General features: G+C 34.8%; 1 protein-coding gene across 1 annotated transcript; it reads left to right on the top strand.

The window, feature by feature from the left end:
- The first annotated feature begins 41,827 nt into the window (after window positions 1-41,827).
- Window positions 41,828-50,408, top strand: LOC131806893 (uncharacterized). Its single transcript, XM_059131738.1, has 2 exons — window positions 41,828-41,971; window positions 49,295-50,408. The coding sequence occupies exon 2, from the start codon at window positions 49,297-49,299 to the stop codon at window positions 50,251-50,253; it is 957 nt and encodes a 318-aa protein (XP_058987721.1). The 5' UTR covers window positions 41,828-41,971; window positions 49,295-49,296; the 3' UTR covers window positions 50,254-50,408.
- Window positions 50,409-72,089: the final 21,681 nt, after the last annotated feature.

Here is a 72,089-nt window from a genome sequence, read left to right as displayed (position 1 = left end):
TTATCCACCTGGTAGCAATTAGCCAATACGACTGATAAATCGTACTTATAGGCCTGTTCTTATATATTTTTCCACTTTTGTTTCCTTTGTTTAGGAAAAGTGAAGGATCAAGTTCACATTATCGGGATATCATTATTACATCTTTTTTTTTCAAATATATGATTTTTTTCAGAGGTATGACAATGAAATTTGTAATCATTTAGAAATGTAACTGGAAGTCACTGTCTTATTTTTCATAGTGACATCTTCATTTTAGTTAAAAAAGATAATCAAAACGAATTTGTAATTATTTTCAGGATATAAATCATGAATTCAGTTCTTTAATATAAAATAAACGAATTGCGTCATCCGCAATCCAAATAAGCAATGGCTATAGTCGTGCGGGGTCGACCATGTGATACCCAACAACACTGCAATATGTTGGAAGCCCCCTTATGTCCAAATTCATTTTGGAAGATTTCGATTTTGAAATAATATCATAGAGTCCTTCCCAGATGTTACCCTAATTTACGCACATCGCCGTTTTGTTATGTATTCGAAATAAATTTACCAAATATTCACTTTTTTATTGGCATATTTTTACGCGATTTTCTTTGATTGTATCCTTTTCTGTCAAAAGACAATTTTGAAGTGATGAGTTCTTGACTTATAAACTAACAACCCCTTCTTTGATACATGAGATTATATGTATTTTGATATATATGCAATATCTTGGATATGATTTCGCCAGGATTAAAAATATTAGCGGTTTAGTGGAAATTTTCGTATTTTTTACATAAAAGTTATGGTCTCTTTTGCCCGCTAAATATGGTCTGATCATCATACATTTTTTCATCTATCGGAAGGATGTAATAACCCTAGTGCATTAAATAAATGAGTCCCCACCAGTGTGACCGCTGGAAATTTTCAAAAAGTATCACAAAAAGTATCATTTCTTGAAAAAAGTGGCACATGTCATTTTAACATTTTATATTACGGCTGCGGAGGACAAAATAACAAATCGGATGAACAATATATATGGGAGCTATAGCTATATCTGAACCGATTTCGATAAAATTTGGCATACTTATTTTCAGGCTTAATTTGGCTGTATGTGCAAAATTTGATACTATTCGGGCCGATATTACACGTTTGGTGCACAATAAAAGGCAAATCGGACGAAGAAATATATGGGAGCTATATCTAAATTTTGACCGATTATCTCCAATTTCAATAGGGCTCGTCCTTGGGCCAAACAAATGATTGGTGCAAAATTTCATCCGGATAGGGTAATAAATGCGAACTGTACTTTGTTTTCAAAAATACATGGACAGACAGACAGACGGGCGGACATGCATAAATCGACTCAGAATGTGATTCTATGCAGATCATCAAAAGGAACTATGGGTCTATCTAGTTTTCTTTTGCCTGTTACAAACAAATGCACAAAGACATAATACCCTGACCACCTTGTGGTGTAGGGTATAACAAGTAAACAAGTTAAAAAGCAGTAAGGTCGGCCGGGCCGAACTTTTAATACCCTCCACCATTTGCAACGAATTTGGAAATTTTCAAAAAACAAAATCCTTAAAAAATTCTGTTAAAATTTTAAAAATACCGAATATAGCCGTTATTTTGGGGTCTATACGACGTGGACATACATAGGCATTGTTTGTCATAAGCCATTACCATATTCAAATTCGAAACTTGAAATAAACGGTGAATAATGTAGCTAAAATCATCAAAATACCGAATATAGGGAGGTACCGTTATATGGGGGCTATATGAAGACGTGGACCTGCACAGACAATTTTCTGTCTTAGGGTGTAGTATCCATTTTGAACTTCAAATACCAAATTTGAAACAATTCCGGTGAATAATGTCGCTAAAATCATCAAAATACCGAATATCGGCAGGTACCGTTATATGGGGGCTACACGAAGACGTGGACCTGCACGGATAATTTTCCGTCTTAGGGTGTAGTAACCATTTTGAACTTCAAATACCAAATTTGAAACAATTCCCGTGAATAATGTCGCTAAAATCATCAAAATATCGAATATAGGGAGGTACCGTTATATGGGGGCTATATGAAAACGTGGACCTACATGGCCCATTTACGAACATAACCTGCCTACTGGAAAAATAAACATAAACAATTCATTCGAAAGATAGCGTGATTACAACAGACAGACAGACGGACAGACAGACGGACATCGCTAAATCGACTTAGAATTTTACGCTGATCAAGAATATATATACTTTGTTGGGTCTGATATGAGTATTTCGCGGAGTTACAAACGGAATGACAAAGTTAATATACCCTCCATAGTATGGTGGAGGGTATAAAAAGCTGTAAGTTCGGCCGGGCCGAACTTTGAATACCCTCCACCATATGGTACAAATTTGGCAATTTTCAAAAAACTAAAATCCATTAAAAATTCTGTGAAAATCTTAAAAATACCGAATGTAGCCGGATATTAGGGTCTATACGACGACGTGTATCTGCATACGCAACTTTTGTCATAAGCCTGCACGAACAATTTTTTGTCACAGGCTGTAATATCCATTACGTACTTCAAATGCGAAAATTGAAACGATTCCGGTAAATAATGTCGTTAGAATCATCAAAATACCGAATATCCGGGGGTACCGTTATATGGGGGCTATACGAAGACGTGGACCTGCACAGACAATTTTCTGTCATAGGCTGTAGTAAAGTAATTAAAAATGTCTCTTAACAGTTGTTCCAGAAATAAACAAACAGAACAATGTTGACAACTTTGAGCATGCGAAAACCACTCACAAACACCTAATATAAGAGCGTTCGCTCTGAAATTTGGTATCGCAAATTGGAAATGGCAGCGTACGACGCCTTTCATTGTTTCATTTCATTTCATTGTTTTAAATACAGCGTTTAGATTAAAATATATGTAGTTTAAAAAAAGGTGGCACAATGTATAAAAAAGTGGCACAAAGATTCAAAAAAGTGGTTCATTTAGGATCAAAATAAAAAAGTGGCACAAAGGTATCAAAGACCAAAAAAGGTGGCAAAATTGATACTTTAGTGGCACAACGGTCACGCTGGTCCCCACGAGACAAATGGTAGAATATTGAATATTCTTAAATATCTATAAAAAATATTTTATTGTTGCAAAATCCCATTATTGTTGTTTTTATAAAAACAACGTTTGTTTATGAGTGGAGAACGATGGTAATGTTTTTAAAAAATATATATAAAAAAACAAAAAATAAAAACACACCATTTGATTATTTATAGATTTTTTGCATACATAGCTGTTACAAATTTACGTCCAAGACTGTTACGTCGATGGCAGTCGGTCTGCGTGCGTTTTTATTCCCAGGTTATTTTTTGTTCACACAAATATATGCGTGTGTACGTTTGTGTAGAAAGATCAAAGAAAGCATGCTTTTTATTACAATCATATGTATTACTTTTGTACAAATCTTGAAACATACAGACACACAGACAGATGTGTGATATTTGTATAATTTTGCACACCGAAATAAGCTCAAATATACAGAACGAAAATTCCTCAAAAGCAAGGCACCTCTTTCAACTTTTATGCATATTTTCACATATGCCAACTTAAACCCGCTGAAGTGCGGGTAGATAAATATGTTCGTAGAGATTTATGCAAGTATGTTCATTCCATCATTCATATGTGGAGCATTACGCGCAGTGAGTTGGTGGGAGGAGGAGCAATTTCATTCCCTTAAAATCCAAAACCATTGAATTTCATGTCCACAGATGCTTTCGGAAACATCTTTAAACTTCTTTAAATCCCTTCGTGTTTCGTCGACATAGGATAAACGAATACAAGTAAATGTTTGCTTTCAGGCACAGAGGCACACGCATACACACACACACACTTATAAATATACCCACAGAAAGAAATACAAACAAATGTGTAAAATATGAATTTTTATTTGTACAAAAAAGAGAGACGAACTTTATTCACTTTTATTCGTTGTGTGTTTTGTGAATTGAATTTGCATAAAATGCAAATGATTCAGCCACTGGAAAAGGAGTCGGAGGCAGAGGAGAACTCAGCAAAAAGTTGCCATAGAGTGGATGGGGAATACAAAGTGCCACAACTCGTGCTGCCCACTCATCCACAGTCGTCCTCCGTCGAATCATTGAACTAATACTCCGTCTCTGTCGCTCTGTATAACTGAATAATTTACTCTCGCACACACACATACCAATCAACTGACAATGAGGGAATCCGGTCTGTTAGTGTTGTTGTTTTCGTTGTTTTACTGTGATATCCGTATTTATTGAAAGGATTATTGGTGTTTCACAGTCCCTATATCCTGTCAGTTATTTTATTTTGTTTTCCATTGCTTTTGTGTGTGTTTAAATTGTGTTTCCGTTTATCTTCTATATACTATTTGTGTATGTTTATGTACCTGCACACGCACACATACATATATGTTTATGTAAATATATTTTTGTTTGCAATCAAAGGATTGCTATTGTTTTAATCGCATTAAATGTTCTGCGGACCACATATTTTCATCAAAACTTAAATTTTTCGTGCTGCGATATGGACATATACTATTTGGCATTAATCAATACTGGCGTAAAAATATCACATAATGCGTCAACATTTCTTAGTTGTGAATAAAATGAAAACTGAACATTAACGTTAGAATTTTTATTGCTCACCGTAAAAACTTAGCAATATCGGATATAGTAATTTTTGGATCTTATGTTTTTAAAATCCAGACAGTAACATATACTATCTTAAAAAGTATGTTTCGAATTTTAATATCCGTTTGTAATATTGTAGGTTGGCTTTATAGGTCCTAAAATTTAGGGTTAATGTCACAGCAAAAGTAATGAAACAGCCAATTTACCTACATAAAAACAAAATTATATCTAGGACTTGTAAAACTTCTAAAATCGAATGGAATTAATTTTCGGGGCCAATGTCAGAAGAAAACTGACTTTGAAAATGATTTTTTAGGGCGAATTATCATCCAACGACAATCAAAATATTCAGAAAACTTAAATTATAGCTTATTTGATTGTGGAATGCGTTCAAACCCTTCACAATAATTTAAATCGTGAGGTATTATTATTAGTGGAATATACAAAAGTGGTAGAACAATATTGAAAAATTCTGTACGATTTGCCATTTGCCGGGGTGCCATTGTAGAAAGTTTGAACCTGATCTGGAACGATGCAGCCCAAATACCAATTTTGCAAGATATAATAAATCTTATCTGTCAAGTAATGAGGAACTTCGCAGAGTGTGCAAGTTCAATTACTTACCTGACAATTGTTGTCAAAAAACTGTTGTCAGGTGGCCCAACTTGCCAAAGGAAAGTCAAAAGTAGCCATTTCGGGACTAGAACGTTCCCGGCATAATTTATTATAGAGAGAGACTTAAATATAAAATCGGATGAAAGATTTTTATGTTCGCTATGGCTATGTCTTTCACCAAATTTGACAGACTCGCTAAGCTATATTCAAGCGTATGTGCCAAAGTCTATACCTAAATCTAAAAAGTGTGCGTCTTTGGGACTGTGCAATTTTTTGTATCAATCGCACAATAATTAGGAAATGTAACTTGCCAAAGGATCTAGCAAACGGAAGGTTTTGTATATATGTAATGTCAAATTGTCAACATGTGGAGTTATACATTCGTGTGATACATCCATGCCATACTTGTGAAATACATGAGTAAAGTCCATATGTACTTGTTCGATCATAGCGTTCGCTATTTCCTTCGGAAAAACTAGATTAAATCTAAAGTCTTCCTTGTTTATTGTAGGAAAATATGTAAAACTAAATTTTAAAATTCATTCTATAAAATAAACTATAAAATATAGAATAATGAAAATGTTTTTAAAAATAAAAAATTTAAAAAAACATATGCAAGAGTGTCATAGTAAAAATTGTGAAACATATCTAAAATGACTAAGATGAAGTTGACAACACATATGTATTCCGTTCTACTAGTGCCTAATCGAATCCTACAAGGACATATGGACAGAGGGACGGAAAAGCTGACGGATAGACAGGCAGAGGGACGAATTCGAAAAGACATATTACCTTACATGACACAATAAAGATAAAGCAGGGCATAGCAATTATCCGAATACATTTTTTTCTTTTGGTAATCTAGTAATGTCATAGCATGTATACAGTTTTTGTATGTGTATGTATTGATTCGAATATAAACAAAACAATTTAAAAAATTTTCAAAATCTGTTGAAATTTGAATTCATATAACAGCTTTTGGGAAGAACAAATGCTTCCGCTGTGGGATGAAGAAAGAATTGCAGTTGTGTTTAGAACACGATTTGGAGAAAAATCCACTGCGTTCCATTTGTTTTTTGCGATTGTTTCTTATATAAAATTTATTGCGAAACGGTAGCAAATAAAAAAGCATCTTGTTGCATTTGTTATTGATAAATTTGAAGTTACTAGACTCTAGGGTTGTGTTCTTCAAATTTAATCATTCTGCCCTACTTTGTAGTTATTATACCATGTTACATTATACATTAGTGTGGTATATAGTATAAAAATCAAATGAATAAACGGCTTTTTATTTACCTAAATTTATTAACCTATTATTTAACTAAATTAAAATTGCAAGAAAAATAACGAAATTGTCATACAAATACTGGAGTGAGTGTTGGACCTGATGGGGGTTTCCAAGCGGAGGCATGTAAAAAAATAAAAATATCGTACGTATAAATAACCAATTAATAGAATATATGTAGCACCTTTATATCGAAAATTAGAAATCAAACCTTGATATTTCGAATGTTTTTTTTTTTAAAAAGTTCTATTATATATCCAATATAATGTTGTTCGGCCCCACGACTATAGCCTTTGCTTACTTGTTTTGTACATAATTTCGCATTCAGTTTCATTCGACATACATAAACGGGCCATTATTGTTGACATTAGTATATTCGTGAACATGTTTATATACATAAGTTGCAGTGATGACTTGTATTTACACAAGATGATGTGCAAATTTAATTTTCTTTATTAGGTCTTTTAATAAGCCAGAATTTATTACATTTACATTTAACTTGCCTCGGTTTATTCAAGCTATAAACACAAAGTGGACAAACAATTATAGATCTAACATTCCTAACTCCTGATGGCTAATATACATGGCTCGAAAAGTAAAGAAGCGACTTGATCGAAACCCGTGTCGCAGTGGCCGAAAAATGGCTCGTGAGCTGAACATATCGCAATATTCCATTAGGCAAATATTGATAAATGAGCTCGGAATAAAGCCATTGAAATTCCAAAAAGTGCAAGAACTTACACCGCAGCAGAAAGAAAACAGACTCAATAGAGCTAAAGAGTTGCTTCGCTTGGTCGAAAGTGTTGAACTTCCGAATTTGGTTTTCTCTTATGAGAAAACATTCGCTGTCCACGCTGTCGTACCAAATTCAATTGAATAAAAATACGCCAATCTTTTCAATTTGACTTTCAACATTGAATTGTATATTTTGTAATAATTTTGTTTTTGAATTCATGTTGAAAAAGTGAAGAAAATTAAATTAAAACACAATGAGATGGTAGTTAGGACCTCATTCCTAAAACAACAGAAAATAAACACCAAACTACTTGGAAACTATATTGAACATGGATGGTACGATCATTCAAAATGTCATTAATTTATCATGCAGAGTGAGTTGACTGCAGCTGAAAGCCGACATTTTATATATGTATATATATATATATATATATATATATATATATATATATATATATATATATATATATATATATATATATATATATATATATATATATATATATATATATATATATATATATATATATATATCTTTTTTATTTCAGTTTAAATATGAAATATGCCGACTACTGGGACATGCCGAACTTAGGCGCACTTACCCTCTGATTAAATGTGAAAATAAACTTATTCTTCAGCAGTTAGAGACAATGCTTCTTCTTGAGAAAGTATTAGCGGAGACGTTAAATTAACATTAAAATATATTTATAATTATGAAATTTATGGAAAAAATAAAAAAAATAATAAATACTTTAAAATGCTAGTAATTTCATCAATTTAATAAAAATAAATAAAAAGCTTGTATTTTTTATCTAAAAAATACAAAATTTCAAGTTAGAGTAACTTGAATTCGGTTTAGTAGTAAATTTGCATTCAAAACTGAGAAATATTGAGGACAAAACTCCTAAAGTCGGGCGGGCCGATTTTATGATACCCTACACCACTTTGCTAATTTAGTAGAGCCCCACAAAACAATTAAAAGTTTTTATGGGAGAAGTCAATCATACGCTATGATTATAATTACAATTTAAAGTTCAAAGGACTAAATATGCCGAAGCATTTCCCCCAAATATTGTTGTTACAGAGTGCATATTACGGCTGCGGAGGACAATGATAACAAATAGGATGAACAATACATATGGGAGCTATAGCTATATCTGAACCGATTTCGATCAAATTTCGCATACTTATTTTCTGGTCCAATCTGGTCCTACGTGCAAAATTCCATACTATTCTGATATTACACGTTTTGTGCACAATAAAAGGCAAATCGGTCGAAGATATATATGGGAGCTATATCTAAATTTTTACCGATTATCTCCAATTTCAATTGGTATGTCCTTGGGCCAAACAAATGTTGATTGAAAAATTTCATCTCAATCGGATAATAAATGCAACATGCATTTTGTTCACAAGAATACATGGACAGACGGACGGACAGACGGACTGACATGCATAAATCAACTCAGAAAGTGATTCTATGGAGATCCTCAAAATTAACTAAGGGTCTATCTCGCTTCCTTCTCCATGTTACAAACAAATGCACAAAGACATAATACCCTTACCACTATGTGTTGTAGGGTATCAAAATCTTAAAGTGCCTACTACTGGAAAACATAAGCTACTTTTCTTCGTAGCCTCATGCACTTCAATTTCCTACGACAATTCATATCTGAATTCTACTTGGCATTCCAATAAGAATCCCACCCAAATTTTCTAATTGTTTGTCAAAGATTGTTTAATTATACCCTACACCACAAGGTGGTCAGGGTATTATGTCTTTGTGCATTTGTTTGTAACAGGCAGAAGGAAACGAGATAGACCCATAGTTCCTTTTGATGATCTGCATAGAATCACATTCTAAGTCGATTTATGCATGTCCGTCCGTCCGTCTGTCCGTCCGTCCGTCCGTCCGTCCGTCCGTCCGTCCGTCTGTCCATGTATTTTTGTAAACAAAGTATAGGTCGCATTTATTGCCCGATCCAGATGAAATTTTGCACAGATCATTCGTTTGGCCCAAGGACGAACCCTATTGAAATTGGAAATAATCGGTCAAAATTTAGATATAGCTCCCATATATATCTTCGTCCGATTTGCCTTTTATTGTGCACCAAACGTGTAATATCAGCCCGAATTGTATGGAATTTTGCATATACACTCAAATTAGGTCTCAAAATATGTATGCCAAATTTGATCGAAATCGGTTCAGATATAGCTATAGCTCCCATATATATTATTCATCCGATTTGTTATTTTTGTCCACCGCCGCCGTAATATGCACTCTGCAACAACAATATTTGGGGAATTATATCAAATGCAGCTCAGAAATACATTTGCTAAATTTTATCGAGATCGGTTCAGATTTGGATATAGCTCCCATATATAACTTCGTCCGATTTACCTTTTATTGTGCACCAAACGTCTAATATTTTTCCAAATGGGATGGAATTTGGCACTTGCGACCGAATTGGGTCTAGAAGCTAGTATGTCAAATTTGGTGAAGATCAGTTCAGATGTAGCTATAGCTCCCATATATACTGTTCATCCGATTTGTCATATTTGTTACCCACAGCCGTAATATGCACTCCGTAACAACGATATTCAAGGAAATATACAAAATACAGCTCAGAAATACATTTGCGAAATTTCATCGAGATCGGTTCCGATTTGGATATAGCTCCCATATATATCTTTATCCGATTTCAAATTAATTGTGCACCAAATGGGCAATACAATTTCGAATTTAAAAGATACAAATGCTTCGGCATATTTAGTCCTTTGAAATTTAAATTATAATTATAATCATACCCATAAAAACTTTTAATTGTTATGTGGAGCTCTACTTAATTAGCAAAGTGGTGTAGGGTATCATAAAGTCGGCCCCGCCTGACTTTAAGACTTTCTTTACTGGTTTTTATTCTACTTTTTTTCAGAATTGTCATACGATACAACTTAAACTATTGCCTGGAATGAATTTAAAGACCACTTGTGCTTCGCAAAAACGATTCTATTTCTCATCATTTGACTCTATATTGGGCGAATTCGTTGTCCTTTTTCGGCGTCTTTTGAAACAACTAAACCCGTTGCATTCACATGGCTCACTAAATTTACCGTCAACACTCGAGAGATTTTCATTTGATGTTTCCACTTCATTTCTATCCATTAGCAGACGCCATTGCAACGAAATTATAAAATTTTCGCCCGATTCCTACGCATGTGCGATGTTTCAACTCAAACTATTTCGCCTCGTCTCAATCCACTCATTGACAGAATGGGCGGAGTTAAATTTGCTGCTCATGTTGAGTGGCTACTCAGTGCTCTACACTACTCTCATTCATATTGCGTTCTCGCTCTCTCCACAGGCAAAACCGACACAGACGGTATGGCAGAAATAGCAAAGCCACCATATTTAACATTGGTCGGCACGACAAACCCAGTCGGCGAGATTCATTCCTAACTAAATCCAAGCTCTCATCCGAGCCTCAATTCAATTGAACAGAAAAATAAAAACAAATTCCAGCTGTTCTGCCAAAACAACGAAATAAGTGAAAATATTTTTGGATGTCTGCTGTCCGTCCGTACGGTAACTGAAGAATGGGAATTGTCGTGTGACACTTTTTTTTAGGTAATTCTGCTCTACACATTGTTGTCGTTGGTGTGTTTGGCTTCGAACAGATGTTTTTGGTGGTTATGCGTCTCTCGGTCAATATTTTGCAGTTGGCTTGTGGGTTCGTGTTTTGTGGTAAATGTTGGAATGGCGCTTATCGTTTAAATGCCTACCTTTAAATAATAAGGAGATTTTTAAAGTCACAAAATACCAGTGATACCTTTGCGCTACGTGTGCGTTCATGGTTTCGTTGAATAGGGGTCATATTTTAAGTCGTATGCTGGGTATGATCAATGTAGCGACGGTGTTAACATTGTTGGTAAAATGTTTTTAAAATAATTTAAGGTAGCAAATTGTTTCCTCCAAGGATCGGCAAGGATAACGTTAATGTACTCGTAGGTTTATTCATTTGCATAACGGTCGTAGCCCCATTAAATTTAAAGTAATAATTTTCGAATAAAGAATAATAGAAATAGTTATTAATTTTTGCGTGCATTTATTTATTTTTATTGCAGACAAAACTGTTTTGTTTTGACAAATCAGCTGAGTGTTTACAAGTTTTTGCAGGGGTTTTATTTGTTTTCTTTTTTGAGTTTACTTGCAAAAGAGAATAAATCAACCTTACATTCTTAGAAAGAAGTTGTTGGACAATTCATGCATGAAATTTAACTAGACACAACTTGTATGTTTCCTACATATAAGTATCTAGTAGTTATTAAAAATTCCATTTTTATTTCGAATTGCCAAATAAATCCAAAATTGGATTCATATGGGAATATTAAAAATTGTTATACAGTTAAGAACGTGACCTTTATACTACATGACTATAGAATAACAGCTGTCCCAAGGTCGGTAGAGATTTGACCCTTTAAAAACTGCGACGTATTTATTTAATTTATCTTTTTTATATGTATTAAAATAAAATATTTTTTTAGTCAGACTGACAATTGGAAAAGTGGTGATTCTATTGGCAATAAAACTATGTTAATTAGATTGATTGATTATTTCGAAAACTAAACAAAATTTCGAAACTGAATAAATTAACTTTAAAAATTTCACTCCGAACGGTTAAAGACTGAAGAAGCGATACTCCTAAAAGCACCGACTATTGGTAAACCTACCCTTTCAGCCGGTCATTTAATAAAGTTTAATGATATCCCTACAAACATAGGAATACAGAATTTAATAAGTTAATACTAAAAGTACATCTGCAAACTGTTTCTAGCGTCTTATAGTGCAAGGTAGATCTTTTTATGACATGCAAGGCCGCAGATAAGGACAGTCTATTGTATAAGGGGCTTGCTTGGTTCATAAATATATTTGATATCGATAATTATTTTCATAAGAAGAGCGATTTACATTTGAATTTCATCATAGGCATACGAGAGCAAACAGAAGAAAGGGTCTAAGAACTCATAATCTGAATGCCGTGCCACTTTTTGAAGAGCATCTAAAGTATAAGGACATTAACTTATTTTTTAACATCAAAAGTGAAACGAGCAAATGAAATAGTCACACGCTGCCCGAATGTTGCTCTGCGGTATTTTGACCCATTCCCGGTGAAGCGCTTGCGTGAGGTGATCGACACTTTGATATTTTTTAGTGCCAACCTTGCTTTCCAAAATACTCCAGACACAATAGTCCAACGGATTGGTATCCGGAGATTTTAGTGGCCATTGTGCGCTAGAAATGAAGCGAGGAACCTCATTTTGTAATCAATATAGGGTGGCGCGAGTTGAGTACGATGGTGCTGAGTCCTGTTGGAATGTCGAAGGACTGCGGCCAAAATGTTTGCGTGCCCAAGACTGTAATACACTCTCCAGAATATTTTCGTTATAATATTCGGCATTTATTCTGATGCCAGGGTCGTTTAATACGAGCGGAGAGCAATTATCGGCTGTTATGGCGGCCCACACCATTACCATGGCCGGCGCTTGAGTTCTGGTGGTCAACCGAAGGTGCATATTTTCAGCTGACCTCTTTGGCAAGTAAAAAAGATCATTTTGTTTGTTTACAAACTGCTGGACAACGAATGTTTTATCATCGGAGAAAACCAAATTCGGAAGTTTACCACTTTCAACCAAGCGAAGCAAATCTTTAGCTCTTTTGATCCTATTTTCTTTCTGTTGTGGTGTAAGTTCTTGCGCTTTTTGGCATTTCAATGGCTTTATTCCGAGCACATTTTTCAATATTTGCCGAATGGAATATTGCGATATGATCAGCTCATGAGACATTTTTCGGCCACTGCGACGCGGGCTTCGATCAAGTCGCTTCTTTACTTTTCGAACCATTTCTACCAATATCACGGTAACGAGCGATGGTTGGAGTGCTTTAACGATATCCTCTTGTGGTTTTCCAGCGAAATATAAAGAAGTCACAATATCCTTGTATTCCATCACGAATATCTTTTTTCCGTCCGACGTCCGACGAGTGGCTTAGAAATGACAGCAGTCTGAAGTTGGCTGCAGTTTTTTTTATCTCAATCTGTATGTATTCCTCTGAACAATATGGGGTCTCCGACGACTTTACCGTGTTGAAGGAAATATAATGAGAGTATAAAACCAAAAAATGCCTTAGTAACGTTTGTATTTTATACATGGAAATGTCTTTTTATTTTTTAGGTCGTTGGTTAAATAAGTGGTAGGAAAATAGAAATGTATACCAAAATTCAAGAGATGTATTAAAAGTGTTCGATCTTTCATTCAGAAGTTGGTTAAAAATCGTATGTATTTTGTGTATAAAACATTCATTCTTGATCAGCATGAAATTCTATGTCGATTTATCAATGTCCGTTTGTCTATCCGTTTGTGGAAATCACTCTAGCATCCGAACGAAATGAAGTAGGTTGATAAAATTTTACTTAAATGTGTATTCTGTCTGCAGTACTTTTGGTTTTGAAAATGGACCATGTAGGTCTTCGTATAGCCCCCATATAACGGTACCTTCCGATATTCGTTATTTTGATTATTTTAGCGACATTATTTGCCGCAATTGTTTCAAATTTGGTATTTGAAATTTGTAATAGATACTACAGCCTATGACAGAAAATTGTCTGTGCAGGTCCACGCCTTCGTATAGCCCCCATATAACGGTACCTCCTGATATTCGTTATTTGGATGATTTTAGCGACATTATTTACCAGTATTATTTCAAGTTCGTAATGGATACTACAGCCTATGACAGAAAATTGTCTGTGCAGGTCCACGTTTTATAACCACCATGGTATATATTGTAATAGCTTGTGACAAAAGTTGCCTATGCAGGTCCACGTCGTCGTATAGACCCTAATATACGGCTACATTCGGTATTTTTAAGATTTTAATAGAATTTTTAACGGATTTTAGTTTTTTTGAAAATTGTTAAACTTGTACCAATTGGTGGAGGGTATTCAAAGTTCGGCTCAGCCGAACTTACAGTTTTTTACTTGTTTTATCTTATTAATCTTTATTTTTTTTGTCCGAAGTTGTAAAATATTTATAAATATTTATGTATGCCTTATCTATGCAATTAGAGTTTGGTAAATAGTTTTTTTCAGTGAGCAACAAAATGAGGACGAATGTCAGGAGTTGGATATTTCCTTTTACGATAATACGTAGACAAGTGGGTAAATCAAGAACTGTGAAGAAAAGATTCGGCGTGAGTATAATTTATATGTTATGGCGTGATGATTTTCTCTTTGTGACTCTATAGTGCATTTTAAACAAAAAACGTGGACCTTTCTATGCAATTTTCTGTCAGTAGAGATCGTATTCATTACGAACTAACGAAAATGTGGATTTATGCTGCCAAATTAAAGCAAATTCTGTTCAAAAATATGACTTAACAGCCTTACATCTGGGAGCACAGTTATATGGTGGCTATATCAGAATGTGGACCTATAGAGTTAATGCATCTCAACAACATTTCATCAACCTATTTCATTTCGTTCAGAAGCTATAGTGATTTCCAATGACCGGCAGACAGATGGTATTCAACATTATTTTTCACGGTTCCAATTTTTGACTTGCTGAGCCATGACATAAATTGTTCTGCAACATTACCAGCATGTCAAATTAAATTCAGTTACTAACTATTCTATTGCACTTGTAATGGCCGCAAAGAGTCTACAGTCGATTAGAGAGCTTAAAATGGTGCGAATGGCAAACGAAAATACCATGAATTGGAAATATAAAGTGAGCGTCAAAGGGACATTTCTGATTGGCAACAGGGCACAATATTCAATTTAATTCAGGCTTGTTTATTGAGGCTATAAAAGCCACTGCATACAAAACTCATTTTTAACGAATTCGATTTTTACTGGAAAAATATTAATTCTGATGCCGAAATTTGTAAATCACGCTTTAAAACGACCTAAAGGCGACACAATAGCCATTCTTTAAGAACCGAGCACAACCTTAAGCATGTATTGTTCAATTACTCTTATTAGCTATACCTTGAATGTTTGGTATATCATACATCACATTCATATGTACATACATACATATGTTAATGCACTTAAACATTTAAAATGTTTTATGTCATAAATAGTGAATAATTTAACTGTTTCAGCACTTGTGTGTACGCTTGCTGCATTCGTGCAGATGCATGTATCCTGATTGAATTTATAAGGATGAACGAAATGACGACAAACACAATTCTATAAATAAATGTAATAATATCAGTACAAGCGACGAACAAACTGCCGGAACATCTATCCATACATTCATGTACATGGCGAACAAAGGAATCTGCTGGCATAACAGCAAGCCCAATACGTAAATATACACACGAATGTTGATAGTTAGTTTGTATGTAAATAGGCATACACTCATGAACTATGACTTAGGTGCTCTTAAAGTGCCTCCTTGTAAATTAAAACGTAATGTAGGGAAATTAACCTCATGACTTGTCTACAACATTTTCTCGTATTCACAAAAAAACCGGTTATTTCTAAACATGCGCCAAATTAAGAGGATGTGGCACAAAATTGTATCGATCTTTGCAGAAAATTGCAGCGATGATAATAGCCGAGAAGTTGTCGTCCGACTGCTGTTAAAATTATCCCAGTGACAGCTCATTATATTGTTTACAAGCGTACAAAATATTTTGATGGGAAATGAGCTCGGGGTAAAGCCATAGAAATTCCAAAAAGTGCAAGAACTTACACAGAAAAAAAATAGACTCAAAAGAGCTAAAGAGTTGCTTCTCTTGGCCGAAAGTAGTGAACTGCTGAATTTGGTTTTCTCCGATGAGAAAACATCTGTTGTCCAACAGTTCGTATACAAACAAAATGATCTTGTTTACTTGCCAAAGAGGTCAGCTGAAAATGTGCTCCTTCGGTTGGCCACCAGATCTCAAGTGCCGGCCATGGTGATGATGTGCCATAACAGCCGATGATCGCTCTCCGCTCGTATTAAACAACCGTGACATCAGAATAAATGCCGAACATTATCGCGACAATATTCTGGAGGGTGTATTAAACCTTGAGCACGCAAACATTTGGGCCGCAGACCTTGGGCATGCCAAAAGGACCAAGAATGGTTACAAAATGAGGTTCCATTTCCAGCGCACAATGGCCACCAAAACCTCCGGATGCCAATCCGTTGGACTATTGTGTCTGGAGAATTTTTTAAAGCAAGGTTGACACTAAAAAATACCAAAGTGTCGATCACCTCAAGTAATAGGTTCGCCTGGAATGGACCAAAATACCACAGAGCAAAATTCAGGCAGAGTGTGACGGTTTTATTGGCCGCTTGAAGGCCATAATTCGTGCCAAATGTGACCAATTCGAACAAATCTAATCTTATTCTAAAATTTTATGCTATTTCCGACATTTCTTGCTTTCATTCAATAATATTTAAAAAAAAAAATGGAAAAATTGTGACGTTTAACTTTGTTGCAGTTTTTTTTTTTATCTCACTATGTAATTATGAACAATAAATCTGGGAATCTGGGCTATATATATTATTTCAATCTCATGGAGACATCAAAAAAGTTGCAGGAATTCATTAGAAGTTTGGTTTAGTGTAAGAGATGCAGAAGCTCAAATAATGGAGAAAAAAGCATCAGGGTATAAAGGCCAAAGGAGGCAGTGAAAGCTGGGATGTCCATCGATGAAAAAAATTTGTACAATGGTTGTAAATTCAAAAATATTTTTTTTACACTATTACCAAAAAAAAAAAAAATGTTAATATAATATTACTTTTGTAAGCCAATTCTATAATTACAAGTACTCGCTTAGGAATAAGGGTTTAATTTCGATTATTCTATACTTGTTACACAAACATTTTTCAATATTTTCTCAAGCTTAAGGCTTATGTTCATAAGCTGCTTGTTATATTATTTTCAGGCCATTTTGTTATGTTTGGTCAATACTCGATTTATGTATGTATTTGTATTTCTCGCTGTTTTTTATTAAAATTGTGACAAGTTCATAAATACCTTAATTGAGCTAATCAGTTCTATAACTATCTACTTTTTCAAGAAGTCCTTTCCCGTACCTAACAAAAAATAGTAAAACTTATAGCCAAATTTGGGAGAAACGGCAGCCTGTGGCGCTTTCTTTTATTGGCCAAAGCAGAATAATGGACAACTTCTGATTGGCTGATATGAGGAATTTATGGATTGACTTGACGTTCCAAAACAATTCAGGGTGACCTATTTTTATGATCTGGTGTGTAATGTACTCTATAGTATATCCTGCATGCCAATGTAGGTGTTGCACATAATACCGATGGCAGCGATAACAATGACATTGTTGTCGGTATCGTCGACATTTTCATCGACATAATGTCAGATTCAATTATATTGACAAACTCCACATACATACGTACAGATACACGCATACATTGAGCATACGTGTGTATGTTTGCGATTTGTACACAAATATGTGTGGCGAGATGAAAATATGTATTCGTCTATACAATTCGTGTGTAATTGTTTGTTTGTGTGTCAACATTCATGTTATAACTGTTTGTGCGTAACGTACGCTGGCTGTATCACAATTCGATAATTCTGTTTGTCTGTAATTCACTCTGCCATGCTGATATTCGCTCGTTTATAATAAGGCATCTGATCCGATAAGTAATGCTGGGCGCGCCTATGAAAGTATGCCTGTGGATTCACATGCCCCCGCTGCAATTCAATATTGATGTATATATGTATGTAGGTACGTACGTTTCTAAAACGCCTGTGAATATTGTGCGTGCATAAATAATAATAAGCCTATTCAATAGTTTGAACATCGTATTGTGGACTCTTGCACACATCCTTTGGTCGCACACACGAATACACGATATGCAACAAGGATAGCATATAATTCTCATAAGAATGTGTGTGTGTGGTTTTGAATGGAATCGCCATATGTAAATAAACTTTGTAAACCACACAATTTTAAAGTGGTCCACAGTCGCAAATAAACTATTTCAAAATGTAACATGGAAATGTTAACAACAACAATTAGCCGAATCTTTTTGACTTTATCTTAAATTGTTGTAGTATATTGTATTTCTCTCGTACCAGAGGTCTGCAAAATGCATTTCACTAAAATTAAGTACTTCTGTCCTTTTAGTAATATAGTGCACATTTCCAAAAATAAGTCCTCTTCATATTCTATATCACAATGCATATAATAATTTTAGCTCTAACGAGCGATTACATCAAACCTACTACATACTTGGGTACATTAAACTTCATGAACCTTGAACCTGAATTTATTACCGCTTTACGATGTGTACCGATGTGTATATAGGTAGAGATTCTGGTACATCTCTTAAAACATTATAGGATTCTTTTCCAAATGATTATTATAAATTATAAAGGAAAAAGTAGTTTATCGTACATAAATGTTTGGTTATGCCAAGTTCTGAAAATATATATCTATATATCACGTCCCGTGCAATTTGTCTAAGGAATATTTTTCTTCTAAAAGAGTTTTGGCTCTTCTGTTTGGATTGTCGTAAACAAGCAAAATAATATTTCCCTTGACAGATGATGTAAATGTTTGCATCAGAATTTCCTAGAACTTTCCTTTGAATTCGTACCGAAAAGGGTAAGTTCTGTCCAAACGTTGGCTAAAACATTTCAACCATACCATACACAAATTAAAAAAAAATCCAAAAATCACAAAGAATCGGTCAAGTTTTCTTTTGACATAAGCAGATCGCTAGTATTGTCACTTGGGTCCATTACTATTTGTTTTTAACCCAAATTATCTTACAAACGTAATTCGTTTTTCCATAATTTTGAGAAGTTCTATTTTCACACAAAATCAAATCGTTGTAGTTATATTAGGGTCTATACAAAGATATGGACTACTTTATGTCTCAGGCTAAAGTACCCGTTATGAACTTCTAATACGAGATTTGAAAAACATCCGGTGTATATTGTAACTAAAATAGTTAAAATACTGAATTTAGGGAGGTGCCGATATAAGGGGGCTATATGAAGAACTGCATAGATTATTTTCTGTCACAGGCTGTAGCACCCATTACGAACCTTAAATACGAAATTTTAAACAATTTCGGTAAATACTGTAACTAAAATGGTCAAAATACCTAATTTTGGAAGGTACCGATATATGGAGGCTATACCTGGTAATTGCATAGACAATTTTATGTTGCAGACTGTAGTACCGGTTAAGAACTTCCAATACGAAATTTGAAACAATTCCGGTGAATAATGTCGCTAAAATCATCAAAATACCGAAAATAGGGAGCCACACTTATATAGGAGCTATACCTAAATCACGACCTATCTAGCCCATTTTAAATACCAAAAGTCCTGCAGAACAAACAAACAAATGAGTAAAATTTTATCAACCCACTTTAATTCGTTCGGAAGGTAGAGTGATTTCCATCGCTAAATCGACATTGAATTTAATTCTATCGAACGTTATTTTGTTATGTCACCAACACAGTATTACTGTTAGTTTTATCTAACAAAAGTACGATTTCTCTGAAAAAATATTACCACTGTCAAAAAAAAAAAAAATTAAGATCTAAGTACATTTCCGTAATCCACCATCACTCGGGTCTTTTATCAACAATAGCCTACATGCGAAACTTTGCGTTTTCTACCTCTTTACGCAGGAGGCTAGTCCTCTTTCTTTCAGTAAATCGAATATCGCAGATTATACACATCAAACCCTCATAAACATAATTATATCTCTAACAGAACAATATTTAGAAACTGTCCCTAACAGTATAATAAATTTGAAAATATCACACTCATTTCGTATTTGACACAAATAGTGCAAAGTGTCAAGAGGGCTAGAGAGAATCATTTTCAGTATTTAATAAACTTTAGTGCAAATGTACAAATGGAGTTAATCCTCACTTCACACTTCAAGGGATCCCATGCTAAATATAAAAATAGTATCCCTTCTTCTTCACATTCACGTTATGATTTCGTAGTGCTGCGTGGGTTCCCTAATAAAATATTTGGCAGTCGTAACTACTTACAAGTCAACCTAGCATTATCTGTACAAGGACATATGAAATAAGTAGTAGCGTATTGCATACTGGCAATGCGGAAGGCAATTTGTTTATATTCCCTTTTAATAGGTTATTCCGTCTCATACGTATTCTGACCATCACTGTAAACTGAGAGGCAATGATTTAATGCAAACGCATGCACATACAGATGTGTGTAGACCTGTGTATGTGGACCTATTGCTATGTAAGTATGGAGTGTATCCTATTGGGTAAGTGCATGTTTCGCCCATCATTTTTTGGTTATAATTTTTGAAAATAAAATTATCATTATATAGTTGTGTTGTTGTCATTGTTGTTGTGTGTTCAGCTGTCAATGGTGTTGGCATCAACAAACATATAGGTTTTCACATCATTAGCATATTGTATGCTCAGAAGTCTATGATACCGCTCAGTTTAACAGTTGAACGAACAAAAGTAGTTTACGATTATCAGATATTTTAAATTTTGACAAATTTAAGCGGCTGCCTTGTGCGTTTGTTTAAAATGTAGATAAATTAGGCTTAAACTTCTTTGCATACAATTTTGTAGAGAGTTACGGGAAAAAAGTTAAACCGTCCAGGAAATGGTAGCCACATGAGCCACCTAATGTAATTGAACTACTGCTAGAAATATTGGAGAAATTCCTTTGTTTGGGTCGTCGTTGTTTCAATTTAATATTTATGCCCATTTTTTTAGAATTTGAGCTCATAACCCAACATACCAAAATGTCTTGAGAACAAGTAAAAAAACATTAAGTTCGGCCGGGCCAAACTTTTAATACCCTCCACCTTAGGGTAAAAGAAACATTAGAAGAAATGTGGCAAAAACCATTAAAATGCCGATTATGGGGAGGTACTGTTATATGGGGGCTATACCAAAACGTGGACCTATAATTACAATGTTTCGCCACCGGAGCTGGAACCCATTATGACCCACAAATACCAATTTTTAGACAAATCAGTGAAAAAATGTGGCAAAAACCATCAAAATACCGAATATCGGGAGGTACCGTTATATGGGGGCTATATCAAATCATGGACCCATGCATGCAATGTTTCGCCACCGAAGCTGGAACCAATTATGGCCAACAAATACCAATTTTCGAACAAATCCCTGAAAAAATGTGGCAAAAATCATCAAATTACCGAATATCGGGAGGTACCGTTATATGGGGGCTATACCAAAACGTGGACCTATAATTACAATGTTTCGCCACCGGAGCTGGAACCCATTATGACCAACAAATACCGATTTTCAGACAAATCCGTGAAAAAATGTGGTAAAAAAACTAAAATACTAAATATCGGGAGGTACCTTTATATGGGGGCTATACCACAACGTGGACCTATACATGCAATGTTTTGCCACACGCTCAGCCTCAGGCCGCTATGACCTACAAATACCAATTTTAAGACAAATCCGTGAAAAAATGTGGCATAAATCATCAAAATACCGAATATCGGGAGGTACCGTTATATGGGGACTATACCAGAACGTGGACCGATATATCTCATTTTCAATACCAACCATCCTAGACACAATGCAAATAGCTTTGCTAAATTTTGGAGCTCTACGTCAAATAATGTGGGCTGTATCGTGATTTCAACAGACAGACAGACAGACGGATAGACAGACAGACGGACATCGTTAAATCGACTTAGAATTTTATGCTGATTATGAATATATATACTTTATGGGGTCTAAAACGAATATATAGGGATGTTACAAACGGAATGACAAAGTTAATATACCCTCCTTTCCAAGGTGGAGGGTATAAAAATATTATTAAAAGCTTAAGAACATAAGCCTTATACTTGAGAAAATATTGACAAATATTTGTCTAATAATTATTGAATACTAGCTGAACCCTGCGCGCTTCGCTACTCCTTTGCTCTTATAGGCATTCAAATTTTTATAGATGAATATTTGTTGGTTAAAAAAGAAAATAAAACAAATTAAAAAATTAAAAAAAACGCAGTTGTTGCAATACTTTAATGATTAAACTAACAAAGAACTCGGTCTACCATGAGAAAAGAAGGAACATGCAACAATTTTAGTCCGCATACACGAAGTGTCTGGCCTTTTTAATGTCATAACAAATGCCAAGCGTGCAGGAAACTGCAATCTTTTGAAATTGAGTTGTATTTCTGTTGTAATTAGAGAATTCGAGGTAGCAACATACTTCTTTGTAACAATCGTATCCTCAATTGAATTGTTGAGTAGTTTTTTACTGTTAGCCAAATTTGGAGACTGTATCTGTAATCGATCAATAGATATGTGCATATAAAATCTAGATTTTTGGGAGGTACCTCCGATTCTGATGCTATATCTCCAGTTTCAAGTGGAATTTAAAAAATGTATATAGCCTATGTTACTTTCAGGCGATGTTGTAGTATAATTGGAAATTTTCAAGAAAATCTGTGCAGTGGTTTTCGAATCCATAACTTGCAAACAAACAAACATACATTTTCCTCGTTTATAGGTATGGATTCCTAGGAAGTTAGAATATATACGTTTCGTTTAGTTATAATAATACCACTAAACATTCGTCCTTTTGCATGTTTTTGGTATAATTTCTACCAAATAAACTGTAATTTGATATTTAAAATTGTCAGTATTGTGAAATCAATACTGGCAATAACTGTTTACTATTGGTTCCCCATAATACATAGCCCCCAATTTAAAAGTACGTTGAGATTTTAAATGTTTCATGCTTTGAGAAGTATTCTTTAATCAAAATTGTATAGAAAATATTCAAAAGTTCTCGATTTTTTCGGTTGTTTCATAAGACTTTTCAATTCAAAAAGGCATTCTGAAACAATTCTACACAAAATTCCATATCAAAATAGAACAGTTCCTCGATTTTTTTCAGTTACGCGATTTTTTGGTTTGGTTTTTCTCAAAATGTTCTTTTATGAAAACGTTTCAATGTAATTACAAATAACCAAACGAAAATGTGAGTCAAATCGGCCCAGCAGTTCTCAACTGATGTGTTACTATACTTTTTTTAAATTTTATACATATAGATTTAAAGAAGTCGGTGTGGCCAGTTCCTCTGACCCCAAACAGATACCTAGGGTTAGAGGGGGAGTTAAGAGTACGTCATATACTTACTATGGAACAGATGTATTCATTATTTTGGCAAATATTAGGAGTTTATCCGGCCGTTCTCAACTGATTCCATTACCAACGAACAACAATTGATTTTTATAAATATAGATAGAAGAAGATTCGGAACTGAACCCCTAGATTACGTTTATAATTGTAGCATAAGCTTAGCTTAAGTTATAAACGTGTCCGTCCATTTCTTACAAATTCACAAATAAATTGAAATTAATGAAACTGGCACATGTCGTACTCCTAACATGATAGGTTTACAATATCCCCATGTAATAGTCTCTTGTTTTGACATAGGTGCCATAAATTTATACCTCTCCATTTTAGTTACTGTAAAGTTCCTGAGACACGTTTCCTAACCGAATCAACTGTAATGTAGCATTTATGACTCCCAATGTAGAATATTTCGACAGCGAGGTATTTAGCTTCCCTTCTATAACCTCCACATGATAAGGAATTTTAACATGAGTTCAATGTAGCGGAATGTGATTCCATGCAGATCATCAAAAGGAACTATAGGTCTATCTCGCTTTCTTCTCTTTGTTACAAATAAATGTACAAAGACATAATACCCTGGCCACAGTGTGGTGTAAGGTATAAAAACATGGAAGTTTTTTATTGTTTTCTATAATCAATGTCTGATTTTGTTCATAGGTATGAAACTTCAGATTTGTATTCGTTTTAAATTGATATCAGGGGTAGGCAGAGAGCCTCAAAAATTATATTATTAACATTTTTATACCCTACAACACTATGTGTTTGATTGGTCCAAAAATTATGTAACACCTCGACTATTGGTTTCCCACATAGGAAAGTATATATGGATCTTCCTATCTCGCTGAGTCGATCTAGCTATGTATGTATGTATATCCGTCCGTCTGTCCGTGTTAATTTGTAATCACTGTACAAGTCGCAATTACGGTCCGATCTTCACGAAATTTAAAATACTTAGGGGTTAAAATGGACCAAATACTGAAAAAATCCTGATTTTGCAGTTGCTCTACAGGTCGCAATTATAGACCAATTGACGCGAAAGTTATCAAGGGGCTAGAGCCTAGGGCTGGACAGAAGTCATCCAATTTTGATGATCATCGGGTAATATTTGGTGGGTAAAATAGACCATAATATTTTTGTTAAATAAAAGTCAAATTTTCCATTAAACCGCGAATATTTTTAATCCCGGCGAAATCACAAATAGACGAACAGGTCAATTCTGACCGTTTCGTAGATACCGATTAGATGTATCGGATATATATAGCGAAATATATACAATGTGTATATATAAAGGAAGGGGATGTTAGCTAGAATGCTTATATCTCAAGAATGGCTGGACCGATTTTGACTAATTTTGTCAATTCAGAATGCCCTCTTGGCATAAGAGAATAAAATCTAAAAAAATCGCATAAAAATGGGTCAATAATGACGTTAATATAGATTTTGTAGTATTTTGTGACATTTTTTTTGTTTTTTATCGCATGCGATTTTTTGGTTTGACTTATAATATTGAAGTGTATATTTTCTAATATTTTTTCACCTTACAATACAGCTTAGGGTTATTACATACAGTGGGATTGCAAATATCGTCCGATCCTCGCGAAAATTTTCACAAGGGTAGGGTTCGGCTCAGAAGGGCTAGGCCTATGGTTCTCGAAGATGTCCTCAATATATTTATTTATATATTTAGGGGTTGAAATGGACCAAAAACAGAAAAAAATTCTAGATCACACAAGTAAAGCCAATCGACACGCCTGAGAAGAGAGTTAAGGACAGGTAAGAATTCTAGCATTTTGGATGACCATTGGATTATATTTATCTGTAAAATGGACCACAACAACTAACAGCACGACGGAGTGCGTAAATTTTGGGTAAATGTCCCTGGTCAAAATGCTAAGGGCAATATCTTGGCAGTGCTCTAAGACATATATCAAAAGCGAAATCTTCCAAAATGGATTTAGACATAGCGGGGCTCCTAACATATTGTAGTGTTGTAGGGCATCACATGGTCGGCCCCGCACGGCTTTAGGCTTTGCTTACTTGTTTTAAATATTTTTATGGAATAAGCCTTATTTTTCCAATCTATTGGAGAAGTTCAGTCATTCGTAACACATCAAGTCAAAAAGTCTTAACCAATGTACATACTACGTACATGTGGGAAACAACTTGGAGGTGGTGAGTCTTTATTTAATTCTTTGCCAAAACATTGAGTCAATCAATTATTGCGATATTAATGCTCGAATGATAATAAAGTGGGAACAAGACGTCACCCACCCACTTGAACTTGTCACCGAACAAAGCCCTGTGGAGAAGTCAACGCTTCCAAAACGAAACACAAAATCACAGCCATACAAATCAAATTTTCCCACACTTGACATGCCAAAATCCCGGCACACTTTGCTGCACGACAAAGAATCGATTCGGTGCACTCGAAAGGTGTCTTGAATAAATTTATGGATGAGTGATTTTCCGTTGATGCCACGAGGACAAATTGCTACCCCGAACGCCGAGTAAGCTCGTACGAATTTAATTCCATTATGATTAGAAACTAATGTATGTTCAGTTTTTGTTTTTTTTTTTTGCAGCGGCAGGAGCGGCGGCCACACTATCAGCCAAAAGACAAAGGCAACGATTAATTCCATTGTTTATGTGGCTTTCATAGAGAGTCCGTCGCGGCTGCCATAAACAATCAATTGCAAACATACACTCAGTGGCAATTGTGGTGGTGTTGGTGGTGGCGGTGTTGGATATTCTGCTATAACTATTTGTAGACAATTTGAGATTTGATAACAAGTCGCACGGCAATTATTGTAATTTGAAGGGATAAACACATCGACAGCAAAATGCACCTTACCGCCGGCCTTGCGATGTGAAGCGCTCGAGGCCACAGACGACTCATTGAAAGCGACTTGACATAATGTAGCAAACGAAGAATAAAGGGCACGTGGCCTAAATCCGGTAATTATTTTCACAATATCAACACGAATTTCTCTGGCTGACAGAATCCTTTGTTGGCGGACAAGGCGAACGCCATCGAAAATGCCATCAGCGATAAAAGGCAATGAATTAATAGGACGTCTAATGAGCGAGATACGCATGAACGTGAGACACATTTTCCCAATCCTATTGACGTTTTGCACTTCCCCGTGATGCCTTCTTTCGTGTGTCAGCGTCCAAGTCAATGTATGTCTGTGTGTATGTAGACATGTGTATGAGCAATTGATAGGATTGTTTTTGTTCTGATTGAACCCAACAGAGCCATATACAGACACATGATCTAGGCGAACATCAAAATGTACCCTTTGCTTTCCCATGACAGCGGACAAGTTAATTTACGATCGAACCCAGAAACGAGGATGATGCCGATGCATAGATAACCGATATCACTATCACGGCAACTTGATCTTTAATCGTCAGCTCCATCGCATGATGGGAATCGTGTAACACTGCCAGTGGGCACACACTTGTCTGAGAAACTTGTTCGAGTGGCTGTGGTTTAACCCGAATCTCATCCCCTCTTCGTGATAATGTCATCTTATTTATGTGTTGTGGCGTTGACGTTTTCATTTAGGGCACTGTGCAAGTGCTTTATGGCTACACCGACAGTTGTGCTCAGGTAGCTAGATGGACATCAATGTCGTCATCAGCATTTTGTCCCAAAATTTGGATTTTAATGGTGAACACCGCTAAATAGTGAAAATAAATGGATGTGAAGAGAAGTTGATTAGGTTTTTCAAGGGCCTTAGAAAAGATTATGAGACGCAGCGGCAATTATTCAGTTGTGATATTGCCACGTTTCAATTGGTATTATTATTATTATTAGCTTCAGGCATATCAAAGGGCACTTCCTAATTCATATTTTGGCTGAATAAGTTTGCCATATTCGCCAATGAATGAAGAATTTTAACTATCGCTTTGTCTCAACTTATAATTACGGCTACGACTTAAAAGTTTCTAATAATGATTTAGAATACTCTCCAAATATATTTTGGAGAAGCTGCTAAATGCTTGTCGTCAAATCTGACTTAAAGGCCCTTTGAGGTATGGGCCTGTAATGTGAAAATCTGATCTGAAACATGGATGTTTGAATACTTCCCAAAATCCCCCCAACTCCCTCTTAGGCTGACAACAAAATAATAAGACAATCAAGTTGTGCCTCTCCTTCGATAAAATCGAAGAAACAGACTGTAATAGAGACATCAAGAAGTTATCATGATTAATTGTCTCCATTTCTACGGTGGCTTGTAACAAAAAAAAAAAAAAAAAAAACTGCCAAATAAGCGGTCGTTGATAATAGAATTCTTCGGAGTTGCAGTGATTTCTTTAAGCAATGAAGAGCCCTGCCGTGTGTTGTACGAGGCTTAAGACTACAAAGACCATATCTTTGGAATTGATTACCAAAAAAAAAAAAAAGAAAAACCGATAGACTTTACGAGAATAAATTAGTCGATACCTTTGATCTCGACAAGATCTATTGCCACAATAACCTCTACTGTGCGAGTGAGTGTTAAAAATTCTTATTAATTTGTATAGAATAATTATTTCCCTTTAGATCAACTATACGAAATCATCTGTAAATTCTTTATTTACGCACAAATTTTGAAATTTTATTCCATTTTTTTCGATTGGTCAGGACGCCGACATAAACAGGAAGACAATGACTCCAGAAAGTAGCTGCGGCGAGCAGAGGTATTTTCGAACAAGTTAAAAAGCAGTAAGTTCGGCCGGGTCGAACTTTGAATACCCTCCACCATTTGGAACGAAGTTGTAAATTTTCAATTTTCTATACGACGTGGACCTACATAGGCATTGTTTGTCATACGCCATTACCATATTCAAATTCGAAACTTGAAATAAACGGTGAATGAACGATAAAATCATTAAAATATCGTATATAGGGAGGTACCGTTATATCGGAACTGTGCGAAGACCTGTTCCTGCATAGAAAATTTTCTGTCACAGGCTGTAGCATCCATTACGAACTTCAAATACGACATCTCAAACAATTTCGGTGGGTATTGTACCTAAACTCGGTGGATATTGTACCTAATACCGAATATAGGGAGGTACTGATATATGGGGCCTATACGAAGACCTGGACCTGCATACACAATTTTCTGCCCCAGACTGTAGTCCCATTACGAACTCTAAATACGTAATTTGAAACTACTCCTGTGAATAATGTCGCCAAAATCATCAAAATACCGAATTTTCGGAGGTACCGTTATATGGGGGCTATATGAAGACGTGGAGCTGCACAGACAATTTTCTGTCACAGGCTGTAGTATTCACTACGAACTTCAAATACCAAATTTGAAACAATTCCGGCGAATAATGTGGCTACAATCGTCAAAATACCGAATATAAGGAGGTACCGTTATAAGGGAGCTATACGAAGACATGGACCTGCACAGACAATTTTCTGTCTTAGGCTGTAGTATCCATTTCGAACTTCAAATATCAAATTTGAGATAATTCCGGTAAATAATGTTGCTAAAATCATCAAAATACCGAATATCGGGAGGTACCGTTATATGGGGGCTATACGAAGACGTGGACCTGCATAGACAATTTTCTGTCTTAGACTGTAGTATCCATTTCGAACTTCAAATACCAAATTTGAAACAATTCCGTTAAATAATGTCGCTAAAATCATCAAAATACCGAATATCTGGAGGTACCGTTATGTGGGGGCTACACGAAGACGTGGACCTGCACAGACAATTTTCTGTCTTAGACTGTAGTATCAATTTCGAACTTCAAAAACCAAATTTGAAACAATTCCGTTGAATAATGTCGCTAAAATCATCAAAATACCGAATATCGGGAGGTACCGTTATATGGGGGCAATATGAAAACGTGGACTTACATGGCCCATTTACGAACTTAACCTGCCTACTGGAAAAAGCCTTCTATCTCAATTCGTTCGAAAGGTAGCGTTGTTGCAACAGACAGACAGACGGAGAGACGGACATCGCTAAATCGACTTAGAGTTCTACGCTGATCAAGAAGGAGTTACAAACGGAATGACAAAGTTAATACACCCTCCATAGTATGGTGGAGGGAATAAAAATAATCTTACACACATTGATTTGTAAATTGTATTTTCTAAATATTATTTAATAAGCCGCTAAATGGGCAAAAAAGTCGATTTTGAAGAAAATGCACTTTAAAGTTAGATAGGAAAAACGACATTTCTATCTTGAAGAGAGATTAAGGGCATCGAAAGTGGAAACTCGAGTAAGACCAAACATGATTAGACTTCTCAAAATGTTTGTGTTAAGTTTTGTCAATTTTAAAGTGAATTGTGGCATAAGACGGCAGTTTTCGAGACATCAATTCGAAATTTTGATACAATATGGACTCTGCATCGATAATTTTGAAAAAGGAACTCTTGAGTTATGTAAAGTAAATAATAATATTTATTTATTTAAGCATAGGTAGCTCTGCATTTTCTATCAAATTTATATGCAGAGATTTTAATATTTACAACAAGTTAAACAATTTCAACTTTTTAAGAAATTGAAAGTTTAAAGCTCGACAAGGCTGCGTTACCTAAACTTGGACGTACTCAGTCGAAGTTTTTCACCACACAAGTTAAAAATGTCACAACACAACTACAAAATTTCAAAGTTGAATGATTTCTTATTTGGTGTATTGAAAATAGAATCGAATAATACACAAAATGTGAATGTTTGTAATTGGAAAATATTACAATTGGGTGAATTTAAAGAAAATATCAATTTTTACAACGCTATAAGTTGATATACTCTAGGATATGGACCTGGCGAATTTGGATAAAACGGATGTACAAACCATTTTAACATAGGGGGAGTCAGAATATTTGTGTTCGCTACCTCGAATTTTAGATAACGCTAAATTATAAACATATATGCATATATGCAACATATATACAAGCTGCATTGAGCCGCAATTTTAAATATGACTATCAAACACTTGATGAATTTGAAAACATTTCAAATGGTTTTGTTTTTATTTTTCAGAACAATACGTATCCACATAAATATGTACTGTGTATTTGTTTTGACAGAATAGAGCATATTTATACCCTACAATACTGTGTGTTTGGGGTATTATAAGTTTGATTGGACCAAAAATTATGAAAGTATATATGGATCTTCCTATCTCGCCGAACCGTCATTTTCAATTTCGTGAGGATCGGGCCATAATTGCGACTTGTAGAGTGATTACAAATTAACATGGACAGACGGACATATTAATTTGTAATCACTCTATAAGTCGCAATTATGGTCCGATCCTCACGAAATTGAAAATGGAGTTGGGTTTAAGGACAGAATAGAACCCTATTTCTTTTGAAGATGATCGCATAATATTTAGTTGAAATGGACGAAAAAACTGAAAATTTTCCTGTTTTTGCAATTATAGACCAATCGAAGCGGAAGTTAGCATGGGGCTAGAGCTGGGCAGAAACCTTCCAATTTGGATGATCACGGATAATATTTAGTGGGTGAAATAGACCATAACATTTGTGTTAAATAAAAGTCAAATTTTCCATTAAACCGCGAATATTTTTAATCCCGGCGAAATCACAAATATACGAACAGGTCAATTCGGACCGTTACATAGATGCCGATAGTTAATATATGGGATAAATATAGCGAAATATATACAATGTATGTATACAAAGGAAGGGGATATTAGCTAGAATGCTTATATCTCAAGAATAGCTGGACCGATTTTGACATTTTTTTTTCAAATCAGGTTGCTCTCTTGGCATAAAAGTATAAAATATAAAAAAATGCATAAAAAGACGCCAATAATGATGTTAATATAGGTTTTGTAGAATTTTGTGACATTTTTTATTATTTCATATTTTTTATCGCATGCGATTTTTTCAATTGTGTATGTATATTTTGTAATATTTTTTCAACTTACAGCACAGGTTGGTGTTATTATACACAGATTGCAATTATGGTCCGATCCTCACGAAAATTTTCACAAGGGTAGGGTTAAGCTCAGAAGAGTTAGGTCTATCGTTTTCAAAGATGTCCGCAATATTTTTAGAGGTTGCAAATGGACCAACATCTAAAAATGTGCCTGATTTTGCAGCCGTTATAAAGGCCACAAATAGAAACCAAAAGACACGAAATCTCGCATGAAGTTAGAGTTAGGACAGCGGGTAGAATGGACCACTACTTTTGTGTGAAAAAATACCAATATTACTTACAGGCGATATCCGAAATACATAAAAGGCGAACTTCTGACTTTTTTATGCTGATTTTCACAAAATATTTAGGGGATCAAATGAACCAAAAACAGAAAAACATTTCCTGATCACACAATAGTAGCCAATTGATACACCTGAGAAGAGAGTTAGGGACAGGGAAGAATTCTAGCATTTTGGATGACCATTGGATTATATTTAGCTGGGCAGTGCTCCGTGACATAATTTCAAAGGCGAAATCTTCCAAAATGGATTTGGACATAAGGGGGCTTCTAACATATTGTAGTGTTGTAGGGTATCACATGGTCGGCCCCGCAAGACTATAGCCTTTGCTTACTTTTTTTAAAGTAGGCTTGAGAATACTATTAAAGTCGACATAGTATATTGAAAAAAGCTTGAGCTACAAATACAAATGATCGAAAATGAATGTTATTTTAGAATAAACTTACGAAACTAATATTACCTCGAGTGTTTTTCCGTAGCAATACATAAAGCCAATATTTGGAATTTGTATTGATTTTTTTCATTCATCATGCCAGGGTAGGGCTGCAGCCTTGCCTCGATCTCGATTTCTACCAAATTTGACAAATGTATTTCCATGCTGCAAGTCATTTCTCCTACCAACTATCATTGCTATAGAGTGCCTATTAGGGCTTTGGAAAGCATACATTTAAAATCGGATGAAAGACCTTATTGAAGTTATATATAAGTCTTTCTTTTATTTGGAACTCGATCGTATGATCCAAAAATTTAACTAAGCATGGTCTGTGCGTTATTTGCGACGGATATTCATAAATGGATATTGAAAATGATGGGAAACCTTGTTGAAAGAAACTAGTTCAGTTGTTATTTTGCAGACAATTGCTAGCCACAGAACGACTTTTATTGGGGAATAAGTTTTGGAATTTTAAGATAAAACAAATTGTAGTCATCATACTACTGGAGGTTTATTTGCCCCAAAACAAGTCTTTTTATTTATTTATTTTTTGTAAAAATCTCTTAAGTGGATTCATTGTCACCTGAGCCGAATAGAGATGACATTAAAAATGAAGACACAAAAACACAATTTGATGTAATCTTAATATTTATTGAATTCTTCAGTGTTAATGTCATAATAACCAGGCTAACATAGTGGCGAGGATGGGTTAACGATTTTAGGACACCAAATATATAAGCATTTTATAGACTAACATTAACCATATCGGTGTAATAAAAACAATCCATTGACGTCATTCATCCCGACATAATCATTAATGTCAACCTGATCATTAAATTCAGTAAAACAATGGCCCAAACAACTGAGAGATTCCTCACCAAATTTAAGGCATTTCTGACGACTTATTTGAACGCACAGTGCATGCTTCTTGAGAAACTTCAGCTCCCAAATGCAATGCAAAAAGGTCGATGCCGAACAGCTTCTAGTCTCTTATCGAAATCAATATCTAAGTTCGTTTTTAACGATCTTTTTCTTAACAAGTTGCCTTCTTCATTCCATTCGGGTCGTAAAGCGAAGCTAAGAGAAAACTCCCTCGTTTAAAACATGCTGCATTAGAAATGAAGTGGCGACAGGCTCCAAGTTTCTAGTCTAATGATGAGGGAGAGAACCAAACAACAAATGCGTCTACCTTCCCGCAGTGATAGTCTCCTGCATGCCTCACCTTCGATATGTCTTGGATTTTAGTTATCGCTATGAACTATGGATGTATTTAAATTGTTGGGCCTTAACATTTTTGTTGTTTTCTATCTTCATCTATATGTGTTGTTGTTGTTTTCGTAGACGTCGGTTTTTTGGTAGTAGAATAGAAATCAGTTTAAACGGCCATAAAATATCGATTAAAACAAGCATCCACTTTTCCACCGTGTAACATTTGATTTCCATAAATGTAGTAAAAACGAAGGAATGGATTTCGGTGTGTGTGTGTGTGTGTGTGTGTGTATGTGTGTTCGTGTGAATAATTTCGGTGCCTGTTTGAATATTTTAATAATGGGATGAATATCTCGGGTTGACAGCCATAAATTTTAATGTGAAACGAAGAGATTGAACTTCAACCTAAACTAAGTGAATATTTAAGTGTTGGACAAAAAATACACTATGGGACAATATTATGAACACTAAAGATTAGATTAACAGGACGCCAAAAGAAAAATCGAATTTGTAATTTAAAGAATTCAGCTGAAACAATTTATGAAAAATAAATCCATTTCAACAACATTTCCTGGTTCTATATTCCAAAGGGAAAACACCATTCCAAAAATTATTTTTATTAATTCAAAAAAAAAAAAAAAAAAAAAAAAACAGTAAGGAAAAATCAAAAGTCGGGCGGGGTCGACTATATGATACCATACACCACTAGGCATATTTAAAAAGCTCACGTAACAAAAGCATTTGTTTGAAGTAGATCATACCACCTATCAACATTTGGCATTAGAGCAGTTATAGTTCGGTTCAAGAGGGAACTAATATATAGAAGGCATATCCAATCCTGAACCGATTTTCACTAAATTTGACGTAGACATTTTAATCTTTTATGTCAAATAACATTGCTATCGAGTACATGATATCACTTGGAGAATGATTATATTAAAAAATTTATATCGGAGCCGAGTTGCACAAAATGGAAACGTACGTCCCAAAATTTACTCCATTTGGGCTGATATTAGCCATTATTTGCACAATAAACCTGAAATCGGATTGAGAATATATATGGGAGCTATATCAAAATATTTGCCGTTCTCGATAAAATTTGGCAAAAGTATTTCCGAGCTCTATAAGATATCTGATACTAAATGTCATTATTGTCGAATGCATATTACGAATATGAGGAAATTAAACACCAAATCTGATGAAACATATATATGGGAGCTATAGCTATATCTAAACCGATTTTGATGTGCTTGCTTCTAGACCGAATTCGGTGGGCTGTACCAAAATTCAGGTCATTAGGACTTATATTGGCCATTTGGTTCACAATTAACCCGAAATCGGTTGAAGATATATGGGAGCTATATATAAATCTGATCCGATTATCACCAATTTAAAAATGGTTCGTCCTTGGGCCATACAAATGTTGTTTGCAAAATTTCATCTCAATCGGATAAAAATTGCGACCTGCATTTTGTTCACAAGAATACATGGACGGACGGACTGACATGCATAAAGTATGTAGAGTTTTAAAAAAATAATATAGAGAAGGTCTTAAAATTTTAATTTTGTATTTTAGTATGGAATGTCATCTTTCATAATCAACAAAAAACTCGTGCCCTTTTTTGCCGTTTTTGTTTAATTTAAAAAATGGTGATTTTGCGGTGAATGTACTTTGATCTTGTTCTCTGTTTTATTTGTTTTTTTTTTGGTCTTTCTAAAAGAATTCTAAACTATATATAAAACTATACATAAAAGTACTTCAATCTCTTTAAAAAATCAGTGGTGAGGTTACTTATTTCACCCTCAATTTTGGCTGATGATCCAATTTAAGACAATAAGAGAGATGTAAGGGAGGATGATTTTTTTCTAAATATATTATAAGGTTTTAGTCTATTTCAGATAGGAAGGCTTAATTGCCAGCCAATTTTGTACATATAGTTTTTTTAATAATTATTCCTTTCCTCATAAAAATATGTACTATTTTTTTTCTTCAGATTTAGAAGGTTTTACAAAAGATAAATTATTTTTTCTGGCTTAACTCAAATTTTTGATTTTTGGATAATTTAGACAATTGTTGTAATATTTCCATCCATCTATTGGGAAATAAAATGCCAAATAATAAGTTTGTAAAAAGCTCTGTCTGAAACCATCAAAATACCTAATATAAGGAAGTACCATTATATATTTTGCAGGGAGAAATTCCCAAAATACATAAAGTGCCTTTATTTACGGTCAATACTTAACAGTGGATTTGTCTTTACAAAATTTAGCAGGGAGAGATTTTGTCCGCTCAGAAATCAAAATGTCAAGATACTCATGATTGCGATTGAAATTGTGGCCGAAACCTTCAAAATACCAAAAATCAGGAAGTAACGCTATATGGGGGCCTTACCGAAACGTGGGCCGATATGTCCCATTTTTAATGCCAATCATATTAGAGGTAATATGAATGTCTGAGCAAAATTTCAGAGCGATAGAATGCTTCCCTGAATTAATCTCCGTTTGTGGGCCGTCGGCTTATTCACGTAAAAGTGCTAGAAAAAAATCGCACTATCTAGACAGTCAATTCTGGTCTTCAAAGAGCGAAATAACACGACCGGGAAATGTCTGATGTAGCAATTGAATTGTTTCTCTGGCTGTATGACATGTGGCGCCGTCTTACTGAAACCACATGCCCTCAAAATTCATTTCTTCAAATTTAGACAAGAAAAAACTGGTTATCATTTCACGATACTGGGCACCACTGACTTTTTGCGCTTGACCTGCATCATTTTCATAAAAAAGATCCAATGATGATTTTATCGGCAAAATAAGCATTTTCATGTTGTCTCTCCAATACCCAATAAACGAACTCATTCAATCGTGTAGCGCTCCATTTTTACGAACCTCTTACTTTCTAATATCAAGTAGGAAGACTCACATCAGAAGACTTTTGTCCATTACTGTTATTCGTTGGCGTTGTAAGAACTGTTTCGAATCAGATGTTGTGGTTGTGATTATGAGCGTGTGTAAATGCGACGCTCGCTTGGTTGGCGAAAGCAAAGTTAAATTTATGGATATGCTCGATGTTGAAAAAACAGCATTTCTTTCCATCTGTGAAGGTGTTGCCGTTAGGTGCACCGTGGGAATCCATGCAGTTGGAAAGCTGACGACACCCGAAAACTGTATCATAAATGAAATGAAGTTTAGGGAATATCACACTCAAAAATAAAACCATGACCGTGAAATTTGAAGTGAAAATGATCTGAATTTTGAAACTGAACACAATTTTTATGTAAAACAAATATTTTTCGCACAAAAAATATTGATAAAAACACTTATTATACTACGAAAACAATTGGGAGCCTCATGAATCGAATAGCCCCTTACAGGATAATGTAAATAAACTAACTTTTGCATGGAAACTAATAGGTTATTCCTCAAAAACTGCGTCTCACAACGAACAAAACAATAATAAAATAATAATAACGACGAGATATTGATATAGGTTTCAGACTTTTGATAATCCACTTTGGGATTAATGACAAAATCTTTTGCCAAAATTATTATTTTGTTAAAAAATCATTTTTTAAGCACAATAATAATATTTAGTTAGTTCATTGCTACAGTAATTACGTTTTGTACAAAAATAAAGCAGACTGTGAGCATTGTATATATGATACTAGCTGACAGCGGACCACTTTGCTGGTCCATAGATTAGTGTTTAATGCATATTTCTAAAAACATAATAATTTACAAATTTTCCCCATATAGGTTGTAACCTTATAAATTTCCTCCTTCAAAAAGCAAACCTTTTTTTAAAGCTGCTATCAGACGATAAGGATTTTACAAGTTTAGTGTAACATTTTAAATATGTAGAAGTTGCACACATCATGTATATACATGTGTAAAGTACATAAAGTACATATGTCGATCCCAACGAGTCTTATTTTCATCGGAATAATATAATTTAATCAAAAGTGTTGTTTGTTGTTTGAAAATTTTAATGGAGCGCTCAAATTAGTTTTGCGGTCCATGAAGTATTATAATATTTTAGAAAATACAATATAATCACAAAGTAACCAAAGGTTATAAAAAACATATGTAAGTGTGTGATAACAAGAATTATGAGTCACATGTAAAATGCCAATTTTGACATACGCACCGAAATACACAGGCATACTAGGATTGACAGCACATATGTGAAAACCTTATCGTCTGGTAGCAGCGTACACTGAAAGAAAAAGCTTCATACCATAAATGAAATCCTACGTTCCGTCAATGAGATTTGTTATTGATTTTGAAGAAACGTAGAGGTTCATTGAATAAATGAAAAAAGTTTCAATGAGTTTCATTAATGTAAAATTAACGAAATTGTTCATTAATATAATGAAAATTCTTCCTTGATTCAGTGAAATGAAAATGTGGAGTTTATTAAAAATTTGGTCCGGCCGAACTTTGCTGTTTTTTACTCTTCTTAATATCTACACCACACTGTGGTAGAGGGTAATTTGCCATTGTGCATTTGATTGTAACAGGTAGAACTACGTGAGATTAACCCTACTTTCTTGGATGATTTTTATAAAATCACGTTCTAAGTCGGTTTATGCATGTCAGTAAATCTGACCGCCTGCCCATGTATTTTTATGAACAAAATGCAGATCGCCTTTATTGTCAAATTGAGATGAAATGTCCCCTGTATCATTTGTTTGGTCTAAGAACGAACTCCATAACGTAACGTTTCATCCATTTCATGAGACTGCTTCATTAAATATAACAATTATCACAATTTTACTCTAATTGTAAATACTTTGGTGGCGTATTTGTTTGTATAAGACAGCGCTATTATGTATCATTTCTATATTCACATTTTTTTTACTGAATTTTGTAAAAATAAGTAGTTTCTTAACATTAATGAAATCCGTTTCATATAATCAATGAAACCAAAAATCATTGAATTTAAAAGCATCGTAAGTTTTTATTGCATGAACAAAATATTTATTATATTAATGTAGATTTTCATTGCATCAATGAAAAAAATCAACAAAACATTGATACAACGAAGCATTTTTTTTTTCAGTGTAAGTGACACAATACTTATGATGAATGAGGACATTTTGCACATTCACTTGTATCGCACCTTCGCTTTCTAATAAGTGTATATTTTCTGTATTTAGTTTCGTCCAAATATCCTAACGACATTTTCCAGCCTCATGGCTTTAATTTAATACTGAACAAGTAAAGAAGCTGTAAGTTAAGGCCGGGCCGAACTTTGAATACCCTCCACCATTTGGAACAAACATGGCAATTTTCAAAAAAAAAAAAAAAAAAAAAAGAAATTTGTTAAAATCTTAATAATATTGAATGTAGCCGTATATTAGGGTCTATACGAGGACGTAGACCTGCATAGGCAGCTTTTGTCATTAGCTATTACAATATTCCAAAGCGAAACTTAAAAAAAATATGTTCATAATGTAGCTAAAATCATCAAAATACCGAATATAGGGAAGTACCATGGGAGTTATAAAACGTGGCTGTAGTATCCAATACGAACTTCAAATACTAAACTTGAAGAAAAAATCTGGTTAATAATGTCGCTAAGATCATCAAACTACCGAATATCGGGAGGTATCGTTATATGAGGGCTATACGAAGACGTGGACCTGCACGGACAATTTTTCGTCAAAGGCTGTAGTATCCATTACGAACTTCAAATACCAAATTTCAAAGAAATCCGGTGAATAATGTCGCTAAAATTAACAAAGATCCGATTTTCGGGAGGTACCGTCATATGGGCGCTATACGAAGACGTGGACCTACTTGGTCCACTTTCTGTCTTAGGCTGTAGTATCCATTAGAGACTTCAAATACTAAATTTGAAACAATTCCGGTAAATAATGTCGCTAAAATCTTCAATATTTCGAATAGAGGGAGGTAATGTTATATGGGGCTATACAAAGACGTGGACCTGCACAGACTCTTTTCTGTCATAGAATGTAGTATTCACTACGGACTTCGAATACCAAATTTGAAACAATTCCGATAAAAATTGACGCTTAAATCATCAAAATACCGAATATCAGAGGTACCGCTATATGGGGGCTATACAAAGACATGAACCTACATGTTCCATTTCTGTCTAAGTCTGTAGAATCCATTACGAACTTCAAATACCAAATTTGAAACAATTGCGGTGAATAAAGTCACTAAAATCAACAAAATACCGAATATCGGGAGGTACTTATTTATGGGGGCTATATGAAAACGTGGACCTACATGGCCCATTTACGAACTTAACCTGCCTACTGGAAAAATAAACACGTGTGCAAAATTTTAGCCTTCTATCTCAATTTGTTCGAAAGATAGCGTGATTACAACAGACAGACGGACAGACAGACGCTAAATCGGCTAAATCGACTTTGAATTTTACGCTGATCAAGAAAATATATATTTCGAGGAGTTACAAAGGGAATGACAGAGTTAATATACCCTGCATAGAATGGTGGAGGGTATAAAGACTCTATGGGAATGGTCATATTAAAGACGTTCCTTTGAAACTTTGCAATAAAAATGAATATATAAAAAAATTTGTGTATATAAAACAAGTAAAAATTCAGTTAAGTTCGGCATACAAAACTTTTTGTCATAGGCTGTAGTTCCCATTACGAACTTCAAATACGAAATTTTAAATAATTCCGGAAATAATGCTGCTGAAATCATCAAAATACCGACTATCGGGTGGTACCGTTATATGGGGGCTATATGAAGAAATAGACTTGCATACACAAATTTTTGTCATAGGCTGTAGTACCCATTACGAACTTAATTATGAAATTTGAAATAATTCCGGTAAATAATGTCGCTAAAATCATAAATATTCCGAATATCGAGATGTACCGTAATATGGGGGCTATACGACATGACCCGTTTACGAACTTAACCTGCCTACTGGTGAACTATTATAAATGCAAAATGTTAGCCTTCTATCTCAATTCGTTCGAAAGATAGCATGATTACAACATACAGACGGACGCTATATCGTCTTAGAATTTTACGCTGATCCAGAATATATATACTTTGTAGGGTTTATAATGAATATTTCGAGGAGTTACAAACGGAATAACAAAGTTAATATACCCTCCATAGAATGGTGGAGGGTATAACAAGTAAAAAAGTAGTAAGTTCGAACTTTTAATACCCTCCACCATTTGGAACGAATTGGGAAAATCGCCAAAAAATCTGTGATGGTACCCTTGTATGTGGCCTATACGATATCGTGGACCGATATAACCCATCTTCGAACTTGACCTGCCTGCAGACAAAAGACTGATCTGTGCAAAATTGTCGCTTCCTATCATTTTGATTCTAGCGTGATTACAACAGACCTACAGACGGACAGGGCTAAATCGTCTTAAAATTTTACGTTCATTAAGAATACTTTTACTTTGTCATATCTAAAATGATTATTGCTATGAGTTACAAACGGAATGACGAACTTAATATACCCTCCATACTACGTGTTCATAATATTGCTATTAATTTGCCCAACACTGTTGGTTGGGCATTTACCGGCGGCCGCATAAATGGCATCATAACAAAATGATGTAAATAATGTGAATACATACACATACACACATACATTTATGCAGCCACCGGTAAATTCCAATGCTGAATTCTAATAACTAAGCATCGTCAACAGCCAAAACAGGTTTGATGTGACGATGCAAATTTGGCAATAATCAGTTCTCATGTAATTACCGTCGCGAAAACAAGTTCCCCCCCGTGTGACAAGTGTTAGTGAACAAAACCTAATAATCTTGTAATTTTACAAAAAAAAACAGTGAACATTTAATCAACACTACAAAAAAACCAAGAACATTGTTAATATTAAAAAGTGAAAAATAAATTGTGAAACTATATAACTTATGTGCTAAAAATTATAAACTAATGAATTAAAACTATTTAACTTAAAACTTAACATCTATTAAAATAAAACTTTGTGAATTAAAACCCAAATATAAATTATCCAAAATAATACTACTTAAACTAAATTGCACTACCCCAAAAATCTAAATAAAAGACTGAACTAAAACTGAAACAAAAAAATATATCTCTTATAATTTAAACAGGCAAAAAAGGTAAGCCTAAAAACATTTGGTCCTCCAGAGCCGGATCAAAAAGTGAAAGTTTTTTAAGTTATTAAAAACAAAAAAAAAAAAAAAACAAGAACAATTTGTGAGTGGACGGACAAACAAAAGAACAGTGAGAAAAAAGAACAGTGAAAAACAGTGGGTGTAAAAAATAAGTGCAAAGAAAAAAAATTAAATTAAAAAAAAAAAAAGAAGAAAATTGAGAAAAAAATAAATAATTAATAAAAAATAGACTTTGCACAGTGCAACAAAAGTGAAGCTACACAGTGCTACAAAAAATAAAATTTTTAAAATTGTAGAAAAATTAATTTTTTTCTTCAATTTAAAAAAAAATACAATTTACAAAAAAAATTTACAACAGAAGTGACATTAAAATTTTTTTAAAAGAGACTATACACAGTGATACACGAAAGACAATATACAGTGACACAAAAAACAACCACAACAAGGAGAATTTTGGAGCCAGCAGTAGGACGGACACACGCAGCACAACAACAACAACAACCGAGACCCAAAACCCAAGATCAAAGTGAGTACTCGTGAAATTTTCTTTTTTGACACAAAAGGGCATTTCGGGAGCAGGCAAATTTTCAATATTTGCATTGACCCGCATATTCCCATATTTGGCAAGATAACTTTGACACATATTCAAAGCTGCTAGTTGCCCACTCTGACACAGTGAACGAAATTTTCCATTTGGAGCCATTTTTGTGGACGGACATTTGGCTATTGACCCGGGAAAAAAGCAGACAGACACATATTTTTTCAAAAATAGCGGGAATTTTCAGCCATATACAAATATACATATATACTAAAAATTTTGGAATTTTCTGAACGTGGAGTTCAGGCGAATACATAAGCGCCATATTGACACAAATACATAAGCTTTTAATTTTGGAAACTTGGCGTCACTAAACTTGGCAAACATATAAACGCCATATTGCAAAAACTATATACAATTTTTTGGAAAAAAAAAGCGTCACTTGCAATATATAATCGCCATATTTTTTGGAAAAATTTGGCGTCACCCGAATACATAAACGAGTAAATAAAACCCGTTTAAAAAATAGCGTCTGGTGGACAGACAAAAAATAACCTAAATTTTTTTTGAAATTTTTGCAAGCGTCTGGTGGACAGACATACATGTTATACAAAACCTACAAACGTATTTGAAATTTTTGGAGAAAAAAATGGCAAACAAGCAAGCGTCTGGTGGACAGACATACATTTGAAACTTCAACTACAATTTTTTTTGAAATTTTGGAGAACAAATTTTATATCGGAGTCTGGTGGACAGACATAAAATCGATCCCATATATTTACAATTTTTATTTTTATTCTAATTTTAACCTTTTTTCCCATTTAGCACAATATCTATTGCTCTAAGGAGCTTAAAAATTTTTCTGTGACCCAAAATTAATTTCTTGCATTTTTCGCAGAAATATTTTGCTGGTAAACTTTTTTTGATTTTGTGACACATAACACGACAACTTTTTGGGAAAAATTTCTTCATTGACATTTTTTACACTTTCTTGAATTTTTTGCTGAAAATATTTGGATTTTGACCCAAATTATTTTCTTTTGCAATATTCTGCTGGGACATAAAATTTTCTGCTGAAATATTTGGACCTTGACCCAAATCAATTTTTTGGAAATTTTTGCTCAAATTTTTGAATTTTTTGACCCAAATTATTTGTTTGAAATATTTCTGCTGAAATATTTGGATTTATACATACATAATTTTCTCTAATTCTCGTTGCGAATTTTATCGAAAAAATTTGGCGAATTTAGAAAATTTGTTGAATCAGACAAATTTTCACAAGCAATAATCAAAGTTATTGGCTTTTTAAAAATAAAATCCTCCTGTCATAGGATATTAAGTGATTTTAACAAAAAATTAAAAATTTTTTTGACAACCCAACACACATTTTTACTTCGTTGAAATTTTTTTGGACTCTCTGAAATTTTTTGGAATTTTCAACTTCTCGTGGACAATCAAATTAGACTCTCGTTTTTTTTGAAGAAATTGTTTACTGCGCAAACCATCTCTGGTAATTTCTGCTTTGCAATTCTCGTTTAAACACTTTTGTTTTAAAAACTTTTGATTATTTGTCGAATTGAAAAAATAAAATCCTCCTGTAAGTGGACTTTAAGAGATTTTATTTTCCTTTTTGCTCATTTTGGCGAAATTTTGACCCTTCTGGTAACCCAGCAAACATTTTTAATCAAGTCAGTCCGGCGTCAAATATAAAGAAAATTTTTGAAAAAAAAAAAAAAATTTTAATTATTGAAAGCAACGAAATATAATTTGACTCAAACCAATAAAATAGGATCGTTTTCGTCGACAACTATTGAGAAAAAAACTTATCCTCATTTTAACAAATAAAAATTTGGATAAAAGTTTAAATTCTAAACCAAGTTAGTCCTTTTCATTGGGCAACTTTTCTTTTTTGTAAACCAACAAAATTTCGTAAAGGTTAACGCTCAGTTTTCAAAATGGATAAAACGTTAAGCGATAAATTCACAAATTGCGTCAACGATCTTCTGGATTATATTTCAATTTTTTCAATAACCAAACCTGATGACACGGTACATACTTTGGAAACAACACGAATGGAGTTGGATTCTGCATGGGACCAGGTCAAGAGAGCCTACATAGACTGTCGGGATTATGTTCCAGAAGAGGAAGGAAAGCCGATCGATAAAAATAAACTGAGAAAGCACTATATGGATACCATGGGATCGTACAAAAAAGCGCTGAGTTCAATAAATGGACAAATTCAAAATATTTTGGATGAAAAGACACAGGAAAAAATGAAAAGAGAGTCAGAGATGTCACAACAAGGAAGGGAAGTGGATTTCACAAACGTATCGCGGCTACCTCCATGCGATACAGACACATTTAAAGGTGGTTACAGAGAATGGCCGACTTTCAGAGATCTATTTTCGGCAATTTACATAAACAACTCAAAATTAAGCAATGTCGAAAAATTATTCCATTTAACGCAGAAGACAGCAGGAGAAGCTAGAGAAATTATTTCACATGTCCCACTAACTAATGATGGATTTACATTAGCATGGAAAAATCTCACAGATCGTTACGAGAATAAACGAATGCAAATTAATGAAGAAATCAAGACACTTTTTAATCTACCTGGAGTTTCTACTGAATCAAGTCACTCTATTCAAAAACTACAACGCACGGTAAATAGCAGCATTCAGACACTGGGGATACTTGATGTCGACGTTAAAGGATGGGATCCGATTTTAATATACATTTGTTCAACAAAATTACCTAGAGGCTTTTTAGAAGAATTCGAGAACTCATTAAGCGATTGTAAACAAATTCCAAAATGGGAACAGTTTGACGCTTTCTTAACAAACAAATTCAAAACTTTGGAATCAGTTGGTAACATAAAGCCCTCTACATCGAAATTTGCTCAACAAAAACCAACTAACAATCACACGCCTAGATTTTTGAAAACATTTCAGACAAATGTCTCAAAAAATACAAACAACTTTGGAGGAAGACCTACTAATGTAATATTACCTCAACAAAATAAACAGAAAAATACTCAAACTTGTCAAGTCTGCAAATCAAATCATTTCATAAGAGATTGCAGCGAATTTTTGAAAAAGAGTGTGAATGACAGAATTCACATCGTGAAAACATCACACTTATGCTACAATTGCTTGTCATCAAATCACGGAGTAAAGGATTGCAAAAGTCGCTTTGGCTGCCGTATTTGTACTATGAAACACAACACTTTGTTACACAAGGGAACGGAAACCCAAACAACTAACTCATACCTAGCTCGAGTGGAAGCACGACCTAGTACTAGTGCTGCCGCTCTTACAAATCAAATACAGTCCACTACAAACCTAGAACCAACTACTATTACTACTTTGACCCTCCAAGATAAGCAAATTTGTGAGCGACAATCTGGAGGAACACTACTCTTCACAGCAATAGTACAAATTGAAACCAAAGGACAACTTTACGATGCCCGAGCTCTAATAGACTCAGGATCACAATCCACCTTTATTTCGGAAAAGATGAAAAACTTTTTGAAGTTGCCTACACGGAATAACTTAGTTCATGTCACTGGCTTAAGTCAATTTGTTTCTGAGACTTCAACAAAATCTTGCTTGTTCACTATGAGATCCAAATACGACCCTAGCTTTAAACTGGAAGTCTGGGCTCCAGTTTTAAAGAACTTACCTTCAAATCTACCACCACAAAACTTAGATGAATCACAACTTCGAGATGTAACAGCATTAGAACTGGCTGACCCGAAATTTTACGTTAGTCAACCAATCGATTTACTTATTGGAATGGACATAGGACCATTAATATTCACAATTGGAACTCCAATGAAAACATTTGGATCAATTTTAACACAAAAAACCAAATTTGGATGGATAGTTGGAGGACCCATACCAGGAAGCATCCTTCAACGAAAACAAATATCACTTCTAAATACAACTTCAATAGAGAAAGTACTTACACGTTTTTGGGAGGTGGAAGAGACCCCTAAAAAAGTTTTACGGTCAGAAGAAGACCAATTTTGTGAACAAAACTTCATTGAAACAACAATACGGAACAAGGATGGAAGATATGTGGTGACTCTCCCATTCAAAAAATGCGAGGAATTGGGGAATTCCAGAAACATCGCCCTAGCTCAATTCTACAGAATGGAGAAAAAACTTATGAAAACACCAGAGATCAAAGAACAATATGATGCCTCAATACTAGAATACTTAGAACTTGGTCATATGAGGAAAATCAATCCGAATGAAATAGATAAAATGCCAAATTATTATCTACCACATCATGCAGTAATTAAGCCAGATCGAATCACGACAAAGTTAAGAGTCGTCTTCAATGCTTCTTGCCCATCATCAAACAAAACAAGTCTCAATGACATATTGTTTCCGGGACCCATTTTACAACAAGATTTGGTACTACAAATTCTAAAATGGAGATTTTTTAAATATGCCTTCAATGCAGATATAACAAAGATGTATCGCCAAATACTTTTGGATTCAAAGCAAACGAAATATCAAAGAATTCTCTTTAGAAAGTCTCCGGAAAACCCAGTAGAAGATTATGAGCTGCTAACAGTTACATTTGGAGTTAACTGCGCACCATATTTAGCATTGAGAACTCTTCTTAAACTAGCAGAAGATGTAAAAGAATCATACCCTAGAGCCGCAAATATAATTTTGAATAATTTGTATGTTGATGATGTATTAGCTGGCGGTCACACTGAAGATGAATCAATAAAAGCTCGAAAAGAATTAACTGCTGCTTTAGACTCTGCCGGTTTTACACTAATGAAATGGGCATCAAATGATCGAAAAATAATACAAGATATTCCACATGAACATTTGCTACCACTCAACTGGCTAGACATTTCCGAAGATGCTTCAACTAAGACCCTTGGAATTCGATGGAATATCTCAGGCGATTATTTTTCGTTTACACCACCCTCAATGGAAAATAAAAATGTATCTTCAAAACGAGAAGTTTTATCAACGATAGCCAAATTGTTTGACCCATGTGGATGGCTGGCACCGGTAGTTGTCGTAGCTAAGTTAATAATGCAACAAATCTGGCTAGACAAAATTGACTGGGATGATCAATTAAAGCCAATAACACAAATGAACTGGAACAATTTTGTCAAAAATAGCAAAGATATTGAATATCTCAGAGTTCCTCGATGGATTCAATACACGCTAGATGGTTCTGTAGAGATTCATGGATTTTGTGACGCATCAGAAAGCGCATATGGAGCCACTCTTTATATTCGGGTGGAAAATACTGACCATACCACACATACATTCTTGCTAGCAGCAAAGACTCGTGTCGCTCCAATTAAAAAATTATCAATACCCAGACTCGAGTTATGCGGGGCAGTATTACTATCAAAGTTAGCAAAATCCATTGTAAATAGCCTACAGATATCAAAATATTCGACACAGTTTTGGACCGATTCTACCATCGTCTTAGCATGGTTAAAAAAGCCTCCTTGTCATTGGAGCACATTTGTTGGAAATAGAGTCTCGGAAATTGCTGATAATGTTGGACAAGAAAATTGGAGACATGTTGATTCGGAAAATAATCCAGCTGATATTGCGAGCCGTGGATGTTCGCCTGCAGAGCTAAAGACTAGTGATCTCTGGTGGCAGGGACCTCAATGGCTCAGAATGCAAAAAGACCGTTGGCCATCATATGAGATCCCAAATGACACAAATTTGGAAGCCAAAACGGCAAAAGTTATGACTCTTTTCGCTGAAGGAGATGATCCTTTAAAAAATTTCTCCTCTTTATCTAAAGTTTATCGATCATACGCATATGCCCTAAGACTCTGGAAAAATACTGGAGCAAATAGGCAACACCGACGAACCTCATCAAAAGACCTTACTTCAGATGAAATCCAAGATGGAAAACGATCTTGCATAATTCGTACCCCGAAATTCGTATATGCAGACGAATACAACTCACTTATGAAAAAGACTCAAATTTCTCCTTCAAGTCCTCTCTTGACACTCAACCCGTTTCTAGACTCAAAGGGTATTATTAGAGCAAATGGCCGATTGGTACAATCGCCAGCCCTTACCTATAGCGAACGTCACCCAATAATATTACCACATGGCGCAAAACTTAGCAAATTATTAGTCGAATTCACTCATAAGATTACTTTACACGGGGGTAATCAATTAATGACCCGAGTATTAAGGTCCGAATTCTGGATATTTGGACTCAAGTCGCTTATCAAACAAACCATACGAAAATGTCGAATCTGCTTAATTCACAAAAAACAAACCCAAACTCAAATAATGGCTTCGCTACCACCCGAACGCACTTTTCTTTCTCGACCCTTTACAAACACAGGGGTAGATTTTGCAGGACCCTTTAACATTAAAAGTTATTCAGGAAGAGCCTGCTTTATTACAAAAGGCTACGTGTGCCTGTTTGTTTGTTTCGCCACTAAGGCTATACATTTAGAACCCACAAGCGATTTGTCGACATATGCCTTTCTTGCCGCTTTTTCTAGGTTTATTAGTCGGCGAGGTTGTCCGTCTTGTATATTTTCGGACAACGGAACTAACTTTGTGGGAGCGGTTGATCTACTAAAGCGAGATAGATTAGCTTTCATGAAGAATATTCAAAATAGCACAATTCAAAATAATTTCACTCAAAATCTTACTTGGAAATTTATTCCTCCTGGTGCTCCGCACATGGGCGGCTTGTGGGAAGCTGGCGTCAAATCATTTAAAATCCATTTACGAAAAAGTATCCCAAAAATGAATTTCACTTTTGAAGAATTCACAACTATTTTATCAAGAATTGAAGGCTGTCTTAACTCACGACCCTTAAGTCCTGCTAGCGACGACCCAAACGACCTTTCCCCTTTGACACCTGGTCATTTCTTAATAGGAACACCTATTCTTACCCCAGCTGAACCAGACATTTCAGACACAGATTTAAGCTTAGTCAATCGTTGGAAAAGACTCAAAGTTATTTCGCAATATTTTTGTAACAGATGGAAGTTAGAATATCTTCACGAACTTCACAGAAGAACTAAATGGAAATATGAAAAAGAGAATATCAAAGAAGGAGATTTAGTTGTCGTAAAAGATGATAGATTGGCTCCGCATGAATGGAAGTTAGGTCGTATCGAAAAAACGCATCCAGGTAGTGACCAAAATACCAGGGTTGTAGACATACGGACGGCAAGTGGCAACATTAGCAGACCCATTACAAAAATTGTCAAATTGTTTTCCGACTGACTAGTCGGATTCCCACTCAAAAAAGAATTTAGTACTCGCCTTAATTTCTTTTCAGATATGGCCGCTTACTTGCCCAACCAGGACTGCCGTCTGGACGATCGCAACCGTAGCCCAGACTCACCTGCCCGTCCAACAGCAAGAAGCGCCAATCGACCCATACGGCCAATCCATCGTCCCAGTTCCACATCCCCTGAAAGACGTCAACGAAGCCGATCCGACGCAAGACCCCGCCAACGTCAAGAAAGACCAAGTTACTGGCAGTATTCATGTGGGCTATGCCAAGATGACCATGCCCTCAGTGCCTGTGAACGATTCCGCAGACAGACGCCCTTCCAGCGGTATGAGACCGTGGAGCGTCGGGGATATTGCCGTAATTGCCTGGCGAGAAGTCATTTGGCCCCCGACTGCCCGTCTTTGACTGGTTGCCGGAGATGCAACGACCGGCACCATACCTTACTGCACGGGGCGTCTCAGTTGGACGAGGTATCCCTCAACATCGAGGCCATTACAACCCCAGCCTTCGCATGGGATTTGGTGTTTGTACCAACAGCGATGGTACGCATAACGGCCGAGGGCATGGAGGGTTTTAGTATGCTGCGAGCCATTATTAGCCAATCTGCGACGATGTCCAAGATTTCATATGCCGCGTTCCGTCGCCTGGGTCTGCAGTCGCGAGAGTACAAAGGGGAGCGATTCACCACCTTCACAGTTTCGCCCCGCCGCACGAACAGTACTTGGAGTCTGAAGGTAAATGCCGTAATTATCGAAGATCTCCCAAGACGCATTTACTCGGACCCAATACTTGAAGACCCCACTAGATGCTTCACGAGCTACGCCTTGGCTGACCCTGATCCCAGAGGAAATAGTCCGATCGATGTGGAACTGGGAGCGGACACGTACTCCGCCATAAGGAAAGATGGGTGTACAGCAGCTGGAATTGGAGATGTCCTGGCCTACAACACACAACTGGGCTACATGTTTGCTGGACCAATCAAGAACATGCCGAGGAACTGAAGACCGAAGATCCTTATGGTATATTAGAAATGAATACTTACACTTGTCATTCGGGGCCCAGAAAATGTTCATAATATTGCTATTAATTTGCCCAACACTGTTGGTTGGGCATTTACCGGCGGCCGCATAAATGGCATCATAACAAAATGATGTAAATAATGTGAATACATACACATACACACATACATTTATGCAGCCACCGGTAAATTCCAATGCTGAATTCTAATAACTAAGCATCGTCAACAGCCAAAACAGGTTTGATGTGACGATGCAAATTTGGCAATAATCAGTTCTCATGTAATTACCGTCGCGAAAACAAGTTCCCCCCCGTGTGACAAGTGTTAGTGAACAAAACCTAATAATCTTGTAATTTTACAAAAAAAAACAGTGAACATTTAATCAACACTACAAAAAAACCAAGAACATTGTTAATATTAAAAAGTGAAAAATAAATTGTGAAACTATATAACTTATGTGCTAAAAATTATAAACTAATGAATTAAAACTATTTAACTTAAAACTTAACATCTATTAAAATAAAACTTTGTGAATTAAAACCCAAATATAAATTATCCAAAATAATACTACTTAAACTAAATTGCACTACCCCAAAAATCTAAATAAAAGACTGAACTAAAACTGAAACAAAAAAATATATCTCTTATAATTTAAACAGGCAAAAAAGGTAAGCCTAAAAACACTACGTATGGCGGAGGGTATAAAAATTATATATATAGAGGTTCAATACTGGTTCACAGTGTCACATAGCCCACATTTATGAATCGGAAGGTATAAATCCTTTTATAAAAAAGTTTAAGTTGAAGTCCACAGAAGAGGACCAAAGATATTTGCAAAATATTAAGAATGCTTAAAAAATGTCCAAATAGCTCCGACTGTAAATCGATCAGGCTAAAATTTGATATGTACAAGATCACGAAATACATTCTTGAAAACGTTCGTCAGTTAAAATCACAAAGAGGTCCCATTTTTGCAGTTACCGACCAACACTTTTAATCGATTTTAATTAAATTTCATATTAAGCGCTTCTTTTTAGCATAGTTCTTAAATAACTAGACACCTCGGTTCTAGGAATTTTAAAGATATTTATATATTTATTATACCCTACACCACAAGGTGGTCAGGGTATTATGTCTTTGAGCATTTATTTGTAACAGGCAAAAGGAAACGAGATAGACCCATAGTTCCTTTTGATGATCTGCATAGAATCACATTTTGAGTCGATTTATGCGTGCCCGTCCGTCCGTCTGTCCATATATTTTTGTGAACAAAGTACAGTTCACATTTATTGCCCTATCCAGATGAAATTTTGCACAAATCATTTGTTTGGCACAAGGACGAACCCTATTGAAATTGCAGATAATCGGTCAAAATTTAGATATAGCTCCCATATATATCTTCGTCCGATTTGCCAAACGTGTAATATCAGACCGAATAATATGGAATTTTGCACATACAACCAAATTAGGCCTGGAAACAAGTATGCCAAATTTGATCGAAATCGGTTCAGATATAGCTATAGCTCCCATATATATTGTTCATCCTATTTGCTATCATTGTCCTCCGCAGCCGTAATATGCACTCTGTAACAACAATATTTGGGGGAAATGCTTCGGCATATTTAGTCCTTTGAACTTTAAATTATAATTATAATCATAGCGTATAATTGACTTCTCCCATAAAAACTTTTAATTGTTTTGTGGGGCTCTACTAAATTAGCAAAGTGGTGTAGGGTATCATAAAATAGGCCCCAATCCCACGGCAGCGGGTTCTACGATACCGGATTGACCCGAAACAACAAGATTCCAGTTTCGGCCAGCGGCTGCCAACCCAGTATGTACATGTTTGTGTTTGTTTATTTTTCTGCATTGGGAGCAGCATATCCCGGAATGCTTGCTCCGGATTTTATTGGTCCGTGCCGGGATTGAGGAAAACCCCGGACCTTGGTTCTGCTCGGTTTGCCAGAACGTCATCCACCACAGATCTGTCTCGGTGCGATGTAATGGATGCAGAGAGTGGGTGCACTTCAAGAACTGTTCCGGATTAAGGCGTTTGCGAGACTACAGCGAAAGGGACTATGTTGCGACTTGCTGCAGTAACGTAGTCCCCAGCGAGTCCTCTTCTTCGTCGTCCTCGTCAGAGACGTCGTCGGAGTATGGCACTCCTCAGATTTGGATATAGCCCCATATATATTTATCTGATTTCAAATTAATTGTGCACCAAATGGGTAATGCATGTCCGAATTTAAAAGATACAAATGCTTCGGCATATTTAGTCCTTTGAACTTTAACTTATAATTGTAATCATAGCATGTATGATTGAATTCTCCCATAAAAACTTTCAATTGTTATGTGGAGCTCTACTAAATTAGCAAAGTGCTCGCCCGACTTTATGACTTTCTTTGCTGGTTTTATTTTGTAATAGACAAAGTTCTCTATACTTATAAACCTCCACTACACAAGATATGATCATATTTGGTTTAAATAAATTCCGCACGCAGAAATTTTACCATTTTTGGACAAATTTAAAGAAACCCCTTTAGAAAAGATATAAATTTAATGACATTGATTGTAAATTTTAAGGCATTAAAAAAGAAAAAAAAAAGAGGTTTCTGCAAAAAAAAAAAAAAAAAAAATATATATATATATATATATATATATATATATATATATATGTATATATATATATATATATATATATATATATATATATATATAGATATATATATATATATATATATATATATATATATATATATATATATATATATATATATATATATATATATATATATATATATATATACATATATAGGGTAATTGTACCAGTAGTCGGCACACGCATTTTCAATCTTTCAACATTCTGAGTGAAATCTTTCAATTGCAGAAAAATAAAGTTGTTCAGATTCCAAATTTTTTTTACTTTCCGAAATAATAAACAACAACTGAATTTGTATTCATTAAATTGGTGAAATTTGCAATTTTACTAAAATAGTAGTTTTTTTTCCAATGCTCGGCATATCTATTTGCCAGTAGTCGGCATATGGTATTTCAGTAAAAAAAAATATTATTTTGTAATTTTTTATACCTTCCACCATACATAGTATGGAGGGTATATTAAGTTCGTCATTCCGTTTGTAACTCATCGAAATAATCATTTTAGACCCAACAAAGTATATATATTATTGATCAGCGTAAAATTCTAAGACGATTTTGCCATGTCCGTCCGTCTGTCCGTCTGTTGTAATCACGCTACAGGCTACACGAATTAAGATAGAAAGCTATCTTATCAGATCTCTCTATTGTCTGCAGGCAGGTCAAGTTTGAAGATGGGCTATATCGGTCCACGATATCGTATAGCCCCCATATAACGGTACCCCCGATATCCGGTATTTTGATGATTTTGGCCACATTTTTCAATGGAATTGTATGAAAATGCACACGAGGAGTTCTTTGTGAGTACTTTATCCCTTTGTTGAGAATTATCTATATAGGTCCACGATATCATATAGTCCGTATATAACGGCACCCCCCCCCCCCCCCCCCCCGATATTCTGTATTTTGATGCTTTTAGCCACATTTTCTAATAGAATAGTCTGAAAATCCACACAAGGATTTCTTTGTGGGCATTCTCGCAGTTTCGACGGAATTGTCTGAAATTCTACTCAAGGGGTTCCTTGTGAGCCCTTTACACCCTGAAAGGGAATTGTCCATATAGGTTCAAAATATCGTATAAACCCTATATAACGGTATCCCCTGATATTCGGGATTTTGATGATTTTAGCCACATTTTCCAATGAAATGGTCTGAAAATCCGCACAACGAGTTCCTTGTGAGTACTTTATTCATTGAAAGAGAATTATCTAAATAGGTTCACGATATCATATAGTCCACATATAACGGCACCCCCCGATATTCGGCATTTTGATGATATTAGCCACATTTTTAAACGGAATTGTCTTAAATTCTATACAAGGAGTTATTTGTGAGTAATTTATCCCTAGACATAGATTTGTCTATATAGGTCCACAATATCGTTTATCCCCCATATATAGGCACCTTCCGAGATTTTAACAGAATTTTTAATGGAATTTATTTTTATTTTTTGAAAATGTTGTAATTCGTTCCAAATGGTGGAGGGTATTCAAAGTTAGGCCGTGCCGAACTTACTGCTTTTTTACTTGTTTTCTTTACAAACAAGCTCTATCGCACACGTTGGACGACACTTACTGACGAAAACCTTTATTCTCTCGTAATAAATGATCGGAGCTCATTGTTTTTTTTTTTTACAAAAATAGCAGAGAACACTGTTGACGGCTTTTTGCAGTTATTTCATTATTTTGTCAATTCTATTTTTAGTTATTTAAGTTTAAACTGCCTTAGGCGCACTTACCCTATATATATATATATATATATATATATATATATATATATATATATATATATATATATATATATATATATATCTGAAATCAGTGAATACCTTCATATAAGGTTTATACCAACCAACCAACATGGTCCTATACTTATAATTATTTGAAAGAATTTCTTAAATCTCGAATTAACAACATTTGAGGAATTTGAAAGGGGCTTCACCATCACAATGTAGACCGACCTCATACATATTTTGTACAAATGATTCTTCATGTAACCCCTAGGACTGTATCAAATTAAAAGTCTATCGTAACTTTTGCGGAGTATAGTGCAACGTATTTGAGGGCCTTTGTGTATGGTTGGATGGATTATCTCCATATCTAGTCAATTTTTTATAGTTTTTGACCTCAGAACTCATAGTAATTTCAAAATTGAAATCCTGTCATTGTGACATTAATTTAACTATCACAAATAAAGTTTAATCTGTTTATAAAAGTAAGGGATCCCGTAAAGTATATTAAAGAGTAGAAATCTTTGTTGATTAAATTATGTCCGATAGAGGTCACCAAATTTAATATGCGTCTTTCAAGCTTTGCATAGGCTTATATATTATTCGTAGAATGGTTGACGTTACAAAAGGTACATATTTTTTCTCATATAATATTATCTTCTAATATTGGTCGACCAAATGTGCGTCTAATTATTTTAGGTATTTTGAAGGGCTCAAAAGCATTTTCGAGGTTATAAATTATTTGTCATAAAATTACAACAAAAGTCCACTTTATGATTTATTTTTTTCAATTTCAAACCTCAATTATCATAATGATAAAGGTCTTACCAATATTTTCCAAATCAAAAGTTATTTGGAATAATAACTGTTTATTATTGGTTCCCCATTAGGCATAGCATCATTTTAAAAGTACGTTGTGATTTTAAATGTTTACCTATCAAAGTTAATTACGCTTAATTAAGCTTTTACACCCATTACCATAGCACCTCAAATTGCGCATTAGAGTCCCCAAAAAGTCTATGTTCTTGTTCATAGTAAAATTCAATGACGATTAAACAATGCCCTGTTGCTGTCCACCAATCGGTAAAAATCACTATAGATCGGCGCCCCTGGGGACTGTACCAAAATATTTACCTATATTGACATTTTTCTGCAATATGGTTCTCTACTCACAAGGTAGCCTAAATACAGCAAAATCGATTGAAACATGTGGTCAAGACCCTCGAAATAGAAAAGCCTAGATGCTAAATAAAGGCCAAATCAGTTGAAAAACGTGACCAAGACCACGGTCATAGCTGAAATCAGGGTTACATTCATATGAGGGTTATACCAAAACATAGCCCAACCAATATCCTAGAGAATATTACTACAAATTCAATAGAATACAAAACATTCTTTTCTGACCACACATTAGATGTAAAAGTGGACTTGGGGATACTCCAATGTGGGGACTTAGAAACAAAGATGCCAAATAAGGGCAACAAAATGAAAAAAGTAGCCAAGACTCCAAAAATAGCTTAAATCATACGATTGTTATATAAATATGAAATCCGGTTGTACCCTTATCCGTGAGTTATGATCGATATCATGACCTGCAAAAGCGATTTAAGGTATCTTGAAAGTTTAGGAAGAATTTCTGGAAGCAAACAAATCCTTTTCTTACTAAATGTCCTATTCGCTTTACTATTTTTGCACCCTTTACTTTCGGTATTTCACTTATTGCAGTCCCAATGAATTTTCCATTTTGAGTTCTTATTGGACAGATTATTGTCACATGAAAAAGTAGGTCCACGCTTTGAAATGAGCCCCATTAGGCTTTCGGTAATTTTTGTTTGTTTAAATGTGTTCGCATCTTCCAGCTGAACCACGATATAGGCCCTGGAGTTGAAAGGTACATGTCGCACTTATTTCATTTTTTTTTTGATGAACAGTTGTATATAGTAAAAAATTATTCTTTATTTTGTTCACAAAAATCCACTGAATTCAATATGATAATACAAATTGACAAAAAGAACAACAAATTGAAAAAATCTTCAACTTGTTCGCTGATTTTTTACAGCAAATGTTTTAAGGTCCTTACATAGATTGTCAATAGAATGTACTATTATTTTAAAATTCGATTCCATTGAAATTTTTTTTTTTGATTTTTTTTCCCGATTTGAGAGTTTTTGCAGTGAGATCTCTTTTTCGTGATTTTTTAGAGATTTTGAAAAAGCAATTATCTTTAAACTTTGGTGTGACCGCGTTAAATTATTTCGATATCATCTATTCACTTCTCACACTTCCACGTAACCCGCCAATTTCAGTTCCAATTTCAGTTCTCAAAAAATCAAGTCAATTAAATAAATCGGTATTAATATTCGAATTCAAAAATAAAATAAAAAAAACACTACAAATGTACATTAGAAAAAAGTAAGTCAAAATGGAAAAAGAGTTGTCAACATCTAAAATGGTCTTGTATGAATAGTCACCAAGTGAGCTATCTTCACAACAATTCCCCATTGTACAACTAAATCCGTAAACAGATTTATTGTATCTCCAGTACCGTATCGAAATAACGCACTAACGGCAAAAGGTACGATAGACAGTATTCGACGAATGTGTCAATTCGACTGCAATATGACATGAAATGTCTAAAATAACAGACTTTGTAGACATCAGTATCTCAGGAAGATTCAATGCTGCACCATCAAGACAGTAGTGATCGCCACCACCACCACCAGCAGCAGCAGTTTGAGTTGTCTATTGCCTGTTGCCTACGATGACATCTGACAAAGCCAATAGTTGGATACCCTCGCATGTTGCCATGTATTTATGGACATTTGTTGCCGATAATATCCATTCATTATGAAATTTCCAAAGAATCAAACAGATACATACAAATGGAATGATAGCAGCAATAGCTGGCTACGACACGAGCAATGAGTCGCTAGCTAGCCGGCTATGAGCGTAGATGAGCTGCCAGCAAGTAGACAACGGCTGCTAGGGGCAACAATAAAAATGTTTAAAATATTAACTCGCAGACAAGTTGAAAATGCCACCACATCACGTCACAATGTTTCCAAAACGATCAATTTTCGAGATAAGTAATCTTATCGCTACGGGTGCTCAAGAACTTGTCACAATCCTCACTTGTCGTAGGCAGAAGAAGCTTCGCTTGAATATGGCAGATAGATACGGTGGATTCGGACAAAACGACACCGACAAACGCGGTTGCTTCTTACGAATCTGTGATGCAAATTTGTTTGGTTTCTATATCTATAAAAGAGGAAAATTTTAGAAGTTTGATTGATTGTTTGTTACTTATGAACACAAAAACTGATGGACGGATTATTCTGAAAGTTTCCAAATATACTACAGCATCGCCTGAGAAGTAACATATAAATATAATTCTACTTGGAATTAGAGATATAGCACCAGAATCAGAGGTACCTCCAACAACTTTAGATTTTTTATGCACATATCTATTGATCGGTTATAGATACATTAAATTGGTACAAAAATACGTTTTTTAAATTATATTGAAATCGGTTCAGATTTGGATATAGCTCCCATATATATTTTCGTCCGACTTCAAGTACTTGACGCATCAAACACGCTGTGTATGTCAAATTTCAATTAAATTTGGATTGTGGGTTTTAATTAAAAATTTTTGTGTCAATTTTTTATTGAAAGCGGTTCAGAATTGGATATAGCTTTGGTGCATCAAACATGCTATGTATTTCCAATTTTAATTAAATTCGGAATGAGTAACAGAATTGAGAACAAAAATAAATTTGTCAAATTTATAGATTTTCTGGCGATTTCATCAAATTGAGGTACAAAACACGCTGTATATGTTGGATTCCAATGAATGGGTGACGGAATGTTGTAGAAAAATAAATTGTATTGAAATCGCTTCTGTTTTGGATATAATCCATACATTCATTTTTTGGTCGATTTCGTGCATTTGATGCACCAAACACGCTATGTATGTCAAATGTCAAAAAAGTTTAGAAACAGTGACGAATTTTGGTCTTATGTTAAATTTTTTAAATATTATTAATATTATAAATAATAAATTATAAATATTATTAAGGAACATAGACCCACCACGCCCTTAAATTTAAATATTTGTATATAAAAATTTGAATGCATATAAAAGCAAAGAGGTAGCGGAGCGCAGTAAATGTATTAAATATATTACATCTTTATGATGGGTGACTCTGAAAATGGTAATAGTAAAATTTGTTAAACAACCTGAGAGATACACTATTTTTTAATAGAAACGATCGCCACAAAGGATTGCACTGTGAAAGTAGTAGATCTTGAAGATACTGTAATATAGTATCTTGTCCACTGGAATCCGAAATGGGAAATTGCAAACCATAAAGCTGTATTAAAAATTTCGTAAATAGCAATACCCGACGTCAACTGTTCGAAATAACGGGTATAGCTATATACCAACGTAGAAATCGTACTTAGAAATGCTATTGATGATTCAGTCCCTAAAATGAAAGTGAGAGTATCATCGAGGTAAGATTAAGGCTGCGACAAGTCATGCTTACAGGGACTGACTTTGAGGTAACGCATGTCGCTCAAGATAGATCAGAACGCGCTGGGGTTTGTAGGTGGTCCGATTGATCCTTCTTTCCATAGTTCTCTTTCAGAGGCTGTGGGGAAATGACCGATCAGTTAGACCTATGACGGTTTTTTCCAGTTCTTTAACAGCAGACAGTTCTATTATGCATAGATTACATCGATAAATGAAGGCAAGCTGGTGCGTTGGTAGGGCTATTTGCGAGCCAGCCTTCCCCAAAATCATCTTGCCTTAATATAATCCAATACACAGCATTGAAGAGGTCTGGGCCAACTCTATTTGGTCTTTTGTCCATTCTCTTCAATCACTCACTAAATATAACCTGAAGGTGTTTTCTAAACCGGTTAGTCGTTAGTTATAAATGCATTATTCCACAAATAACTACAAGTTGAATGAAGGGGCACCTGTCATCATAAATTGCACTCTTCCTTCAAATAAAAAATAACAAAGAATTTGATTGTCAAAAATAAAGCCTCTCTGTCACAAAAAATAGAAATCGCGAATCTTTTTCAGCGTCCTATCAGAAAAAACTACATTTTTTAACTAAATACAAATCGGTTAAAAGTAGTTAGTTTACAAATAGTTGAAAGTAATGCAGGAGTGGACAATTGCCCACTGCCCAGGAAGGAAATAATTCGTAAAGTAACTAGTTGTGGTTATTTTAAAACTAATTATACACTCAGCCATATGGCTATAGAGGGTATGTATCATTTGAAACAGCCATAATGTTTCCTCATTGAAATAACAGTTTTAGACCCCAGGTCTCTGTGGACCAAATCCGTTTCAGGACATTTGGAGTCGATCTAGCGATGTCCGTCCGTCCGTCTGTCTGGCTGGCTGGTGCGCACGATAACTCTCGAAGGGAGTACCCAATTGGATCCAAACTTGGTACATCGTATTATTATTGTGGGCGATGGGCAATATCAGCCCACTCCTTCTGGTACCTCTCCCTCAAAAGATCGAAATTTTCAAAAAAATCTATATATATAAAAGAAAGTTGTGTTAGTTACTACGCTTATAACTTAAGAATCGCTGGACTGATTTTAACGATTCACACAAATTCGGAATTGTCTCCTCTCCGAAAAGGATAATATCCAAAAAAATCACGTAAAATGTGATATATTAACATTTTCATTTTGACTTTTGAAATGTACAATAGTAATGTTTTATTTTGCATGATTTTTTTCCATTTTGACTTACTTTTTTCTAATGTACATTTGTAGTGTTTTTTATATTTTATTTTTGAATTTTTATTTTGAATTAATTGACTTGATTTCTTGAGAACTGATATTGATGGCGGGTTACATGGAAGTGTAGTGCCGAATTATGTGGTGGCGAAATGGAATATCGAAATAATTGAACGCGGTCACACCAAAGTTAAAGATAATTACTTTTTCAAAATCGCTAAAAAATCACAAAAAAGAGATCTCATTGCAAAAATTCTCAAATCGGAAAAAAATCTAAAAAAAATCATTGGAATCGAATTTAAAAATAATAGTACATTCTATTGACAATCTTTACAAGGATCTTTAAACATTTGCTGTAAAAATTCAGCGAACAAGTTGAAGATTTTTTCAATTTGTATTATCTTATTGAATTCAATGGAATTTTTTGTGAACAAAATAAAGAATAATTTTTCAATCTATATAATTTTTACCAAAAAATTAAATAAGTGCGAAATACTATGTAAACTGACATCTACCTTTCAACTCCAGGGCCTACACCGTTTTTCAGCTGGAAGATGCGAACACATTTAAACAAACAAAAATGACCGAAAAAAACCTAATGGGGCTCATTTCAAAGCCTGGACCTACTTCTTTCATGTGACAATAATCCGTCCAATGAGAGCTCAAAATGCAAAATTCTTTGGGAGTGCAATCAGTAAAATACCAAATATAAAGGGTGCAAAATAGTAGAGCGAATGGGACTTTTAGTAAGAAAAGGATTTATATCCTTTCCAAACATTCAATATACCTTAAATCGCTTTTGCAGGTCATGATATCGATCATAATTCTCGGATAAGGGTACAACCCTATTTAACCCATATTTATATAACCTCCGTATGATTTAAGATATTTTTGCGGTCTTGGCCACTTTTTTCTTTGTTTGGCCCTTATTTGGCATCTTTGTTTCTAAGGGGTAGAGAACCTCTTCGCATAAAATTTGAAATTTTCAGAATAAGGTCAATATTTGTCTTGACCACATTCATCAATTGATTTGGCTAAAAAATTGTATTTATGCTACTCTGGGGTGGGGAACCATCATACAGAGTGCCACATAGGAATTTATTTAAGTAAAGTCCCCATATTAGAGTATCCCCAAGTCCACTTTCACATCTAATGTGTGGTCAGAAAAGAAAATATTGTATTCTATTGAATTTGTGACCCCCAGGAGAATATTGGTTAGGAACGTATATTTGGGATGTAGATCTATATGAAATAATTTGTGAAAACATGAACAAATTACAAATATAAGAAAGTAGCACGGGACCAAATATTTGTTGAGTCGTCACTGAATTATACTATGATGAAAAATATGGTCTTTATGGGGTCTCCAACTTACAATTTAAATGGCAAATAAAATTAATTCCCATCTTACGGTAATGGGTGTAAAATAGTAATTATATTTGACTATTCTGAAATCATTCTGTCCTCATTTATGAGGTGGATAAAACTATTTTTACTTATTTAAATCACTCGAATTTTTCAGTTTGACATGCTATGCTGTTCCGCTATATTTTTAATTTGGCCTCTATTTGTCATCTTGGATTATAAGAGGTAGAAGAAAGTTTTCAATGTAGGTCGGAGTAGTGCCCATATAAAGGTACCTCCTGATTTTACCATATTTCTAAGGATTTGGCTAAAAATGTGTATTTGCGGGGTGAAAATCTTACACAAACATTTCAAGATATCTACAAAATTTTAGAATTTTCTCCATGTAATAGTACCCCCTCAAGTTCACCTTTTGGTGGACAAACAGACAGACATGGTTAGTGGGACTTATGAGGACTCTAATGCACAATGTAAGGTGTTACTGGGTTTAAAAAAGTAATTAACTTTGGCTATTCTTAAATCATTCGGCCCTCAGTTATGAGGTGTAGAAAATACAGTAAATTCCAAATTATTGCTCATTTGACTGGAAAATTTTGCTACGATTTTTACCATACTAAAAATTAATTTAATCCCTTACATGGGGATACGATTAATATATACTTTTTAATAGATTTGTACATCCACACATTTGAAGCCCTCGGTTTAAATATGAAAGCCCACGGCTTAAATATAGGCACAGGTATTTCAAAACACTTTTAATCGACCAGTACGTGAACACTTATATCAGTCATATCAGTGAATAATTATGCTTGGGAAAATATGCATAATAGACAAAAACTACGGGCCGGCAACGCGGACCGGGCCAGCTAGTAAATAAATAAAAAAGATTTTACTGCATAGAAAGAGGAAGGAAATCCGATTTTGCTCCAAATTTGCAAATCCTAATATTTGAGGCAGTGCTAGGTCTGGTGCGAAAATGGACAATATCGGTTCACTCCATCAAGTACCTCCCCTACAAATGGTCAAAATTTTGAATAATTTCAACTCTTATAAAATGTGATGTAAGAGTCCGATTGTCTTCAAATTTCACACATCCCAATATTTATATTAACCCAAGATCTGGTGTTAAGATGGAATGTATCGGTCCACACTTTCTGGATAAAACGAGAAATTAACATCCGATTCCATTCAGACTTGACACATCTCAATATTCCTATCAACATAAGATCTGTTATGAAGATGGTAGATATCGGACTATTTCTTCTGGTACCTCCCCAAAAAATGGTCAAATAACCAAAGTGATTATAAAATCCGAAATATGCATCCGGTTACCTTCATATTTCACGCATCCATTTATTTCTACTAATGCAAGATCTGCTGTGAAGATAGGATATAGCGGTCCACTTCTTCTGGTACCTCCTCTAAAAAGGGTCAAAATTATGAATATCCATGAAGCTCATAAAACGCGAAATTAATATCCGATTCCATTCGGGCTTGGTACATCTCAATATTTTTTTCAATACAAGACCCTCCATAGAGGTTCATCAATTTCATAATCATAACAGAAGTCAAAATACATTTAAATAATCGAACATTGACTGAGGGTACACATCTGTCGGCAAAACCGACTTTATCTTGCTTTAAGTTACTTGTTAACCTATTTATTTTCCCGCAGGGGAAATTCTTCTCTGCAAAGAAACTACGGTACCCACATTGAAAGAGGGACTTTCCCTCACTGGATATCTCCCCATCCTTTGCTTTTTTATGAATACTCAAAATTCTCAAAAAGTTAGTTAAAAATAAAGGATTTTTAAAGAGCTGTCAATTCGATTTCAGTAAAGGTGTCTATCATTTTATTTTGCAAGGGCATTTGGTTCTGCGTGGCATGGCGGAATTCCAATTAAAATGAAACAGTTTGGATATGATGCTCTAAAAACCGTTCATCTTTCCACTGCAGTTGACATTTGAATAAAAAGTTTATGGAATCAAAACCATGAAAACAAAAAATTACAATCTGGCAACAACTCAGGGCCTTATACCGAGTTGTCAAAGATGCTCGTTAGCGATATTGCGGTGTACGTTCTTGCACTTTTTGGAATTTCAATGGCTTTACCCCGAGCTCATTTTTCAATATTTGCCGAATGGAATATTGCGATATGTTAAGCTCACGAGCCATTTTTCGGCCACTGCGACGCGGGTTTCGACCAAGTCGCTTTTTTACTTTTCGAATCATTTCTGCTGATGTTGCTGTTTTCTTAGGTCCACTTCCTTGACGTAACGAGCGATGATACGAGACAAAAAGATTTATTCAAATTTAATTGCCGGAGTGCTCTAACGATAGTCACTTGTGGTTTTCCACCTAAATATAAAGAAATCACACTATCACACTTGTATTCCATTATCTGGGCCAGACATCGACAGTGAGACGTCGCAAGCATTTCAAGCATGTCACTAACAAAAATATTAAAGAACATAGGGCCCTGAAGAACACCCGCTAGTAACAGTTCTGCAGCGTTTTAATATGTGGTATCAGTAGTTGTTTAGCAGAAAGCCATGGTGTATCATAAATAAATTTGGGCGTAGTGAAAAATGCACAAATGACTGAATGTCTTATCAACAGTTTTTGGGAGAGAGGTAGGTGAAAATGCGAGCTTTTGGAGAATATCGCGCTACAATAATTCTTTTGGGAATAAAATAATAACATAAATCATAACATTTTTGTAGAAAATCTACGGAAAATACAAAAGTCGGTAGGGGCAAATTGTGTGAAATAAATCATGCCTAACATGAGCGTTATATTTAGCAACTTAAAATGGGATGTAATCTGAATTAATTTCGACTACATTTGACATAGGTATATCATCAATATCAAATTTCTTCTTATTTGTAATTCAACAGATTTATTAAATTAATTTTCTAAGGTAAGCTTACGGAAAAAAAGAATTTCTCTCGTGAAACAAAAATATACAGGCATCTGTTGAGCCAGCAATGTGATGCGGATTTGTCAAACTCTAATAGCAATGCCCAAAAAAACCAACGCGCATTTGTAAATCCGACATGCACCATTTTCGCAAAAAAACAAAAACAACGTACCCATCCGTTTGGGCGATTTTTAATACGACAATCAAACAACAAGTGTTATAATTTCTTGTATTAAACACTTTGATTAACCAACTCAACTGTCACATTTCGACGGAAATCCTATTTACATTCCAAACAAATGGGTCTCAAAAAGGATCAACAGAACGACTGAAACTATGAATGCATCACACCATCATCATCGTCGTCGTCGAGGGGGAAGTGGGAACAAGAAAAAAAAAAAACAAACCAAACAAAACTATTAAAAACAAATATTTGTGTTCATAGACAGACATACAGACGGACATTCCATAGCCGTTTTCACGCCAAAAATACAGGGGCGCATTGGTGTAAATCTGCGGTGAGAGTTGAGATGGATTTAAGCGCAGCAAAGTTAAAAAAGAAAACAAACAACATGAGCAAGGGCATGGAGGAAGAACCACCAACGTCATTTGTCAGTTAACGATCAGTTCAAAGTGAACATATGCAACGAAGGCGCTTAACACTCAATGACAACAACAATAACAATAACAAAAACACAAACATACACAAATTGGTGTGTCCTTCCGCAGCTAGTGGGGTTACTTTCTATTTCACCCGACAGCATATCCGCTACAACAATTTGTACGTATTGTCGCTGGCATTATTTTATAAATTTGCTGTCAAACAAGAACACAAATACGCTCAGGCGCTAGCACTCGCACTCGCACCAAGCGTCTGAATGTGTGCGAGCGAACATTGATACATTTGTACAAACGAACAACTTCCGATTACAACTTCATTTGGAAATGTTTTCTTTTTATTTCAATTCGACTTTTATCCTCGTAAATGCGAAAAATACACACCGCCAGTCACTCCCTGCCCGAGGAAGTGGATAAAAACAATGGCAAAGAGCGGTTGGGGGACGAGTGTCGTATTTTATTGGTGATGTTATTGTTATTTAATTGTAGCGCAGCCCACATCTGTCAACTTCAATGAACTGCCACGGCCGGGCCGGGTGAGGAAGTTCATCGTAGTGATGAACTGAACAACTATATCCTCCGTTTGACGTAGTTGTGTACACTTATTTGAATAGCAATCGAAATGGTGTTGTCAATCAAGCGATTTTTGTATCCTTTTTATATCCTCCACCATTCTATGGAGGGCATATTAACCTTGTCATTCCTTTTGTAACTCCCCCATGTACTCGTGTTAGACCCTACAAAGTATATATATTCTATGTCCGGCTGTTGTATATCTCAAACGAAATGAGATAGAAGGCTAAAATATTGCACAATTGTGTAGTTCGTAAATGGGCCATGTCGGTCCAGGTTTTCGTATAGCCCCCATATGAAGGCACCTCCCGATATTCGGTATTTTCATGATTTTAGCGATCTTATTAACCGGAATTGTTTCAAGTTTCTTATTTGAAGTTCGGAATCGGTGCTATAGCCCATGACAGATAATTACGTATGCAGACCTTCGTCTTCGTATAGCTCCTATATAACGATTTCATTTAAGCGGTATTTTTCGAGTTCCTCCAAATGGTGGAGGATATAAACAGGTAGGAACTAAGCTATTTTTTACTTTTTATACCCTACACCACACCTTACTGCAAATTAAACTAGTATTTGTTTGTAATCTGCATTAGAAGATAGAAGGATATAACCATAGTATCATTGACCATCTACTTATTATTTTGTCTGGCTCGGAGATAACCCCAATTGCAAATGTTGATCAGATCAGATTTAGATACATAATTTCATCGAATTTCCCTCCCAAATAGGATTTGATTCAAGTTTTCTGAAAGTCGAAATGTACTCTGCATCCTCACTATGGTAAAATATTTTGTGCGCCCGTATGGCCCAAATACGCAAGGCCCATATCTTCAAGCATCCAAATAAAAATAAGCTAAAAACAATGTTGTCAATGTCAATGTTGAATTGGTTCAAAGTACAAATTACCTAAACTTGAACTCTTTCAATTTTGACAGTATTTAGTATGTTGAAAATTAAAACGAATAATAGAAAATTGTGTATATTTGGAACTGGAAAAGAGTACTTTTAGGAGGAAGTTTTTAATTAAACAAAATTCCAACTGCCGTACAAAACATTTCAAATTGTGGTACCTTATAACATGAAAAACAATGTCGAGATTGTAAAAAAAAATTTTTGTTGTAATTCACTTGTCGTTTCTCAACACAAAATTTAAACACATGCATTTAAAGTTAAACACGAAATACATTTTGAAGCGATTAGTTGTGACAATATATCAATCACAACAAATATAACGTATATTAAAAAAAAAAAAAACAAAAAAAAAAACAAAAATAGTTTTTAGCATTTTCTCCATCATCGCGAAGTTGACAGTTGTTCCGTTTTTCGGAAATTTATTTTCCTTTAATGTGGAAATTTAAGCCATAGAGAGTGTATGGTACGTTAGAACGTTACAACAGATTCCTTTCGAACAAAATATTCACCCCCCTTTTTTGATCGTCGTCTGCTTATCAGAGCAATTTCCGTAATATCAAGGGCTGGTGTGTAAATTAAACCCAGCGGATTAAGAAGTTTTTTTTCTGCACTTAGGTGGCAATGTCAGATAAAATGCTGCCATTCGCTCATTTGCAACATTTATTCGACGATGCTTGTGATGCTAATCGTTTTAGCATATCATTTGTGGAATTTTGTCTCGCTTCTTGGGATTTCATCTTGACCCTTATTTTTGCTTCAGTCGAAAGAAACATGCTGTGAAATGGTTAATTATTTGTGAATAAATTTTTGTTTTTTGTTGTTGTTGCTGTGATTTTTTTTGTGGAATTACTGCGCTAAATATATAATACGAGTTACATGGTGGCAAGCGATACACTGTATATTGGTTTTATGTATGACGACACAAAAGAGGAACAACTATTATTTGCATTTTCTTCAAATGTTTGATTAAAAAAATTTATTTATTTAAGTTAAAAAGAATAATTCCAACTCCGAATCGATTTTCAGCAAATTTGACGGAGGCTTTTGTACCTCTAGTACCCCTCTAGATAAGGATTATATTAAAAACTATTTATTAGAGCAACATATTTTCCGGACAAGGTTTAACCAAATGGAAAAATTCGATTGAATATGAAAAATCTGATATTACATATATGGCGAACAATAACCGTAAAATCGTACGAAGATGTATATCGAAGGTACATAAATATACCATTTGGTATACAATAAAATTAAAATCGGATAAAGGTATATATGGGAGCTACATCTAAATCTAAACCGATCTATACAAAATTTGGCAGAGGTATTTCTAAGCTGTATATGATATCTGGAATTAAAGATCATTGTTGTGGAGTGGATATTACGCTTGTGAGGGACTTTAACATCAAATCGGGTATAACATATAAATGGGATGAACATATATATGGGAGCTGTATCTAAATTTGAACCGATTCTCACTATCATTTATCTCAATCAGATAATAAATGCGACAATCGGACATAAATGTTCACAAAAATACATGGATAGACATGCATAAATCGACTCAGAAAGTCATTGTTTGAAGATCCTCAAAAGCAACTATGGGTCTATCTCGCTTCCTTCTCCATGTTACAAACAAATGCACAAAGACATAATATCCTTACCACCATGTGGTCCGAGCACATCTTTATTTTCTGATACATGGTTTAAGGAATCAATCCTGCTTTGAAATCTGAATCCTGCGTTCGCAAAATTAGATACTGCGCCCGAGAGTTACAACAGTCCTTATTTTTTGTACAATTTATATTTATACCCTACAACACCATGCGTTGGTTTGATTGGGCCAAACGTTACGTAACACCTCGAAATATTGGTTTCCCACATAGGAAATTATATATGGATCTTCCTATCTCGTCGATCTAGCTATGTATGTCCGTCCGTCTGTCCGTCTGCCCATGTTAATTTGTAATCACTCTACAGGTTGCAATTTTGGCCCAATTCTCACGAAATTGAAAATGGAGGTGGGGCTAGAGTCAGAATAGAACCCTATTGCTTTTGAAGATGATCGCATGACATTTAGGGGTTGAAATGGACCAAAAACTGAAAAAAATTCTGATCTGACCAATCAAAACGGAAGTTAGCACGAGACTAGAGCTTAGGGCTGGGCAGAAGTCTTCCAATTTTAAAGGGCATCGGGTAATATTTAGTGGGTGAAATAGACCATAACATTTGTGTTTAATAAAACTTCAATTTTCCATTAAACCGCGAATATTTTTAATCTCGGCGAAATCGTAAATGGACGAACAGGTCAATTCTGACCGTTACGCAGATGTCGATAGCAAATATATCGGATACATATTGCGAAATATATACAATGTGTATATACAAAGGAAGGGAATGTTAGCTTGAATGCTTATATCTCAAGACTGGCTAGACCGATTTTGACAAATGTTGTCAATTCAGAATGCCCTCTTGGCACAAAAGTATAAAACCGCATAAAAAGAAGCCAATAATGATGTTAATATAGATTTTGTAGTATTTTGTGACATATTTTTATTTTTTCATATTTTTTATCGCATGCGATTTTTTCAATTTGACTTAGAATATTGAAGTGTATATTTTGTAATATTTTTTCATCTTACAACACAGGTTGAGGGTATTAGATCAGATTGCAATTATCGTCCGATCCTCACGAAATTTTTCACAAGGGTACGGTTAGGCTCAGAAGGGCTAGGCTTATTGTTTTCAAAAATGTCAGCAATATATTTAGGGGTTGAAATGGACCAAAAACAGAAAAAACTTCCTGATCACACAATTGAAGCCAATCGACACGCCTGAGAAGTGAGTTAAGGACAGGGAATTCTAACATTATGGATGACCATTGGATTATATTTAGCTGTAAAATGGACCACAACAACTAACAGTACGACGGAGTGCGCAAATATTGGGCAATGTCCCTTTTTCAAAATGCTAAGGCTAAGGGGGCTTCTAACATATTGTAGTGTTGTAGGGTATCACATGGTCGGCTCTGCACGACTATAGCCTTTGCTTACTTGTTTTTTTATAAGTTTTAGTTGTTGTTTTACAATTTATGTCATACAATTGTCTGGATTTCCCTGGTACGCGTGCCTGTAGATATTTCTAGATTTTTTTTGTTAAATTTTGTGATTAGTAAGTACCGCTTTTATTGCTTATTATTGAGGGTATTGTTCAGTATGCTTTCATGTTTTTTTCTAGATGCACTTTTGTGTTACGAAAAACCTTCTCGATACATTTTCTGCACGTTTACTCCCTAGGTTGCTTGCATTTTCGGCCGGGACAAACTTTGAGACCTTTTGCTAGAATAGGATAAAACAGAAAAAATATGCATTAAAATACATCATACATTTTTTATTTTTTGTCATTATACCCTAAACCACATATATATATATATATATATATATATATATATATATATATATATATATATATATATATATATATATATATATATATAAATCCTTATATTTGCCAATATAGAGGTTATTTGGGGCTGAGGAACTGTCGTTGTACTTTTTAATCTATATCTATCTATATATATAAAAGAAAGTTGTGTTAGTTACTACGCTTATAACATAAGAACCGCTGGACTGATTTTAACGATCACATATTCGGAATTATCTCCTCTCCGAAAAGGATAATATTCAAAAAAATCGCGTAAAAATGTGACATATTAACATATTAAAAAGTGAGTCAAAATAGAAAAAAATCATGCAAAATAAAACATTACTATTGTACATTTCAAAAGTCAAAATGAAAGTCTTTTGAAATGTATAATAGTAATGTTTTATTTTGCATGATTTTTTTCTATTTTGACTTACTTTTTTCTTGTACATTTGTAGTGTTTTTTATATTTTATTTTTGAATTCAAATATTAATACCAATTTATTTCATTGACTTGATTTCTTGAGAAATGAAATTGATGGCGAGTTACATGGAAGTGTAGTACCGAATTATGTGGTGGCGAAACGGAATAGATGATGTCGAAATAATTTAATGGAATCGAATTTTAAAATAGAAGTACATTGTATTGCCAAACTATCAGCGAACAAGTTGAAGATTTTTTCAATGTGTTATTCTTCTTTTGTCAATTTTTTTTCAATTTGTATTATCTAATTGAATCCAGGAAATTTTTTCTGAACAAAATAAAGAATAATTTTTCACTATATACAAATTTTCACCAAAAAATGAAATAAGTGGGAAATACGATGTTAACTGACATCTACCTTTCAGCTCCAGGGCCGACATCGTGGTTCAGCTGAAAGATGCGAACACATTTGAACAAACAAAAATTACCGAAGAAGCCTAATGGGGCTCGTTTCAAAGCGTGGAACTACTTCTTTCCTGTCACAATAATCCGTCCAATGTAACATGGAAAAGGAAGCGAGATAGACCCATAGTTACTTTTGAGGATCTCCATAGAATCACTTTCTGGGTTGATTTATGCATGTCAGTCCGTCTGTCCGTCCGTCCGTCCGTCCGTCCGTCCGTCTGTCCATGTATTCTTGTGAACAAAATGCAGGTCGCATTTATTATCCGATTGAGATGAAATTTTGCAAATCATTTGTTTGGTCCAAGGAAATTGGAGATAATCGGTAAAAATTTAGATATAGCTCCCATATATATCTTCGTCCGATTTGCCTTTTATTGTGCACCAAACGTGTAATATCGGCCCGAATAGTATGGAATTTTGCATATACAACCAAATTAGGCCTGAAAATAAATATGCCAAATTTGATCAAAATCGGTTCATATATAGCTATAGCTCCCATATATATGTTTCATCCGATTTGTTATTTTTGTCCTCCGCAGCTATAATATGCACTCTGTAACAACAATATTTGGGGAAATATATCAAATACAGCTCAGAAATACATTTGCTAAATTTTATAGAGATCAGTTCAGATTTGGATATAGCTCCCATATATAACTTCGTCCGATTTACCTTTTATTGTGCACCAAACGTTTAATATTTGCCCAAATGGGATGAAATTTGGCACTTACGACCGAATTGAGTCCAGAAGCTAGTATGTCATATTTGGTGAAGATCGGTTAAGATATAGCTATAGCTCCCATATATATTGTTCATCTGATTTCTAGTATTTGTTACCCACAGCCGTAATATGCACTCCGTAACAACGATATTTCAGGAAATATATCATATACAGCTCAGAAATATATTTGCAAAATTTTTTCGAGATCGGTTCAGATTTGGATATAGCTCCCATATATATCTTTATC

The sequence above is a fragment of the Musca domestica genome, unplaced genomic scaffold (genome assembly GCF_030504385.1).
Source record: "Musca domestica strain aabys unplaced genomic scaffold, Musca_domestica.polishedcontigs.V.1.1 9, whole genome shotgun sequence".
Classification (NCBI taxonomy): domain Eukaryota; kingdom Metazoa; phylum Arthropoda; class Insecta; order Diptera; family Muscidae; genus Musca; species Musca domestica.
Note: the sequence above shows the minus strand (reverse complement) of the source record. Positions and strands in the feature narration are given on the sequence as shown.

Bases quoted from the DNA above. Each gene is read 5' to 3' on its own strand.
- LOC131806893 (XM_059131738.1), top strand. From the start codon at position 49,297: ATGGCCGCTTACTTGCCCAACCAGGACTGCCGTCTGGACGATCGCAAC.